The sequence below is a fragment of the Pristiophorus japonicus genome, chromosome 6, assembly GCF_044704955.1.
Source record: "Pristiophorus japonicus isolate sPriJap1 chromosome 6, sPriJap1.hap1, whole genome shotgun sequence".
NCBI lineage: Eukaryota > Metazoa > Chordata > Chondrichthyes > Pristiophoridae > Pristiophorus > Pristiophorus japonicus.
This window is the reverse complement of record NC_091982.1, coordinates 246,641,057-246,713,145: the sequence shown is the minus strand read 5'-3', so window position 1 is coordinate 246,713,145 and position 72,089 is coordinate 246,641,057. Positions and strand designations below refer to the sequence as shown.

At 47.6% G+C, this 72,089-nt stretch overlaps 1 protein-coding gene across 1 annotated transcript; it reads left to right on the top strand.

Annotated features, from left to right (window-relative positions):
• The first annotated feature begins 33,403 nt into the window (after nt 1-33,403).
• gmnc (geminin coiled-coil domain containing) lies at nt 33,404-69,073 on the top strand. Its single transcript, XM_070884111.1, has 6 exons — nt 33,404-33,550; nt 33,661-33,735; nt 60,294-60,468; nt 63,533-63,618; nt 65,498-65,614; nt 68,417-69,073. The coding sequence occupies exons 1-6, from the start codon at nt 33,404-33,406 to the stop codon at nt 69,071-69,073; spliced, it is 1,257 nt and encodes a 418-aa protein (XP_070740212.1).
• Nucleotides 69,074-72,089: the final 3,016 nt, after the last annotated feature.

Genomic DNA, 72,089 nt, shown 5'->3' with positions numbered 1-72,089 from the left:
GGATTCAAATTCCTGGGACATTGGAACCGGTCTGGGGAAGGTGGGACCAGTACAAACCGGACGGTCTGCACCTGGGCAGGACCGGAACCAATGACCTAGGGGGAGTGTTTGCTAGTGCTGTTGGGGAGGAGTTAAACTAATATGGCAGGGGGATGGGAACCTATGCAGGGAGACAGAGGGAAGTAGAATGGGGGCAGAAGCAAAAGATAGAAAGAAGAAAAGTAAAAGTGAAGGGCAGAGAAACCCAAGGCAAAAACCAAAAAGAGCCACATTATAGCAAAATTCTAAAGGGGCAAAGTGTGTTAGAAAGACAATGCTGAAGGCTTTGTGCCTCAATGCGAGGAGTATTCGTAATAAGGTGGACGAATTAACTGCGCAGATAGCAGTTAACGGGTATGATGTAATTGGCATCTCGGAGACATGGCTCCAGGGTGACCAAGGCTGGGAACTCAACATCCAGGTGTATTCAACATTTAGGAAGGATAGACAGAAAGGAAAAGGAGGTGGAGTGGCATTGCTGGTTAAAGAGGAAATTAATGCAATAGTAAGAAAGGACATTAGCTTGGATGATGTGGAATCGGTATGGGTGGAGCTGCGGAATATCAAGGGGCAGAAAACGCTAGTGGGAGTTGTGTACAGACCACCAAACAGTAGTAGTAAGGTTGGGGACAGCATCAAACAAGAAAAAAGGAATGCATGTAATAAAGGTACAGCAGTTATCATGGGTGACTTTAATCTACATATTGATTGGGCTAACCAAACTAGTAGCAATGCGGTGGAGGAGGATTTCCTGGAGTGTAATAGTGATGGTTTTCTAGACCAATATGTCGAGGAACCAACCAGGGAGCTGGCCATCCTAGACTGGGTGATGTGTAATGAGAAAGGACTAATTAGCAATCTTGTTGTGTAAGATCCCTTGGGGAAGAGTGACCATAACATGGTAGAATTCTTTATTAGGATGGAGAGTGAAAGTTAATTCAGAAACTAAGGTCCTGAATTTAAGGAAAGGTAACTTCGATGGTTTGAGGTGTGAATTGGTTAGAGTAGACTGGCAAATGATACTTAAAGGGTTGACGGGTGGATAGGCAATAGCAAACATTTAAAGATCACATGGATGAACTTCAGCAATTGTACATCCCTGTCTGGAGTAAAAATAAAATGGGGAAGGTGGCTCAACTGTGGCTAACAAGTGAAATTAAGGATAGTGTTAAATCTAAGGAAGAGGCATATAAATTGGCCAGAAAAAGCAACAAACCTGAGGACTGGGAAAAATTTACAATTCAGCAGAGGAGGACAAAGTGTTTAATTAAGAGGGGGAAAATAGAGTCGAGAAGAAGCGTGCTGGGAACATAAAAACTGACTATAGATATGTGAAGAGAAACAGATTAGTGAAGACAAACATAGGTCCCTTGCAGTTGGATTAAGGTGCATTTATAATGGGGAACAAAGAAATGGCAAGCCAATTGAAAAAATACTTTGGTTCTGTCTTCACGAAGGAAGACACAAATAACCTTCCAAAAGTACGAGGGGACCGAGGGTCTCGTGAGAAGGAGGAATTGAAAGATATCTTTATTAGGCAGGAAATTGTGTTCGGGAAATTGATGGGATTGAAGGCTGATAAATCCCCAGGTCCTGATAGTCTACATCCCAGAGTACTTAGGAAGTGGCCCTAGAAATAGTTGATACATTGGTGATCATTTTCCAACAGTCTAGCGACTCTGGATCAGTTCCTATGGACTGGAGGGTAGCTAATGTAACACCACTTTTAAAAAGGGAGGGAGAGAGAAAGCGGGTAATTATAGACCGGTTAGCCTGACATCAGTAGTGGGGAAAATGTTGGAATCAATTATTAAGGATGAAATAGCAGAGCATTTGGAAAGCAGTGACAGGATCGGTCCAAGTCAGCATGGATTTATGAAGGGGAAATCATGCTTGACAAATCTTCTGGAATTGTTTGAGTATGTAACTAGTAGAGTGGACAAGGAAGAACCAGTGGATGTGGTGTATTTGGACTTTCAAAAGGCTTTTGACAAGGTTCCACATAAGAGATTGGTGTGCAAAATCAAAGCACATGATATTGGGGATAATATGCTGACGTGGATAGAGAACTGGTTGGCAGACAGGAAGCAGAGAGTCGGGATAAACAGGTCCTTTTCAGAATGGCAGGCAGTGGCTAGTGGGGTGCCGCAGGGCTCAGTGCTGGGACCCCAGCTCTTTATATGCAATGATTTAGATGAAGGAATTGAGTGTAATCTCCAAGTTTGCAGATGACACTAAACTGGATGGCGGTGTGAGCTGTGAGGAGGATGCTAAGAGGCTGCAAGGTGACTTAGACAGGTTAGGTGAGTGGGCAAATGCATGGCAGATGCAGTATAATATGGATAAATGTGAGGTTATCCACTTTGGGGGCAAAAACGCGAAGGCAGAATATTATCTGAATGGTGGCAGATTAGGAAAAGGGGAGGTGCAACGAGACCTGGGTGTCATGATTCATCAGTCATTGAAGGCTGGCATACAGGTGCAGCAGGTGGTAAAGAAGGTAAATGGTATGTTGGCCTTCATAGCTAGGGTTATTTGAGTATAGGAGCAGAGAGGTCTTATTGCATTTGTACAGGGCCTTGGTGAGGCCTCACCTGAAATATTGTGTTCAATTTTGGTCTCCTAATCTGACGAAGGACGTTTTTGCTATTGAGTGTGTAGTGTATGTCGGCACCTTTAGAAATAACTGCTGCCGTGGTCCAGTGTAGTGAATGTAGGCACCTTTAGTAATGACTCCACAAGGCAGTGTACGGAATTAAACTGTGCAGACGTGCAGTCCTTTATTAGCAGCTCCTGAGTGACGACAACAAGCTGTGTGTTCCTTTTTATACTGGGTTACCTGCCGTGTGCAGGCAACCCCTGGGTCCCCAGCAACAGCACCCTCTAGTGTACCGGTAAGGTGTGTACAATACAAGGGTACATTCAATGTTGCATGACAGTGTTGCAGACATCACACAGTGAACAGGCATGCCTCCACAACAATACTCTCCTCTGAGCATTTTCCATATCCTAGTTGTCATGACCAGGGGAGGTGATCAGTGGTGGGCTATGGGAGGTTGTGGTGAGGGTTGTGTGGTTGCCAGGTGTGACCCCTGTGCTTGAGGCTGGCCTCTTACGTTTCCCCTCCCTCACACACAAACCAAGTGGGTGTCACTGTTGTGGGATCCCTCGGGGAGGTAGCCACGGCAGCAGTGGGTGGTGTGTATACACTGTGATGTGGGTAGTTGTGGGGTGGTGGGCAGGGCCACAAGACTGGGTGGGCTCCTTGTCCACCAGTGGGGATGAGGGTCAGGTCATCCCAGGATTTGCCAGGGAAGCTGGAGGGTATTGGCCTCATGCTTCTGGTGTTGGCCCTGGTGGCTAGGGGCTGTAGGGCTGGTCTGGTGCAGGTTACCATTGGTGGTGGCTGGGCTGCCCATTGACCACTGTCCCTGCAGTGGGTCTGCTCCCACTGGCTGTGTGTGTGTGTCCTGCAAGGGGCATCACATTCATTCCAAAAGTCCACGCTACATGGTCAGGTAGCCTGCTAGACCTGGGGGTCTCCCGCAGGGAGATTCCATTGGCATTAGCATGGTCCCTGTAGGACCAAATGTCCTTTGGCAGTGTCCTACCGGTATACATGACACCTTGGCTCTGATCACACATAGTCGAGCCTGCATTATACATTCTAGCACCTGCATCACTTTTGGGTGTCCTGGTTTCAACAGACATGGTTACAATAGGCATTTCACAATCTCTATCATTATTGTTAAGCATAATGAACTTGTTCTTAACCTTACTGACACCTGCATTCATCTCATTAGTCACATTAGTTAAACCAGCTTCACAATTCATGGTTACATTGCATACATTTTCATACTTGCACCCTTTAATCGCATCTTTAGCTTTAAAGTCCGTGTACTCAAATAGTTGGAACTTCCCCTTTAAATTTTTTTAGTTACCGGTCTCCTTTAAGGGAACCTTCAAATCCGATTGGCTGCTCGATGTCACACGATGCTCCTCCATGTTGACTCGTGGCATGGAGGAGGCCATTTTGAATGCAGGTGTCCTGCTGCTTGTGCTGCTGCTGCCATTTTGTGGTGCTCTTTTCTTCCACAGCACCACTTCGCCTGATGTGGACCCGGTTCATCCAATTCCTGCCCAGCAGTGTGGGACCGTCAACGGCTACAATCCACAGGGGGAGTTTGTGCAACACGCCGCCCTGGGAGATCTGGACATCTACACTGCCAGTGATTTGGATTTTACCTTTGGTATAGGTGAGCAGCTTTGCCTGGACAGGTGACAGTTTTGGTCGAGTGGCAGGATTCCTCCAAATTTTTTCAAAGGTCTTTTGGCTCATCACAGACTGGCTCGCCCCTGTGTCGATCGCCATGGAGACTGGGACCCCGTCGATGTCCACTTCCATCATCCACGGAGAACTTCCAGTAGAGCAGGTAAAGATTCCATACTCCTCTCCCAGGGTTTGAGCAGCTTCATCTTCATCTGTGTCGGAGCCCCGGTGATTAGCCAACTCATCAGAGACACAGGGAGTACAGCCTTTTCTGCACATTCTCTGAAGGTGCCTTTTTTCTTTGCAGCCTTTGCATGCATAGTCTTTGTAGCGGCACTGGTGGGCCCTGTGGTTTCCTCCACAGCGCCAGCACGGGGCCATCCAGTTTGCCCCATGTGGCGGACTCAGGGTTCCCGGACTCGGGGCATAATTTCTGCCTTTTGAAGTGTCCATGCGGTGCACTGCGCTCGCCGGTTTAGAGTCCTGGGTCAGTATTCGCCTGGAGTCGCTGGCCGAAACCATGTAGGCCTGGCTCACTTGAATTGCTTTCTGCAGGGTGACCATGATGTCAGCCAAGAACAATTTGTGTAGGAGACCTTCATGGCTGATTCCGATGACAAATATGTCCCTTAGTGCTTCATTGAGGTGGTCGCCAAACTCACACGATGCAGCTAGTCTTCTTAAGTGTGCAGCATACTTGGCAATTTCTTGGCCCTCAGGTCGCCGGTAAGTGTAGAACCGGTGCCTGGCTGTGAGGATACTTTCTTTTGGTTTTAGTTGTTCCTGTATGATTGTTACAAGTTCCTCATAGCTCTTGGTGGTTGTCTTCTCCAGGGCTAGTAAGTCCCTGACGAGACCGTAGATGGTGGGCCCACAACTGCTAAGCAGGATGGCCCTGCGTTTGTTCGGTAGTGTGGCTGGTGTGTCCCCGTCCAGGTTGTTGGCTATAAAGAAGTGTTCCAATCTTTCCACAAAAGCGTCCCAATCTTCCCCCTCTGTAAACTGCTGAAAGTTGCTGAGGTTAGACATGTTGAGCGTGTAGTTCGTGATCCTGTATTCCCGTCGCCAGTTGTAGTGTATGTAGGCAACTTTAGTAATGAGTCCACAAGGCAGTGTATGGTACTTAAACTGTGCAGACCTGCAGTCCTTTATTAGCAGCTCCTGAGTGACGACAACAAGCTGTGTGTTCCTTTTTATACTGGGTTACCTGCCGTGTGTAAGCAACCCCTGGGTCTCCAGCAACAGCACCCTCTAGTGTACCGGTAAGGTGTGTACAGTACAAGGGTACATTTAATGTTGTATGACAGTGTTACAGACATCACACAGTGAACAGGCATGCCTACACAACAATATTCCCTGAGGGAGTGCAGCGAAGGTTCACCAGACTTATTCCCGGGATGGCCGGACTGACATATGAGGAGAGACTGGGTCAACTGGGCCTTTATACATTGGAGTTTAGAAGGATGAGAGGGGATCTCATAGAAATATACAAAATTCTGACGGGATGGGACAGGTTAGATGCAGGTAGATTGTTCCCGATGTTGGGGAAGTCCAGAACCAGGGGACACAGTCTTAGGATACGGGGTAGGCCATTTAGGACTGAGATGAGGAGAAACTTCTTCACTCAGAGGGTTGTTAACCTGTGGAATTCTTTGCCGCAGAGAGTTGTTGATGCCAGTTCATTGGATATATTCAAGAGGGAGTTAGATATGGCCCTTACGGCTAAAGGGATCAAGGGGTATGGAGAGAAAGCAGGAAAGGGGTACTGAGGGAATGATCAGCCATGATCTTATTGAATGGTGGTGCAGGCTCGAAGGGCCGAATGGCCTACTCCTGCATCTATTTTCTATGTTTTCTATGCCTATGTTAACACCACCTTCAGTGTGCCAGTGCAGCCTTCGGTCGCCTGAGGAAGAGAGTGTTTGAAGACCAGGACCTCAAACCCGGCACCAAGCTCAAGGTGTACAGAGCAGTGGTGATACCCGCCCTTCTATATGGCTCAGAGAAATGGACTATATACAGCAGGCACCTCAAAGCACCAGAGAAGTACCACCAACGCTGCCTCCGCAAGATCCTGCAAATCCCTTGGCAGGACAGGCGCACATGTCAATGTTCTCGCTCAGGCCAATATCCCCAGCATCGAAGCACTGACCACGCTCAATCAGTTTCGCTGGACGGGCCACATTGTCCGCATGCCCGACACGAGACTCCTAAAACAAACGCTCTACTCGGAGCTCCAACACAGCAAGCGAGTCCCAGGTGGGCAGAGGAAATGCTTCACCGACACCCTCAACGCCTCTTTGAAAAAGTGTAACATCCCCACCGACACCTGGGAATTCCTGGCCTATGACCACCCAAAGTGGAGGAGAAGACGAACACCTCGAGTCTCTTCGCTGGGAGGACGCGGAGGCCAAGCACAAACAGCGGAAGAAGCGCACTAAAAAACCAAGCACCCCACCCACCCGTGCCTTCAACCTCCGTCTGCCCCACCTGTGACAGAGACTGTAAGTCCCGCATCGGACTCACCAGTCACCTGAGAACTCATTTTTAGTGTGGAAGCAAGTTATCCCCAACTCCGAGAGACTGCCTAAGAGGGAGAGGCTTCATTGGCAGTGACGCGCTTTCGATGGCCTGAGCTCATTAAAGGTGCTATAAAAATGCAAGTTCTTTCCTTCTTCCTAAATCGGGTCCTGCAGTCAGCTACAGGCAGTGTGAGCAAACATTGAACTTTTAAGGCCTTCGAACGTCAGGATGTTTCCGCTCGTGGGGGAATCTAGAACCCGGGGGCATTGTTTCAGGCTAAGGGGTCGCCCATTTAAAACAGAGCTGATGTAGAGGAATTTCTTCTCTTGGAGTGTCGTAAATCTTTGGAATTCTCTGTCTCAGAGAGCTTGTGGAGGCTGGGTCATTGAATATATTCAAGGTGGAGAGAGACAAATTTTTGAATGATAAGGGAGTCAAAGGTTATGGGGAGCGGGTGGGGAAGTGGAGCTGAGGCCAGGATCAGATTAGCCCTGATCTTATTGAATGGTGGAGCAGGCTCGAGGGGCCGAATGGCCTCCTCCTGCTCCTATTTCTTATGTTCTTATTTCAGTCAGGAGGAAAGGTGAGGGAAGTTGGGCTTGTTTTCTTTGGCAAGGGGAAGACCTTGAGCTGACCTGATTGAATGTCTCAAGGTTACGAAGGGGATTGAGCAACTTATATTGGTCACCGTGCGATAGGGTTCAAATCCCAGGGCACACGAGTTAAAAATTCGAAAGTTAGGAATAGAAAAGGAAGTGAAGACTAGAGAAGCTCCTTGGAGCAGAGAAGGGTAGGAGAAAATTTGAGAGCGGTGTTCAAAGTCAAGAAGGGTTCAGTTAGAGTAAATAAAGAGAACCTGTTTCCATTGGCTGAAGGGTCGATAACCAGAGGGCACAGATTGGCAAAAGAACCAGAGGCAACATGAGGAAAAAGTTTTTTACACAGCGAGTGGTTAGGATTTGGAATACATTGCCTGATAGAGTGGTGGAAGCAGATTCAATAGTAGCCTTCAAAAGGGAGTTGTATAAATATTTGAAGGAGAAAAAATTGCAGGGATATGGGGAAAGAGCGAGGGAGTGGGATTGACTGGATTGTTCTTCGAAAGAGCCGGCACTGACTCGATGGGCCGAATGGCCTCCTTCTGTACTGCACTTTTCTAAGATTCCATGATGAGTTGCCAGGGAATGGCCTTGAATCAGATGGTATAAATGGGGTCAAGAAGGAATTAGTTATATTCCTGGACAGAGAAGGGTTGAGGCATGTGCTGAGAAAGCGGGTTTGGTTGATCTCAGAATAAAGGGCAGGCTTTTGGGCCGAATTGTGTCAGCCCGGCTCAGTGGGCAACACCCTCGCCTCTGAGGCAGAAGGTAGTGGGTCCAAGTCCTACTTCAGGGACTCGAGCCCAAAATCCAGGCTGGCGCTCCAGTGGAGCACTGAGGGAGAGCTGCACTGTCGGAGGCACGGTCTTTCAGATGAGACGTTAAACCGGTATGTCCATATTCCTGTTGGGAAGGACCCTCGCATTGCTGACTCTCTATCTCCCTCCCTTCAGATATCGCATGGATCGCTGGATCTGTAAGCAAACTGCATTGTGCACCAATTCGGACTCCTTAAAACATGTGGAAATTCGTTACAGTCTGCCGTGACTTTCAACAACAATTTGCATTTATATAGCACCTTTAACACAGTAAAACGTCCCAAGGCATTTCACAGCAGCGTTATCAAACAAAATTTGAGACCGAGCCACATAAGGACAGGCGACCAAAAGCTGGGTCAAAGAGGCAGGTTTTAAGAAGCGTCTTAAAGGAAGAGAGAGGTGGAGAGGTTTAGGGAGGAAATTCCAGAGCTTGGGGCCCAGGCAGCTGAAGGCATGGCTGACGGTGGTGAAGTGATGGAAATTGGGAAGGCACAAGAGGCCAGAGTTGGAGGAGAGCAGAGATCTTGGCGGGTTGTAGGCAATGCTCCTTCTTATTTTTATTGGGTGCGTGGCCCCTTTAAGGGGCGGCGCGGCCCATTCACAGTTTTGCGCACGCACGTTGGAAAAGACGATCCCGGGCTGCGCGGGACCAGCAGAGAGCTCGAGGCCACGCTGCTTCTAGCGAACGTTGGTCATGGGGCTGGAGGAGGTTACAGAGATAGGGAGGGGTTTGAAACAAGGATGAGAAATTTAAATTTGAGACGTTGCGGGTCGGGAGCCGATGCAGATCAGCGAGCACAGGGGGTGATGGGTGAGCGGGACTTGGTGCGAGTTAGGACATGGTCAGCGAGCACATGGGATGGTGGGTGAGCGGGACTTGGTGCGAGTTAGGACATGGTCAGCGAGCACATGGGATGGTGGGTGAGCGGGACTTGGTGCGAGTTAGGACATGGTCAGCGAGCACAGGGGATGGTGGGTGAGCGGGACTTGGTGCGAGTTAGGACATGGTCAGTGAGCACATGGGATGGTGGGTGAGCGGGACTTGGTGCGAGTTAGGACATGGTCAGTGAGCACATGGGATGGTGGGTGAACGGGACTTGGTGCGAGTTAGGACATGGTCAGCGAGCACATGGGATGGTGGGTGAACGGGACTTGGTGCGAGTTAGGACATGGTCAGCGAGCACAGGGGATGGTGGGTGAGCGGGACTTGGTGCGAGTTAGGACATGGTCAGCGAGCACAGGGGATGGTGGGTGAGCGGGACTTGGTGCGAGTTAGGACATGGTCAGCGAGCACATGGGATGGTGGGTGAACGGGACTTGGTGCGAGTTAGGACATGGTCAGCGAGCACAGGGGATGGTGGGTGAGCGGGACTTGGTGCGAGTTAGGACATGGTCAGCGAGCACAGGGGATGGTGGGTGAGCGGGACTTGGTGCGAGTTAGGACATGGTCAGCGAGCACAGGGGGTGGTGGGTGAGCGGGACTTGGTGCGAGTTAGGACATGGTCAGTGAGCACAGGGGGTGGTGGGTGAACGGGACTTGGTGCAAGTTAGGACATGGTCAGCGAGCACAGGGGGTGATGGGTGAACGGGACTTGGTGCGAGTTAGGACATGGTCAGCGAGCACATGGGATGGTGGGTGAGCGGGACTTGGTGCAAGTTAGGACATGGTCAGCGAGCACATGGGATGATGGGTGAACGGGACTTGGTGCGAGTTAGGACATGGTCAGCGAGCACATGGGATGGTGGGTGAACGGGACTTGGTGCGAGTTAGGACATGGTCAGCGAGCACATGGGATGGTGGGTGAACGGGACTTGATGCGAGTTAGGACATGGTCAGCGAGCACATGGGATGGTGGGTGAGCGGGACTTGGTGCGAGTTAGGATATGGTCAGCGAGCACATGGGATGATGGGTGAACGGGACTTGGTGCAAGTTAGGACATGGTCAGCGAGCACATGGGATGATGGGTGAGCGGGACTTGGTGCAAGTTAGGACATGGTCAGCGAGCACATGGGATGGTGGGTGAGCGGGACTTGGTGCAAGTTAGGACATGGTCAGCGAGCACATGGGATGATGGGTGAACGGGACTTGGTGCAAGTTAGGACATGGTCAGCGAGCACAGGGGATGATGGGTGAGCGGGACTTGGTGCGAGTTAGGACATGGTCAGCGAGCACATGGGATGATGGGTGAACGGGACTTGGTGCAAGTTAGGACATGGTCAGCGAGCACATGGGATGATGGGTGAACGGGACTTGGTGCAAGTTAGGACATGGTCAGCGAGCACAGGGGATGATGGGTGAACGGGACTTGATGCGAATTAGGACATGGTCAGCGAGCACATGGGATGGTGGGTGAGCGGGACTTGGTGCAAGTTAGGACATGGTCAGCGAGCACATGGGATGGTGGGTGAGCGGGACTTGGTGCAAGTTAGGACATGGTCAGCGAGCACAGGGGATGATGGGTGAGCGGGACTTGGTGCGAGTTAGGACATGGTCAGCGAGCACATGGGATGATGGGTGAACGGGACTTGGTGCAAGTTAGGACATGGTCAGCGAGCACATGGGATGATGGGTGAACGGGACTTGGTGCAAGTTAGGACATGGTCAGCGAGCACAGGGGATGATGGGTGAACGGGACTTGATGCAAATTAGGACATAGTCAGCGAGCACAGGGGATGATGGGTGAACGGGACTTGGTGCAAGTTAGGACATGGTCAGCGAGCACAGGGGATGATGGGTGAACGGGACTTGATGCGAATTAGGACATAGTCAGCGAGCACAGGGGATGATGGGTGAACGGGACTTGATGCGAATTAGGACATAGTCAGCGAGCACAGGGGATGATGGGTGAACGGGACTTGATGCGAATTAGGACATAGTCAGCGAGCACAGGGGGTGATGGGTGAACGGGACTTGATGCGAATTAGGACATAGTCAGCGAGCACAGGGGATGATGGGTGAACGGGACTTGATGCGAATTAGGACATAGTCAGCGAGCACAGGGGGTGATGGGTGAACGGGACTTGATGCGAATTAGGACATAGTCAGCGAGCACAGGGGATGATGGGTGAGCGGGACTTGGTGCAAGTTAGGATATGGTCAGCGAGCACAGGGGGTGATGGGTGAACGGGACTTGATGCGAATTAGGACATAGTCAGCGAGCACAGGGGATGATGGGTGAACGGGACTTGGTGCGAGTTAGGACACGTGGCAGCAGAACCTTGGACGAATTGTAGTTTACAGAAAGGGCAGGGGGAGGTGAGAGGCCGTCCGGGAGAGCACTGAAACTGTTGAAATCCCCCAAACTACAGCATACCAGACCAGAGGAGCAGGCAACAGGGAGCGGAAGATTTACACCACAGGGCTTGTGGTTTGCTGATGTCTCATTTTTCAGAACCTGCGGCGGTTGGGTATTTAAGATATGTGCCATTCTCAGACATACACGGCTCCACGTTTCTGAGATACCCAGATAAAAAAACAGCTCCATTCGAGCAGAACTCCCGCTCAACATTCAATGTTAATGACCAGCGCTCATTCCCCATCAGTGCCTGTTTGCTCACAGTGGTGGAATGTGTGCGATATGGGCAAGCAGGATAGGCTGGGGTCGGTGCTTTGGAACAGAGGAAGCTGAGGGGAGACCTTATTAAGGAGCATCAAATTATGAAGAGCCTAAATAGAGTGGATAGGAAGGACCTATTTCCCTTAGCAGCAGGGTCAATAACCAAGGGGCATAGATTTAAAGTAATTGGTAGAAAGATTAGAGGAGAGTTGAGGAGAACTTTTTTCACCCAGAGGGTGGTGGGGGTCTGGAACTCACTGCCTGAAAGGCTGGTAGAGGCAGAAATTCTCATTGCATTTAAAAAATACTTGGATATGCACTTGAAGTGCCGTAACCTACAAGGCTACGGACCAAGAGCTGGAAAGTGGGATTCGGCTGGATAGCTCTTTGTCGGCCGGCTCTTAACATATTAAATGTTCACCCCCACCCCGCACCCCACTCCCCCTCGGTAATTTGCAGAATATTCCCTTCAGTGGTTCCCAGAGAGCGACACCTGAGCATTCAATAGGGTAGATTATAGAATCATAGAAATTTACAGCACAGAAGGAGGCCATTCGGCCCATCGTGTCCGCGCCAGCCGACAAAGAGCTATCCAGCTAATCCCACTTTTCAGCTCTTGATCCGTAGCCTTGTAGGTTACGCACTTCAAGTGTACATCCAGGTACGTTTATAACTGTGATGAGGATTTCTGTCTCTACCATCCTTTCAGGCAGTAAGTTCCAGACCCCCACCACCCTCTGGATGAGAAAAGTTCTCCTCAACTCTCCTCTAATCCATCTACCAATTACTTTAAATCTATGCCCCCTGGTTGTTGACCCCACTATTAAGGGAAATAGGTCCTTCCTATCCACTCTAAATAGGCCCTTCATAATTTTATGCTCCTCAATAAGATCTCCCCTCAGCCTCCTCTGTGCCAAAGAAACCAGACCCAGCCTATCCAATCTTTCCTCATAGTTAAAATTCTTTAGTTCAGGCAACATCCTCGTAAATCTCCTCTTTCCCCTCTAGTGCAATCACATCTTTCCTGTAATGCAATAGACACAGAGAAACATACTCCTCTGGTGAGGGGAATCAAGAACAAGGGGGAGATAATCTTCAAACTAGAGCTAGGCCATTTGGTGCGAAATCAGGAAGCAAGTATTCGCTACTGTAATGAATGTAATGACTCACAAGATGTTACTGTAAACTGCCTCAGGTGTAAACCTGATCCAACTTTATTCGTGCCCAAAGGAACCCGTGTGACACGGTACCCGTGTTTATATACCAGTGACCGCGCATGCGCGTGTACAGCCCAATGACCTCCGACAGTTGCGCCCCCTGGTGTCTGGTGAGCCCAAGCATAAATACATAACAACATTTCCTTTCAAGATCTTACTATCAGTCTTTTTACAAATTAAGATGGTCTGGGACTTTCCTCTCATGAGTTGATCGTCTCAGTTCAACTTCCGTTCTAGGCGAGTGTATTGAATCAGTTGTGGATGAAGGCTGAGTAACTGATCTGATCGGAGTGGTAATGACCACATCAGGGACTGGAGGTTTCTGCTGTGTCCTTAGATGCTCTAGTAATGACTCCACGAGGCAGTGTGTTGTACTTGAACTGTAGTGACCTTAGTCCTTTATTAGTTAACTCCAGAGTGAGGATCACACCTGGTGGCCTGCCTTTTATACTAGGCCAGGCACACCAACACAGGTAGCCTACAAATCTCCCACTGCAGTGCCCTCTGGTGGCACACCTTGTGATTGTATCAACAGTAGCCATGTAGGATACATGACATCACTCTCCCCGAGCCTTTAGTGCAAATCGCCTCTGCATTGACTGTGCTCTGGGCTTAGCTCTATGTGGGCTCTGTCTGGTTGACCCTTGGCAGGTTGTTTCAGTCTTGGGTGAGTGGTTGGTGCAGTAGAGTGCCGTGGTTGCTGTTGTGTGTGTCCTTGACCACTCTATTCTCCCCCCCACTCCTCCCGCCCACCCCCCCCCCCCCAACATTATGGCGGAGGCTCATAGCATTCAAATCCATTCAAGTTCAGGAAAACAGGTTTGCAGGATTAATGACAGTTTCAATAATGACAGTAAAGTCCTCTGATGAATGAACATTGGTTGGTTGGTCACTGACTGCATCTTCCTCAAGCGGTTCCAGTTCATCCGTGTGGGCAGTTTTATCTGATCAACATGTTTCTTGTATGTTTTCCCATTCTTGAGCATGACAATAAACACTCTGTTATCCTCCTTGGATATAACAGTACCAGCGATCCACTTTGGACCTTGACCATAGTTCAGTACATAAACCGTATCAGTTGTAGTTTATGCAAGCACCCGAATAACGACTCCACGAGGTAAGGGTATAGTACTTGAACTGTAGTGACCTTAGTCCTTTATTGCAGCTCCTAGAGTGAGGACACCAAGAGGTGAGCTCCCTTTTATACTTGGTTACCTGCAGTGTACAGGTGACCCTTAGGTCTCCAGCAGTAGCACCCTCTGGTGGTACAGGTATGGTGTATACAGGGTGAAGGTACATTCAGTGGTCTAGTGTTACAGTACATACATTAACATGCATACATAACAGGATTGTTGACAGATATGTCACGTGACACAGCAGCAAGATCATGATACCCTTGCTGATTTTGACGTCTGTTTTGTACACGATCATTCAAATCGAGGTGATCAAGAGAGAGCTTGGTCTTGAGACTTCTCTTCATCAGTAGTTCAGCAGGGGAGACCCCAGTAAGCGTATGAGTTCTGGTCCTGTAACTGAGCAGTATACAGGACAAGCGAGTCTGCAGTGAACCCTGAGTTACACATTTCATACTCTGCTTGATGGTTTGAACAGCACGCTCTGCTTGACCATTGGAAGCAGGTTTGAATGGTGCTGACCTCACATGTTTAATACCATTGAGTTTCATGAACTCTTGAAACTCCAGACTTGTGAAGCAAGATCCGTTGTCACTCATGACAATGTCAGGTAAACCATGAGTAGCAAACATGACACGAAGGCTCTCAACAGTAGCTGTAGGCGTACTGAATGACTTAATAATACATTCTTTCCATTTTGAATATACATCCACCACATCCCAGGAAAGGGCCCGCAAAATCGATGTGGATCCTGGACCATGGTTTAGATGGCCACGACCAAAGACTCAGCGGAGATTCCGCTGGTACTTTACCTAGCTGCATGCAAGTATTGCATGGATGCACACATGATTCCAGATCAGAGTCAATTACAGGCCACCACACATGGTTTTCATCATGAGAATACCAGGACGAGTGCTATGTAGTTCACGTACAAATTTCTCTCTACCTTTCTTAGGCAATGACAACACGATTGCCCCACAATAAACAATCTGACTGAACGGACAGTTCACCTTTGCGACGGTTGTAAGATTTAGTCTCATTACACATTTCCATAGGTATTACAGACCAATCACCACTGAGGGCACAATGTTTCACAATCGATAAAATTGGGTCATGGCTGGTCCAGATCCTAACTTGTTGAGCAGTGACAGGTGTTCCTTCACTCTCAAAAGCATCCATTACTAACAGTAGATCTGTAAGTTGAGGCGTCTCCATATCAGGTGTGGGCAACGGCAGATGACTCAGTGCATCGGCACAATTCTCTGTGCCAGGTCTATGACGAATAACATAATCATAGGTAGACAATGTTAATGCCCACCTCTGGATATGGGACAATGCATTGGTATTAATCCCTTTGCTTTCCGAAAACAATGAAATGAGTAGCTTGTGATCTGTTTCGAGTTCAAAATGAAAACCGAACAGGTACTGATGCATCTTTTTGACCCCATACACACAGGCCAACGCTTCTTTTTCTTCTATGCTGTAAGCTCTTTCCACCTTTGACAAACTTCTCGAAGCATACATAACAGGTTGTAGCTTACCCGACTCATTTGCTTGTTGGAGTACACAGCCAACCCCATATGATGAAGCATCACAGGCCAATACAAGACGCTTACATGGATTATTAATGAACAAGCAACCTGTTTGAACAGAGCAGATTCTTAGCTTTCTTAAAGGCTCTGTCTTGAGACACACCCCAGACCCAGTTGTCGCCTTTTCTGTGTAGCACGTGCCGTGGCTCTGGAAAAGTGCTCAATCTGGGTAAGAAATTACCAAAGTAGTTGAGTAGCCCAAGGAATGAACGCAGCTCCATCACATTCTGAGGCCTGGATGCATTTGTGTTGGCCTTGGTTTACGAATCAGTAGGCCTGTGCCATTAGCAGCAATCTTCCTCCCCAGGAATTCAACTTCAAGTGCCATGAAAACACACTTCGAACGTTTCAACCTGAGCCCCATTTTGTCCAGACGATATAGGACTTCTTCAAGATTGTTCAGATGTTCAGTAGTGTCGCGACCTGTGACCAGAATGTCATCTTGAAACATGACAGTTCTAGGAACGGACTTCAGTAGGCTCTTCATATTCCTCTGAAATATGGCTGCAGCCAAACGAATTCCAAAAGGACACCTGTTGTAGACAAACAGTCCTTTATGGGTGTTGATGCAGGTGAGTTTCTTTGAAGTGTCAACGAGCTCCTGTGTCATATAGGCCAACATCAGATCCAGTTTAGTGAACGACTTTCCACCAGCTAGCATGGCAAACAGGTCATCAGCCTTCGGTAACAGGTACTGATCCTGTTTCGAAAATCGGTTAATCGTAACCTTGTAGTCTCCACAAATCCTGACAGTGCCATCACTCTTCAACACAGGAACAATAGGACGGGCCCACTCATTAAACTCGACCGGTAATATGACCCCTTCACGTTGGAGTCTGTCAAGCACAATTTCAACCTTCTCCCTCATCATGTAGGGAACAGACCGAGCTTTGTGATAGACAGCCCTTGCATCAGAATCCAGGTGAATCTGTACCTTGGCTCCAGTAAAATTGCCAATACCCGGTTCAAACAAAGAAGGAAACTTCTTCAACACTTGAGCACACGAAGTGTCTTCCACCGATGACAACGCTTTGATATCATTCCAATTCCACTTGATTTTCTTGAGCCAATTCCTGCCAAACAGCATTGGACCATTACCTGGGACGATCCATAATGGTAGATCATGAACCACACCATCATATGACACCTTGACTACTACACTGCCAATCACCGGTATGAATTTCTTAGTGTAAGTACGCAACTTGTGTCCCACAGCTTGTCGAATGTCCTTTGGCTCATTATCGACTGACTCGCACCCGTGTCCAACTCCATTGATACAGGCACGCCATTCAGCTTCACATTAACGATTAGCGGCTGGCTCTTTCCCAAGAACGAATACAGACCATACACTTCCTCCTCGGGTGGTGTATCCGGGCCAGAATTAGACTGGTCATCATCAGCAATGTGATGAATGGCAGCATCCTTGCTCAGTTGTGGGCACATTCTCTGAAGGTGCCCCACCTTCGAACAGCCATTACAGGAGTACTGTTTAAACCGACACTGATGAGGCCGATGATTGCCCCCCCAACGCCAACAGGGTGAAATCGGATTCGTACCAGTTGGCGGACTTTGAACAGTTACAAGTTTCACACAAGCAGTCGAGTAGGCCCTGCCATTAGCAGCTCTGCCAGATGACGCCACAATCTCGTTTACAGTACTTGCCGTGGAGCTCCGACTCTTCGATGATATCTGCCTCAAATTATCATCAGTCGTCATGCTTGCCTGGGCAGTTGCGATGGCCTTGCTCAAATCTAGAATGGCGGAGCAGGCTCGAGGGGCCGCATGGCCTACTCCTATTCCTATTTCTTATGTTCCTATGTTCTTATCCTGGCCCTTAGCACAAACATGCGTGTAGAAGCGACAGTGTGAGATGGTGATCCCCTCTTTTGGCTTAAGATGGTCACACACCAAAGCACACAAATTCCCATATTCTTTGTCCGTTGGACATAAAGGCAAGAGAAGATTCTTCATGAGGCCATAAATTTTTGGACCTCAAACGGTGAGGAAAACTGCCCTGCGCCGAACTGCGTCAGCGTCTCCCTCCATTTTGTTGGCCACAAAATACTGATCCAGGAGGTCGATAAAATCCTCGCCATCCGCGAATCTCTCCAGAATTCCAATAGCGCCCATTGTACATGTGAAGGTTCTTAAGTTACCTCGCTAAATGTAATGAATGTATACGACTCACAAGACTTGTTACTGTAAACTGCCTCAGGTGTAAACCTGATCCAACTTTATTCGCACCCAAAGTAACCCGCGTGACACGGTACCCGCGCTTATACACCAGTGACCGTGCACGCACGCGTACAGCCCGATGACCTCCGACAGTGGTGCCCCCTAGTGTTTGATGACCCCAAGCATAAATACATAACAGCTACAAAGGTGTAGTAGAAATCTGGAACTCTCTCCCCCCAAAAGCCTGTGGATTTGGGGGTTAATTTGGAGCTCTCAAGACTGAGACAGATTGATTTTTGCAGGATAAAAGTATCGAGGGATATGGAGCAAAAGTGGGAAAAGGCAATTGAGATGCAGATCAGCCATTGAATGGTGGAGCAGGCCCAAGGGGCTGAACGGTCTCGTCCTGTTCCTAATATTCCAAAGATTTCCTCTGATCATTATTTCGGTGAAATTGTATGTGTTCTTTTCCACTTGCTAAATCTACGCCCTGGAGTGACTTAATATTCCCTTCAGCAGTTCTCCTCATGTAGGTGATGGTGTCCATTGTGACTTCAGCTGCTCAGAATTCACCGGGGCTGGGTGGCGGAGTGGGTCAGGCAAGGGTCTCTCAGTTCTGAGGCTTTCATTCCAATCCAGCCCATGGTGAAGCTCTGCCTGCTAGCAGGTCAAACGAGAAATGAGTTTGGGCCGTCTCGGTCCAGTTCCAAGTGCAGACTGGGTGACTGCTTTGCGGAACACCTCCATTCAAAAAACCACAGATCAGTTAACCTAACATCTGTCGTTGGGAAAATGTTGGAGTCCATTATTAAGGAAGCAATAGTGAGACATTTGGAAAAGCATAATTCAATCAAGCAGAGTCAGCATGGTTTTATAAAAGGGAAATCATGTTTGACAAATTTGCTGGAGATCCTTGAGGATGTGACGAGCAGGGTGGATAAGGGGGAACCAGTGGATGTGGTGTATTTGGATTTCCAGAAGGCATTCGATAAGGTGCCACATAAAAGGTTACTGCACAAGATAAAAGTTCACGGGGTTGGGGGTAATATATTAGCATCGATAGAGGATTGGCTAACTAACAGAAAACAGAGAGTCGGAATATATGGGTCATTTTCTGGTTGGCAAACAGTTACTAGTGGGGTGCCGCAGGGATCGGTGCTGGGGCCTCAACTATTTACAATCTATATTAATGACTTGGATGAAGGGATCGAGTGTAATGTACCGAGTTTGCTGATGATAGAAAGATGGGTGGGAAAACAAATTGTGAGGATGACACACAAAATCTACAAAGGGATATAGACAGGCTAAGTGAGTGGGCAAAAATTTGGCAGATGGAATATAATATGGAAAAATGTGAGGTTATCCACTTTGGCAGAAAAAATAGCAAAGCAAATTATAATTTAAATGGAGAAAAATTGTACAGGGTACAACTGTAGAGGGTATTGGTGAGGCCACACCTAGAGTACTGCGTACAGTTTTGACCTCCGTATTTAAGGAAAGATATACTTGCATTGGAGGCTGTTCACTAAAGGTTCTCTTGGTTGATTCTGGAGAGAAGGGTGTTGACTTATGAAGATAGGTTGGGTAGGTTGGGCCTATACTCATTTGAATTCAGAAGAATGAGAGGTGATCTTATCGAAACATATAAGATAATGAGGGGGCTCGACAAGGTGGATGCAGAGAGGATATTTCCATGCATAGGGGAAACTAAAACTAGGGGACATAGTCTCAGAATAAGGGGCCACCCATTTAAAACTGAGATGAGGAGAAATTTATTATCTCAGAGGGTTGTAAATCTATGGAATTCTCTGCCCCAGAGGGCTGTGGAGGCTGGATCATTGAATATATTTAAGGCGGAGACAGACAGATTTTTGAGCGATAAGGGAGTAAAGGGTTATGGAGAGTGGGCAGGGAAGTGAAGCTGAGTCCATGATAAGATCATCCATGATGTTATTAAATGGCGAAGTGGGCTCGAGGCAAATGGCCTACTCCTGCTCCTATTTCTTATGCTCTTATGTTCAGTCCGTAAGTGTGACCCTGAGCTTCCGGTTGCCTGTCACATTAATTCTCCACTCCCACTCTGACCTCTCCGTCCTCGGTCTCCGACACTGTTCCAATGAAGCTCAACGCAAGCTCGAAGAACAGCACCTCATCTTTCGTTTAGACACTTTACAGTCCTCTGGACTCAACATCGAGTTCAACAATTTCAGAGTGTAACCTCTACATATCTTTGGCTCCCTTTCCCATCCCACACCCCTCGAGCTTATGTTTTTGCTCCCTTTGTCTCCAATGGCAGCTGGTCATTATTCTGCCATTCACACCCTATCTAGATTAACATTTTTCTAACTATGGCCTTTATTATTTCAATTTAGTCCATCATCCCTTTTGTCTCTCTAATCTCGCCTGCCTTCCACCCGATCACAGACCTTCACTTTTGTTCTTTCGTCCCCTCCCACTTTCAGTGCTTGTTAAGAATCTGTTCTTTCCGAACACTCTCCAGTTCTGACGAAGAGTCATCGACCCGAAACATTAACTCTGCTTCCTCTCCACGGATGCTACCCGACCCACTGAGATTTCCAGCATTTTCCGTTTTTATTTCAGATTCCAGCATCCACAGTATTTTGTTTTAGTATTCGGTCCAGTTCCTGGTGGACATGGCCACACACCAGTAAACGGCCCACAATTAGGCACTGATTGCCGAGGTCTCTCAGAGAAGCCCAGGAGAAGGCAGTTGTGGGACATTCAACAAAAAGTCACTGGGACCACTCCCCCTAGAATTGGGTTCGGAGGATCATCTAACCCTGTGCTGGGAGTGTTTGATGGGACAGTGTATATGGGAGCTTTACTCTGTATCTAACCCTGTGCTGTACCTGCCCTGGGATGTTTGATGGGACAGTGTAGAGGGAGTTTTACTCTGTATCTAACCCGTGCTGTACCTGCCCTGGGATGTTTGGTGGGACAGTGTAGAGGGAGTTTTACTCTGTATCTAATCCGTGCTGTACTTGTCCTGGGAGTGTTTCATGGGAGAGTGTATATGGGAGCTTTACTCTGTATCTAACCACGTGCTGTACCTGCCCTGGGAGTGTTTCATGGGACAGTGTATATGGGAGCTTTACTCTGAATCTAACCCCATGCTGTACCTGCCCTGGGAGTGTTTGACGGGCCAGTGTAGAGGGAGCTGTACTCTGTATCTAACCCCGTGCTGTACCTGCCCTGGGAGTGTTTGATGGGACAGTGTAGAGTGAGCTTTACTCTGTATCTAACCCGTGCTGTACCTGCCCTGGGAGTGTTTGATGGGACAGTGTAGAGGGAGCTTTACTCTGTATCTAACCCATGCTGTACCAGTCCTGGGAGTATTTGATGGGACAGTGTAGAGGGAGCTTTACTCTGTATCTAACCCCATGCTGTACCTGCCCTGGAGGTACTTGATGCTGATGCCCGGTGCTTGAAAAGGAAAGTGTTTCGTTCCTCAGTATTATCATCCCTCACCTTGTTGTGCAGACATTAAAACAATAAGCTGCTTCATGGCTCTGCTAAAATGGAGGAGCGAGGAATGTTGTACGTTGTAATATTGCACACAATCCAATCTAACGTAAGTTGCCCTTTACTCTGCAGCAGTGCTTGGAAAGAAGTGTGAGGTGCGAAGTTGGGTGCCTTAATGCCTTCCCGGTTGGCGCGTCCTTGCTGCCTGCCCAGGAGAGCTGGTCAAAATTACAGATTTTCGATCATGGCGGCATTCGGACAGGTGAGAGCCAGGGCAATTATAACTGCCCACCCGCCAGGTTTCTGCTGGGTAAGGTTAAAATCGAACCTGATCTTGGCACCCAGCAGTAAACGTGACTGAGCATGTGTTATAAGAAAGACTTACATTTCTGTAGCACCTACCACAACCTCAGGGCATCCCAAAGCAAGTTACAGCCAAAGAAGTCATTTTCGAAGTGTTGTCACTATTGTAATGTAGGAAACACGACAGCCAATTTGCACAGCAAGATCCCACAAACAACGATATGATAATGACACGATAATCTGCTTTATTAGTGAGTGTTGATTGTGTGCTTAATATTGGCCAGGACACCAGAGTGGACTCCCCTGCTCTTCTTCAAAATAGTGTCATGGGATCTATTACGTCCACCCAAGAAAGCAGACGGTGCCTCGATTTAATGTCTCATCCGAAAGACAGCATCTCCAACAGTGCAGCATTCCCTCAGCACTGCCCCTCCGACAGTGCAGCACTCCCTCAGTACTGCCCCTCCGACAGTACGGCGCTCCCTCAGTACTGCCCCTCCAACAGTGCAGCACTCCCTCAGTACTGCCCCTCCAACAATGCAGCACTCCCTCAGTACTGCCCCTTTGACAGTGCAGCATTCCCTCAGTACTGCCCCTCCAACAGAATGGCACTCCCTCAGCACTGCACTGGGAGTGTCAGTCTAGATATTGTGCTCAAGTCTCTGGAGTGGAACTTGGACCCACAACCTTCTGACTCAGAGGCGAGGGTGCTGCCCACTGAGCCACAGCTGACATTCACATGACATTACATTAATGTTATGTGACATTACAACATACATCACATGAACCCCCGTGTAATTGAAGTTGGGGTATTCATTTCTCTATCCTTTCCCTCTGATTGCACGAAGACTGTGTGGGGGAGAAATTCACTATTGCCCCCTCTGGGACGCTAAGTTTTAAAAGTTTGAAAAGTTAGTGCCAGGCGCCACCGTGGGCTCCCCTGCTCTTCTTCAAAATAGTGTCCAGGGATCTGTTCAATTTAGCGCCAGGCGCTAACAATTTCAAACTTTAAAAAAATTTGCCATTTGTGCTCCAAGACAAGCGCTCCACTTCCCTCTCGGAGCGCAATGGGCAGCGGGCTGGGCGGTGAGGTCAGCACACTGGGCCATGCAGCGCAGCCTGTTGAAAGGCTCCTTCCCTCCCTTAAAGGGAAGGGCCATCACTGCAGGCTCTGCAAAATAAGCATGTTGTGGCCCGCTGACATCACTGAGACCTGATTGTAATTGTAACTCAGGCCTGAGCGGGGAGGCCGCCTGGAGTTAAAACCGGGCCAATAGTGTCTGTAAAACCTTACCTGTAATTGTCCCCATTTCTCTCCCTCGCCTCTACTCTTCCAATCCACCCTTCGGACCCTCCATTGAAAGCTTTGAACCCATATCTGACCTGTAATCCCACGGGTCGGATTCTGGAATCCCTTCCAAGTGACCATTGTTCAAGTGTGATCCGAGCCAAGACAACAGCTTGCATTCATGTAGCGCCTTTGGTGCTGGCCAACAAAATTTAACAGTCGTGTTTTTTCACTGTAGTGTGTCACAGATGTGTCTCATCCCTGTCCGCATCCAACAACAACACATCCGGACAACTGGGGGCCGACCAGGAGCAGGAAGTCCGGCAGATTTTGTTCTCCTCTCCCTGGGCGTGAGGCTAATTTTAGCAGCTGCACTGCCACCAGATCCCAGATCAACTGAGTTTGACCCTGAGACCACTGTTCCATATCGCTCAGCCAATCACAGGAGCCATCAGGGACCACCTCTAGTTCCATACTTTATATCTACTCTGTAAAGTTTGGGTCAGAATGTAAATGACTTCATTGTTTCAAACAGCAGCCTCCATGTGGGGTGGGGTGGGGGGGTGAAGGGGAGGGGGGGGTGGGGAGTGCAAAGTCCTGTAATGTATGCACCTGTGAGGATGCTCACAGGTTTGTGGTGCTGTTGCATTGTGAGTGGCCAAGTCAGAGTCACATGATGTTCACAAGATTCAATAAAACCCCAGCCAGTTGGGTCGAGGTCATCTACAATGAGGTATGCAGTTGTGAGCCGACTGGATGAACTGGTAATGTGTAGTATGATTGTTAAAACATTGTTAATAAATCAACTAGTTCTTAGTAGCAATGTGATTCTTAAGCAAAGAACCCATGAAGCAAATACATTACAAGTCCAAAGCCATAAATCACATAGAAACATAGAAACATAGAAAATAGGTGCAGGAGCAGGCCATTCAGCCCTTCTAGCCTGCACCGCCATTCAATGAGCTCATGGCTGAACAGGAAACTTCAGTACCCCCTTCCTGCTTTCTCGCCATACCCCTTGATTCCCCGAGTAGTAAGGACTTCATCTAACTCCCTTTTGAATATATTTAGTGAATTGGCCTCAACTACTTTCTGTGGTAGAGAATTCCACAGGTTCACCACTCTCTGGGTGAAGAAGTTTCTCCTCATCTACAGCGATGGTTCATCTACCTCCTGAACCGTGGTGGTTTGTCTAAAGAACTTGTTTCTTGGCTGAGTAGGAGGTGACTGAAGGTGTTGAGGAACAACTAGAGGAAGAGGAGACAAGCACATTCTAACATCTAAGATTACATCACATTACACAGTATTTACAGCACAGAAACAGGCCATTCAGCCCAACTGGTCCGTGCCGGTGTTTATGCTCCACACGAGCCTCCTCCCAGCTCTCTTCAGCTAATCCCAGCAACATATCCTCTATTCCTTTTCTAGCTTCTCCTTAAATGCACTTGCACTATTCACTTCAAATACTCCTAAACCTCTCTGCCTCTCTACATCTTTCCTTTAAGATGCTCCTCAAAACCTAATTCTTTGACCAAGCTTTCGGTCACCTGTGCTAGAACATAAGAATATAAGAAACATAAGAAATAGGAGCAGGAGTCGGCCATTTGAACCCTCGAGTCTGCTCTGCTATTCAATATCATGGCTGATCTGATCTTGGCCTCAACTCTACTTTCCTCTAGTGGAGTTGAACCTGTAGTTCAAGAATCTGTCTATCTCAGCCTTGAATATATTCAATGACCCAGCCTCCATAGCTCCCTGGGGTAGAGAATTCCAAAAATTCATGACCCTCTGAGAGAAGAAATTCCTCCTTAAATGGACGACCCCTTATTCTGCGTCTATGCCTAGTTCTAGATTCCCCCACGAGGAATCTCCTTATGTGACTCGGTGCCAAATTTTTTTGCTAACACTCACGTGAAGGGTGTAGATTATCCTGTGAATGTTTAACTACATTAAAGGCGCTATATAAATCCAGGTTGTTGTGACATTCTTCTGCCATCCTCCTCTCTGAGGCTCACCCTACTTAGGATCCTTGAGGAGACGTTTTAACCCAAACTTGGACTTGAAGAATTTTTTCTGCAGTAAAGTTAAGGTTTCCTGCTAAACCGTTGATTTAACTGTGGATAAATATCACTCTAATTTAATGTTTTTCAAAGGCTTGTTGTTGTATTAAAAGTTTAAGTATCGATGGTGCAGTGGGTTAGAGAACATACGAACAATGACGGACACCAAAAGACCCTCTGCCCTCTGGTCCCTCCAGCCTGGATCACGATATATAAACTCTTCACCAGCTCTTGTCATTAATGGTGAACATGAAACTACTGGATTGTCGTAAAAACCCATCCAGTTCACTAATATCCTTTAGGGAAGGAAATCTGCCTATATGTGACTCCAGACCCACAGCAATGTGGCTAACTCTGAAATGGCCCAGCGAGCCACTCAGTTGTAACAAACCGCTACAAAAAAGAATAATGGGGCTGAAATTGCAGTCAGAGGCTTCCCACGGGCAATTGTCTCCGACCTGAAATATTTCTACGACAGTCCGGGAAGCGCCTGGGATTCCGGTGGGGAAGCCTTCTGATCCCGCGCTGCGGAACGTGCTCCCGTCCTCCTGGTTCCCACGCAGAAGATGCAGTCACGTGTGACTGCTCAGCCAATCAGGTACAGTATTCCACAGCTTTCCCATGAATAGCAATGGGAACTCCGCATCTACGAGTTCTCATTGCTATTAGAAACATAGAAACATAGAAAATAAATGCAGGAGTAGGCCAGTCGGCCCTTCGAGCCTGCACCACCATTCAATAAGATCATGGCTGATCGTTCACCTCTGTTCCCCTTTCCTGCTTTCTCTCCATACCCCTTGATCCCTTTAGCCATACGGCCATATCTAACTCTCTCTTGAATATATCCAATGAACTGGCATCAACAACTCTCTGCAGTAGGGAATTCCACAGGTTAACAACTCTCTGAGTGAAGAAGTTTCTCCTCATCTCAGTCCTAAATGGCCTACCCCTTATCCTTAGATTATGTCCCCTGGCTCTGGACTTCCCCAACCTCGGGAACATTCTTCCTGCATCTAACCTGTCCAGTCCCGTCAGAATCTTATATGTTTCTATGAGATCCCCTCTCATCCTTCTAAACTCCAGTGACTACAGGCCCAGTCGATCCAGTCTTTCCTCATATGTCAGTCCTGCCATCCCGGGAATCAATCTGGTTAACCTTCGCTGCACTCCCTCAATAGCAAGAACGTCCTTCCTCAGATTAGGAGACCAAAACTGAACACAATATTCCAGGTGAGGCCTCACCAACGCCCTGTACAACTGCAATAAGACCTTCCTGCTCCTATACTCAAATTCCTTAGCTATGAAGGCCAACACATCATTTGCCTTCTTCACCACCTGCTGTACCTGCATGCCAACTTTCAATGACTGATGTACCATGACACCCAATTCTTGTTGCACCTCCCTTTTTCCTAATCTACTGCCATTCACATAATATTCTGCCTTTGTGTTTTTGCCACCAAAGTGGATAACCTCACATTTATCTACCTTATACTGCATCTGCTATGCATTTGCCCACTCACCTAACCTGTCCAAGTCACCCTGCAGCTTCTTAGCGTGCCCCTCACAGCTCACACCGCCACCCAGCTTAGTGTCATCTGCAAATTTCGAGATATTACACTCAATTCCTTCATCTAAATTATTAATGTATATTGTAAAGAGCTGGGGTCCCAGCACTGAGCCCTGCAGCACCCTACCAGTCACTGCCTGCCATTCTGAAAAGGACCCGTTTATCCCGACTCTCTGCTTCCTGTCTGCCAACCAGTTCTCTATCCATGTCAATACATTATCCCCAGTAGCATGTGCTTTGATTTTGCACACCAATCTCTTGTGTGGGACCTTGTCAAAAGCTTTTTGAAAGTTCAAATACACCACATCCACTGGTTCTCCCTTGTCCACTCTACTAGTTACTTCCTCAAAAAATTCCAGAAGATTTGTCAAGCATGATTTTCCTTTCCTAAATCCATGCTGACTTGGACCAATTCTGTCACTGCTTTCCAAATGCGTTGCTATTTCATCCTTAATAATTGATTCCAACATTTTCCCCACTACTGATGTCAGGCTAACCGGTCTATAATTACCCGTTTTCGCTCTCCCTCCCTTTTTAAAAAGTGGTGTTACATTAGCTACCGTCCAGTCCATAGGAACTGATCCAGAGTCGATAGACTGTTGGAAAATGATCACCAATGCATCCACTATTTCTAGGGCGACTTCCTTAAGTACTCTGGGATGCAGACAATCAGGCCCCGGGGAATTATCGGCCTTCAATCCATCAATTTCCCTAACACAATTTCCTGCCTAATAAGGATTTCCTTCAGTTCCTCCTTCTCACTAGACCCTCGATCCCTTAGTATTTCCAGAAGGTTATTTGTGTCTTCCTTCGTGAAGACAGAAACAAAGTTTTTGTTCAACTGGCCTGCCATTTCTTTGTTCCCCATTATAAATTCACCTGAATCTGACTGCAAGGGACCTACATTTGTCTTCACCAATCTTTTTCTCTTCACATATCTATAGAAGCTTTTGAGTCAGTTTTTATGTTTCCAGCAAGCTTCCTCTCATACTCTATTTCCCCCTCCTAATTAAACACTTTTCCTCCTCTGCTGAATTATAAAATTCTCCCAGTCCTCAGGTTTGCAGCTTTTTCTGGCAAATTTATATGCCTCTTCCTTGGATTTAACACTATCCTTAATTTCCCTTGTTAGCCACGGTTGAGCCACCTTCCCCGTTTTATTTTTACTCCAGACAGGGATGTACAATTGTTGATGTTCATCCATGTGATCTTTAAATGCTTGCCATTGTCTATCCACCGTCAACCCTTTAAATATCACTCGCCAGTCTATTCTAGCCAATTCACGTTTCATACCATCGAAGTTACATTTCCTTAAGTTCAGGACCCTAGTCTCTGAATTAACTGTGTCACTCTCCATCTTAATAAAGAATTCTACCATATTATGGTCACTCTTCCCCAAGGAGCCTCGTACAACAAGATTGCTAATTAGGCCTTTCTCATTACACATCACCCAATCTAGGATGGCCATCCCTAATACACTCCAGGAAATCCTCCTCCACCGCATTGCTACCAGTTTGGTTAGCCCAATCAATATGTAGATTAAAGTCGCCCATGATAACTGCTGTATCTTTATTGCATGCATCCCTAATTTCTTGTTTGATACTGTCCCCAATCTCACTACTACTGTTTGGTGGTCTGTAGACAACTCCCACTAGCATTTTCTGCCCTTTGGTATTCCGTAGCTCCACCCATACTGATTCCACATCATCGAAGCTAATGTCCTTCCTTACTATTGCATTAATTTCCTCTTTAACCAGAAACACTACCCCACTTCCTTTTCCTTTCTGTCCATCCTTCCTGAATATTGAATACCCCTGGATGTTCAGCTCCCAGTCTTGGTCACCCTGGAGCCATGTCTCCGTGATGCCAATTACATCATATCCGTTAACAACTATCTGCGCAGTTAATTGGTCCACCTTATTATGAATATTCCTCGCATTGAGGCTCAGAGCCTTCAGGCTTGTCTTTTTAACACACTTTGCCCCTTTAGAATTTTGCTATAATGAGGTTCTTTTTGCTTTTTGCCTTAGGTTTCTCTGCCCTCCACTTTTACTTTTCTTCTTTCTATCTTTTGCTTCTGCCCCCATTCTACTTCCCTCTGTCTCCCTGCATAGGTTCCCATCCCCCTGCCATATTAGTTTAACCCCTCCCCAACAGCACTGGCAAACACTCCCCTGAGGACATTGGTTCCAGTCCTGCCCAGGTGCAGACCATCCGGTTTGTACTGGTCCCACCTCCCCCAGAACCGGTTCCAATGTCCCAGGAATTTGAATCCCTCCCTTCTGCACCACTCCTCAAGCCACGTATTCATCTGAGCTATCCTGCGATTCCTACTCTGACTAGCACTTGGTATCCTGAGATTACTATTTTTGGGGTCCTACTTTTTAATTTAGCTCCTAGCTCCCTAAATTCGTCTTGTAGGACCTCATCCCATTTTTTACCTACACCTATATGCACCACGACAACTGGCTGTTCACCCCCCCCTTCAAAAAGTCCTGCAGCCGCTCCGAGACATCCTTGACCCTTGCACCAGGGAGACATCATACCATCCTGGAGTCTCGATTGCAGCCGCAGAAACATCTATCTATTCCCCTTACAATAGAATGTCCTACCACTATAGCTCTCCCACTCTTTTGCCTGCCCTCCTGTGCAGCAGAGCCACCCACGGTGCCATGGACTTGGCTGCCGCTGCTCTCCCCTAATGAGTCATCCCCCTCAACAGTACCCAAAGCGGTGTATCTGTTTTGCAGGGGGGTGACCGCAGGGGACCCCTGCACTACCTTCTTTCCACTGCTCTTCCTGCTGGTCACCCATCCCCTATCTAGCTGTGTAACCTTTACCTGCGGTGTAGCCAACTCACTAAACATGCTATTTACAACATCCTCAGCATCGCGGATGCTCCAGAGTAAATCCACCCGCAGCTCCAGTGCCGCAATGTGGTCTGTCAGGTGCTGCAGCCGGATACACTTCCCGCACATGTAGTCGTCAGGGACACTGGAATTGTCCCTGAGTTACCATATAGCACAGGAGGAGCATGACACGTGTCCGAGCTCTCCTGCCATGACTTAACTCTTAGATTAACTTAATTGGGCAACAACAATGATAAAGGTTACCTACTGATAAAGAAAAAGAAAAGGAAAAACTACTCACCAATCACCAGCCAATCATTTACCCCCTTGGCTGTGACATCACCCTTCGATTTCTTTCTACTTCTTAATGAGAAAAAAAAAACAAACATACTAAACACATGTAATAAAAAATAAAAAACACACCGCAAAATTAAAATTAAAGTTAATAAATATCTTAGAGAAAAAAAAGTTCTGAGTTTTTAAGAAGTTTTTTTAATTATGGTTAAAAATAAATGTAACATGGTGGGCAGGATTTTTTAAAACAATGTGTTTTTTAAATTTTATTTTATTATATTTTTGTATGTTTTTAAACTCTTATGCCTGTATGCTTGCTTTTATCAGGTGCAAGAATTTTGAGGACATTTGCTGGGCAAGATTTGGGTAAATTCCGCAATCTTGCTCTTACAAATGTCCTCGCTCCCGATATGCGTGAAATCTGTCAAGCTCCAGCTTGATGGATCAGAAAAGCCAGTTTTCAGCGCATGTGCATTGTGTGCTGAAAATTGGCTTTTGCAATGCCTTCCCGTGTCTGGGGAGGCTGGGATTTCCATGCCAATAAGAATGAAACCAGACGAACCACCGGGCATCGACCTTGGCACCGGCTAGCGTCATTCCTTCAATCATCGCTGGGTCAAAATTCTGGAACTCCCTCCCTAACAGCGCTGTGGGAGCACCTTCATCACACGGACTATAACGGTTGAAGAATTCGTCTCACCACCATCTTCTCAAGGCAACTAGGGATGGGCAATAAACGCTGGCCTTGCCAGCGATGCCCACATCCTGTGAATTAATTGAAAAAAAAACACCCAAAACACCATGTGATCTCCTTGGAGAGGTGAAAAAACATAAAAACGCAGGCCAATTTGGGGAACAAATTCTGGGAAATCCCTCTCCGACCGCCATCAACCCCCCCCCCCCCCCCACCCACAGATGATTGAAACTAGTCCACTCTGGCCCTGATAAGTCTTTACAGTTCTTACCCTTTGTACCAGGTGATCTCTGCCCCAGCCAGAAACAGGTCCTGCTCCTGCTTGAAGGAATTCCACAAACTTTAATTTCTCTCATGAGACCCTGGTTTGAAATTACAAATTGCTGATGTAGAACTCTGCTCTCCCTCCCGTGACTATAACGTTCCTATGTGGAATCAGTCCAAGCAGCTTTTGCCAGAGCTCAGTGGGAGGATTCCTCAACACAGAGTTCTGCAGCATTAAGGAAAATTTGCATTTCTACAGCGCCTGTCCTGACCTCAGGACGTCCCAAAGTGCTTTACAGCCAGTGAAGTATTTTTGAAGTGTAGTCACTGTTGTAACTTCGGGAGACCAAGCCTATCCATTAAGCTGTTAGATTGCTGGGTTATCGGGAATTAAAAGCTCTATCATAGGGCCCGAAATTGGTGGCCTTACGGTCCACTGCCGCCGGTTACTGCCGAGTTTTTTCGCCGCTTTCCCCTCGGTGACAGATTCCTCCAGATTTGCCGCCGGCGGGAGGGGAGTAGTGCCGGGAACCGCCTGCTGTTTGCCTCTGGCGACCAAGTCGTGTAACTGACCTCCCGCCCGCCGAGCTGCCATATTGATGCAGGCGGGAGTCGGCGGGAGCCGGTGGTAGCCGGAGGAAGGACTGCTGCATGGAGGTAGGTCTCACCCCGACGGTAAGTAAGAAGATCTGCAAAAAAAGGTTAGTGAACATCTTTAAAAAAAAAATTTCCAGCGATTCATCTGCATGGGGCCCCCTGAAGGTATTCCAGTGTCTTTTTTTTAAGACTTTTATTTTATGGTCTTCCCCCCTACCTGGGCCTGACTCAATCCTCGGCAGCACTTTGGTGAGGATCGCATTTGCCGCCGAGATTGGGAGCTCCCGCCCGCTGCTGCCCAGATTCACAACGTAAGCCGTTATTTTGCCGCCGGGCGGTACTGCCATTTCTTTCAGAGGGATCTTTCTGGCAAAGTAGCGCCCGGTCTCTCGGTGGCGATCGGCAGTCCTTTGGCCGGCATTTGGTGGGCCTTGGCTTTGATCAAGTTCAGGCTCATAGAATGGTACATTCGGCCCATCGTACCTGTGTCGGCTCTTTGATAGAGCAATCCAGTTAGTCCCACTCCCCCGCTCTTTCCCCATTGCCCTGAAAATGTTCCCCCTTCAAGTATTTATCCAACTACCTTTTGAAAGTTACTATTGAATCTGCTTCCACCGCCCTTTCAGGCAGCGTGTTCCAGATCACAGCAACTCGCTGAGTAAAACAAATTTCTCCTCATCTCCTCTCTGGTTCCTTTTCCAATTACCTTAAATCTGTGTCCTCTGGTTACCGACCCTCAGTTTATCCTTAATTACTCTATCAAAACTCTTCATGATTTTCAACACCTCTAAGAAGTCTCCCCTTAACCTTCTCTGCTCTAAAGGAGAACAACCCCAGCTTCTCCAATCTCCCCACCAACCAAAATGAACAAACTGCAATGACTGGAAATCTGGAAGAGTCTTCACTCCAATCGTTGAACTTGCCTTTTCCATGACAGATGCTGATGGACCTGCTAATGTATCCCCAGCATTTTCTGTTTCGGTTCATTTCTGGCTGGGTCTGGTTGTCTGGTCAATGACCCCAGTGTAACCCCGGAGATCCACTGACCGGTCCATCTCAGGTATCAGATTATCATGTCTGTCATGGGCTGTTGACTTCATTCGGGGGCATCCCGATCTCAAGCAGACCTCCCCGCACTCGAAAGGTAGTGGCTAGATGGTTATTTTGTCGGATTGTGGCTGCCATCACCCTTTCATTAGAAGTTTGCAGTACAGCACGTACTTGCTGCTCAAAGGTGTCAGCCATGGCTCAGTCAGAAGGCCGTGGGTTCGAGTCCCGCTCTTGAGATTTGAGCCCATAATCCAGGCTGACGCGCCCAGTGCAGAGCTGACGGAGCGCTGCACTGTCGGAGGTGCCATTTTTCAGATGAGATGTTAAACCCGAGGCCCCGCCTGCCCTCTCAGGTTGCTGTAAAAGATGAGGGGGGGGCGGTTTCCCCGGTGCCCTTGGGCTAATATTTATCCCTCAAACAACATAATTAACAAAACAGCTCGTTATCACATTGCTATTTGTGGGAGCTTGTTGTGAGCAAATTAGTTCCTACATTACAACAGCAACTGCACTTTATAAAGTGTGTGTTGTTCGCATGCCCGACACAAGACTCCCAAAGCAAGCATTCTGCTCGGAACTCCCTCATGGCAAATGAGCCAAAGGTGGACAGTGGAAACATTTCAAGGACACCCTCAAAGCCTCCCTGATAAAATGCAACATCCCCACCAACACCTGCGAATCCCTGGCCAAAGACCGCCCTAAGTGGAGGAAGTGCATCCGGGAGGGCGCTGAGCACCTCGAGTCTTGACGCCGAGAGCATGCAGAAAGCAAGTGCAGGCAGCGGAAGGAGCCTGCGGCAAACCAGACTCCCCACCCACCCTTTCCTTCAACCACTGTCTGTCCCACCTGTGACAGAGACTGTAATTCCGGTACAGTCACCTGAGAACTCATTTTTAGAGTGGAAGCAAGTCTTCCTCGATTTCGAGGGACTGCCTATGATGATGTGATGATGATGATAAAGGCACTTCATTGGCTGCACGACACTGTGGTCGTGAAAGGCGCTATAGAAATGCAAGTTATTTTGAATCCGATGACGTTGCAATCGGCACAGATTGCAGAATTGGGTGAACACAAGCACAGATTTTCCGACAATGCCCTTTCCCCCGACTTCCCTTCCCATGTGGATGTTTTCAACAGCAAGTTCTTGTTCCCTGAAAGCCTGTTGGGTTGCAGAGCTGTGAGTGATGGAGGCTGTGGTTGGGGGGGAACTCGAGCTGTCCTTGGTGGTTTCCAATCCCTATGTTTTCAGCAAACATGTTGCCTTGTGGTCGGTCACCTGTGCATCAGGTACAGGCGGCAGCTGCTAAGACATTCCTTTCAAATGAACCGTTCTCAAATGTCCGAGTGAATAGACTCTTCCTGGTAAGTACAGGTGCCTGACCGCAAGTGTTTCCTGACAATCCATTGTCCACTTCAATTTTTCCTCTCGTTATTGATATTTGCTTCACAAGTCACAGAGGATTGATTCCCGCAGGGAGGGGGAGCCCTCCCACCCGGGGAGCCCTCCCACCCACCCTCTCACTCACTCCACAGCCCCAGCTCTCCAAGCCCCTTCCCCACACAGCCTGGCATTGGCAGGCATTCGCAATTGACCGTTGCCCATTACAGAGCGAGGCATCTGTTCGCCCAGCCGCCAACCGGCCAGGGGTGTATCTTTCCCTCGCTCGGTTCCTCTCCCACAGAAGCAAAGTAGACAATGATGCCAATTATTCAGGGGCAGCCCGAGCGGGCGAGCGTCAGTGCGGCGTGTGCCAGTCCCGACCGCAACATCTCGGCTGGCTGTAAAGCCCCGTGTCATTAGCAAGCTGTTGAGCAAGGAGCCCGCTGTGCGCGGACAATGAGGCTGAAGGCGAGGACCAGGAGCAGCCTTCGGGCTTTGTGGCAGTACGTTCGGTCCCCACCTCAGCCTCCTCCTCCTCCTGCCTTGGGACCCCCTTGGCTCCGCTCACAAACACCTTGCCCGCCGCTCAGCCGGCCACGGCGAGTGTTTGGAGCGCACAGCATATGTTCACAATGACACAGGGCTCTCCACGCTGGCGAACCAAGGCAGCCGGCGGTCCCCGAAGGATGCAGACATACTCGCTGCACACATGCTAGGAGGGCTATACTTAAGTCCAGCTGTGGCATTGTCGACTGAATTAACTTTACCCTTCATTGAAAAAAAAACCCAGCGTGGAATGAGCCGTGTTGAGGGAAATAATCAGAGATTGGCTGGCCAATCACCTATGTTTAAATACATTTTGGCTATGTTTTTTTTGTGCTGTTGTACGCCAAGACAATCGCTGAAGGACGTCTTAATCTTTAGTTGGGGAGGGAAGGGGGGGGGTTTGCTTTCTTCTTTTGGACACCCATCTGATGCGGGGTCTTGCTAATTCTGAGCCCCAGGAGCCCAGTCTGCCCTCCCAGCTCCCTGAGCATGTCCGCCCTGCTCACCGGAACCAACCCACGCTGCAGGTAGGACAATTCCACCGCATGGTATCCGGCTCTGCGCGGCAAATTGTGATTTTTCTATTGGTCAGCCGGGTCTGCCCGAACATTGGTGTCGGGGGATTCATAGGCAGTCCCTCGAAATCGAAGAAGACTTGCTTCCACTCTAAACGTGAGTTCTTAGGTGGCTGTACAGTCCAAAACGGGAATTACAGTCTCTGTCACAGGTGGGGCAGACAGTGGTTGAAGGAAAGGGTGGGTGGGGAGTCTGGTTTGCCGCACGCTCCTTCCGCTGCCTGCACTTGCTTTCTGCATGCTCTCGGCAACGAGACTCCAGGTGCTCAGTGCCCTCCCAGATGCTCTTCCTCCACTTAGGGCGATCTTTGGCCAGGGACTCCCAGGTGTCGGTGGGGCTGTTGCATTTTATCAGGGAGGCTTTGAGGGTGTCCTTGAAACATTTCCTCTGCCCACCTGGGGCTCGCTTGCCAAGGTGGATGCAGAGAGGATGTTTCCGCTAATGGGGGAGACTAGAACTAGGGGGCATAATTTTAGAATAAGGGGCCGCCCATTTAAAACTGAGACGAGGAGGAATTTCTTCTCTCAGAGGGTTGTAAATCTGTGGAATTCTCTGCCTCAGAGAGCTGTGAAAGCTGGGACATTGAATAAATTTAAGACAGAGATAGACAGTTTTGTAACCAATAAGGGAATAAGGGGTTATGGGGGGCGGGCAGGGAAGTGGACCTGACTCCATGATCGGATCAGCCATGATCGTATTAAATGGCGGGGCAGGCTCGAGGGGCCATATGGCCTACTCATGCTCCTATTTCTTATGTTCTTATGTTCTCCCTGAGCATGTCTGCCCCGCTCACCAAAACCAACCCAACACAGCTGCAGGTAGGACAACCCCGGCGCATGGTATCCCAGCAACATGGCTCGTCACTGAAAATTGTGATTTTGTATTGGTCAGCCGGGTCTGCTCAAACATTGGTGTCGGGAGATTGGAGGGCACTCAGCCGGTGTAGAGCTCCACAACATCAGATGCTAGGCAGCATCATTTGCCCCACTCCAAAGGCTGGATTTGGCCTGGTACTCTGCCCGGGGATCGAGACTTCGGCATGGAATTGGCACTGGCCAGTGATCCCCCATCAGAGAGTCATTGTCTGCAAATTATTCTCTGGGAGTGATTCACTTTGGGAGTGATTCTCTACCTGGGAATGTCTCCCTGTGTGGGGGTGATTCTCTGGGAGTGATTCTCTGAGAATGATTCACTTTAGGAGTGATTCTCTATCTGGGAATGTCTCCCTGTGTGGGGGTGATTCTGCAGATCATATTTGATCTTGACGTCCTTTTACTTATATTCCATTGATTGGGCTCTGTACCGAAATCTTATTGGCCTGGTCGCTTGCTGCTTGGCACAGTCAGGATACGCTAGGGAGTGCCGCGCTGTCAGAGGTGCCATCTTTCGGTTGAGAAGTTAAACCGAGGCCCCGTCTGCTCTCAGGTGGACGTAACAGTTCTCACGGCGGTATTTCAAAGTAGAGCAGGGGAGTTCTCCCTGGTGTCCTCGACCAACATTTTTCCCCAAACCAGCATCACTAAAAAATGGATTATCTGGTCATTGTCACATTGCTGTTTGTGGGAGCTTGCTGTGCGTAAGTTGGCTGCTGCGTTTCCCACATTGCAACAGTGACTATACTTTGAGCAGTGCTTCGTTGGCTGTAAAGCACTTTGGGATGTCTTGAGATCACAATGTTGATGTTGGTTGAAGGATAAATGTTGGCCCAGGAGAATGCGGAGAACTCCCCTGCTCTTCCTCTGAATAGTGGCTGTGGGATCACTTACATCCATCTGAGAGAGCAGACGGGGCCTCGGTTTAACGCCTCATCTGAAAGACGGCACCTCTGACAATGCAGCGCTCCCTCAGCACTGCACCGGGAGTGTCAACAACAACTTTAATTTAAATAGCGCCTTTAATGTTGTAAAACATCCCGAGGCGAACAGCAGTATTACAAGACAAAACAGATAAATTTGGCACCTAGCCACAAAAGAAGAAATTAAGGCAGATGATTAAAAACTTGGTTAAAGCGGCAGGTTTTAAGGAGCATCTTAAAGGAGGAAAGGTAGATAGGGAGGCGGAGAGGTTTAGGGAACGAGTTGCAGAGCTTGAGACCCAAACAGCTGCAGGCACGGCCATCGATGGTTGAGCAATTATCAAGAGGCCAGAATTTGAGGTGCGCAGACATCTTGTGGGGTTGTGAGGCTGAAAAACATTACAGAGATAGGGAGGGGCAAGTCCATGGAGTGATTTGTAACAAGAATGAGAATTTTGAAATCAAGGCGTTGTTTAACCAGGTGCAGTCAGAAAGCAGTCGGTAGGTCAGAAAGCATAGGGGTCAGCCTAGACTTTGTGGTCAAGTCTGATGCGGGACTTGAAACTACAACCTTCTAACTCAGAGGCGAGAGTGCTGCCCACTGAGCCACAGCTGCCACCTAGCTTGCACCCAACGCTGAGCCCAGACGCACGAACCAGAGAAAGTTCTCTCCTCCGTCCCTCATACGTGCTGCGTTAGCTAAATGGCCGGCATTAGGGAGGGGCTACAATTGGCCTCAATTCCTATTGGTTAGGAATGGGGAAAATCCAAACCACGATTTCCATTCCCGATCTGGATCCGGTGACATCCGTTCAGAGAGGATTGCTTTTGATTCCTCCTGTGGTGGAATAGCCCATCAACGCTCACTGTTTGGGCTTCACAGATGAAAACCCAGGAAACCTCAGCTACTCCATGCAGCGTGTCCTGGGTCTGCTCCCCCCACCCCGCCACCCCCTCACTCTTTCTCTCATACTTTTCCTGTTGGGAATGTGTATTCCCAGGCACAAAGAATAAGGAAATTGGGCCCTGCATTTCATAAGTGAATTTTGTCTTTGACAGTCCAACTGAGATGATTTCAAACATTGTAATGAAAGGATTTTGTTTAACACAGAACCTTTCACAATCTCAGAAGCCCCCAAAACACTTCACCACCAATGAATTCCTTTTGTTATCTGGGAAAATGCGGCAGCCAATTTGCACGCAGCAAGGTCGGACCAGCAGCGTTAAGATGAATGCCCGGATAATCATGTTCAGTGATTTTGTTCAAGGGATAAACACTGTCCAGGACACAGGGAGAGCTGCCTGTTGATGATCTATTCGATCCTTTACGTCCACTTCAACAGTCAGACGGTTTAAATGTCTCGTCTGACAGTCAGTACTTTTTATTTTATTTGTTCATGGGCAAGGCCAGCATTTATTGCCCATCCCTAATTGCCCCTTGAGAAGGTGGTGGTGAGCTGCCTTCTTGAACAGCTGCAGTCCGTGTGGTGAAGGTGCTCCCACAGTGCTGTTAGGGAGAGAGTGCCAGGATTTTGACTTAGTGACGATGAAGGAATGGCCGATATATTTCTAAGTCAGGATGCTGTGTGACTTGGAGGGGAACTTGGAAGTGGTGGTGTTCCCATGCGCCTGCTTCCCTTGTCCTTCTAGGCGGTAGAGGTCGCGGGTTTGGGAGGTGCTGCCAAAGAAGCCTTGGCGAGTTGCTGCAGTGCATCTTGTAGATGGTACATGCTGCAGCCACAGTGCACCAGTGGTGGAGGGAGTATATGTTTAAGCTGGTGGATGGGGTGCCAATTAAGCGGGCTGTTTTGTCCTGGATGGTGTTGAGCTTCTTGAGTGTTGTTGGAGCTACGCTCATCCAGGCAAGTGGAGAGTATTCCATCACACTCCTGACTTGTGCCTTGTAGATGGTGGACAGGCTTTGGGGAGTCAGGAGGTGAAACACTCTCCACAGAATACCCAGCCTCTGACCTGCTCTTGTTGCCACAGTATTTATGTGACTGGTCCAGTTAAGTTTCGTGTCAATGCTGACCCCCAAGATGTTGATGGTGGGGGATTTGGCAATGGTAATGCCGTTGAATGTCAAGGGGAGGTGGAGATAGTCATTGTTGGAGATAGTCATTGCCTGGCACTTGCCTCACAAATGTTACTTGTCACTTATCAGCCCAAGCCTGAATGTCGTCCAGGTCTTGCTGCATGTGGGCATGGACTGCTCCATTTTTTTTTCATTGTTGAAATATACTTTAATTGTCCAATCAGAAAAATCACGGCGTGTTTCTAAAGCAACAGGATATTTTTATGATTGATTAAACAATAGTCACAATGCCACAATTCCACTTGTATGCCCCATCCTACTTGTCCAGTACTGTATCAAACGGAGAAGAAGAAGCCGAATAGCATTCTGGAAGTTGTAGTCTGCAGACTGGCACTGGCGCAATTCTGAAGTCACTCTGGCAGTTCGAGAACACAGCAGAACACAGAACCAAAAAGCATCAGACAGGAGATCTGTGCTGAGGAAACGTCGTATCATTTTATGGAGGTTTCATTTTTTTCCAAAAAGAATACATTATTATCTCATAACAACTATTTGCGAATAGCACTGAACACTGCAGTCATCAGCGAACATCCCCACTTCTGACCTCCGACAGTGCAGCATGCCCTCTGGACTACCACTGGCAGTGCCAGCCTGGATTATGTGCTCACTCTCTGGAATGCAGCTGGAAAGGAAAGGAAAAGACTTGCATTTCACCAGCGCCTTTCATGACCTCAGGACGTTCGGAAGCCTTTTACAGCCAATGACGTGCAGTCGCTGGTGTAATGTAGGAAACTCAGCAGCCAATTTGCGTACAGCAAACTCCCACAAACATCAATGTTATAATGATCTGATAATCTGCTTTATAGTGAATGTTGATTGCGTGATAAATATTGGCCAGCACAGCAGGGGACTTCTCAGGCTCTTCTTTGAAATAGTGCCCTGGGATCTTTTACGTCCACCTGAGAGGGTAGACGTCACATCTGAAAAACGGCACCTCCGACAGTGCAGCACTCCCTCAGTGCTGGCATTGGGAATGTCAGCTTCATTTAGGTGCTCAGGTCTCTGGAGTGGGAACTTGAACCCACAACCTGCTGACTTAGATGCGAGAGTGCTGCCCACTAAACCACAGCTGACACAGCTAGCTCTGTTACAAAGTACCGGCAACTTCAAACCACTGCCTCACCAGCCGCTGCACCAGGCATTTAATGAGGTGGCGAAGGACGAAATAGATGACTGCACAGGTCCCCATCCCGCACAGTGTTGCCCACTGAGGACATGGCCTCCCCAATCTCCCGCCAAATGTGTCTATATTGGGGTAGTGGAGGTTTGCCACAACCATCCCAGGTGAGGTCTTTATAATGGTGCTCCACCTCACATACCAGTTCCTCTAGTTACTCCTCATAAACCAGGGAGCTCTGGGCCCCCCCTCCATTAGACTTCTTGGAAGCGTCTGTTTGACTCATGACAACTTTTTTAGATGGATGGCTGATGATCTCGCTTTTCTCTCTCCAAATCTGCAAGTGGCAGATGCAAGTGAGCAGCGAGGTTTTTATGAGCATTCGCAGCTGAGCCCTCAACCCCAATCGCAGCAAAAGTGATGTCATCGCCCGCAGGAAACTACAAAAAAAAAAATCGAAACTCTCGCGCATGCGCGGTGCACGGCCTCCGATGTTTCCCGAGTCGAGGGGCCTGCACCTCCCGCCGGCCGTTGATGCCCCCCGCTCACACCCGCTCCCGCCCGCCAACTCCCGCTGCCTGCCGCTTCCCGCTGCCGCTGACAGAACAACGGCGAAACTCCCGCCAACTGGCCCCAGCGGCAGCGGGCGGCAAAAAACTGACATTCCGCCCGGGGGCCGCCGAGAAACGGGCGGGACTTAGCTCACACCAAGTTCGGGGCCTCTGATTCTATGACCTCAGGACGTCCCAAAGCGCTTTACAGCTAATGAAGTATTTTTGAAGTGTGGCCGCTGTTGTAATGCAGGGATTACAATGAAACCATTAAAGCTTTGCCGAAGTTGAAAGTGACCCCAATTGCATCAGTTGTCACCCTGCAATTTGCTGGGATGCACTGCACTCCACACCTGTTGTTCACAGCCTCCTACCTCAGGTCCCACTCGATTCATTGCGCTCTCGCACAGGTGTGCCATGGAAACTGTGGCGTCATAGGTTCCACCCCTCCCGTCCCCCACCTGTCTCCCCTCTCCCCCCCCCCCCCAGCAACCCCGTGGACCCCCAGAGACCCCGGAGCATCTTGGGGGGTGGGCTGAAGATGGAAAGTCCAATTTTACATTTAAAAGCTTTGCCCTATTCGAATAGTGTCAGCTGTGGCTCAGTGGGCAGCTCTCCGAGTCAGAAGGTTGTGGGTTCAAGTCCCACTCCAGGGATTTGAGCACAGAAATCCAGGCTGACACTCCAGGGGAGTGCTGAGGGAGTGCAGTACTGTTGGAGGTGCTGTCTTTCAGATGAGATGTTAAACCGAGGCCCTATCTGCCCTCTTGGGTGAATGCAAAAGATCCCATGGCACTATTTCGAAGAAGAGCAGTGGAGTTCTCCGCAGGGTCCTGGCCAACATTTATCCCTCAACCAACATAACAAAAACAGATCATCTGATCTTTATCACATTGCTGTTTGTGGGAGCTTGCTGCGCGCAAATTGGTTGCCACATTTCCCATATTACAACAGTGACTACACTCCAAAAAGTGCTTCATTGGCTGTAAAGCGGATTGAGATGCCCGGTGGTTGTGAAAGGCGCTGTATAAATCCAAGTTTTCTTTTCTTTTTTTTTAATCATTGCAATGTGTTTCCCTGGCTGGAGCGTCTGGAACTAATGGGGACAGTCTCAGAATAAGGGGACTACCATCTAGGACTGAGAGGAGAAACTTCTTCACTCAGAGGGTGGTGAATCTTTGGAAGAGAGCTGTGGAGGCTCAGTCCTGAGTATATTCAAGACTGAGATCGATAGATTTTTGAATACGAAGGGAATCAAGGGATATGGGGATAGTGCAGGAAAGATGGAGTTAAGGTGGAAGATCAGCCATGGTCTCACTGAATGGCAAAGCAGGCTCAAAGGTCCTTGGGTTTTTATCCGATTTTTAGACCCTCCCAGCAAATGACATGGCCGCTGGTGAGGAGGGGGTGCAGCACACACGATGGACCAGGCTTCCAGACCCTCATTTTCATTTGTTTATATGTTCTAAGCAAACAACAACTTGCATTTATATAGCACCTTTAATGCAATACTACATCCCAAGGCGCTTCACAGGAGCGATTAGCAAACAAAATTTGACACCCCCCCCGAGCCACATAAGGAGATATTAGGGCGAACCAGCCACATAAATACTATGGGAACAACAGCAGGTCAGAGGCTCAGTATTCTGCGGCGAGTGTCTCACCTCCTGACTCCCCAAAGCTTTTCCACCATCTAAAAGGCACAAGTCAGGAGTGTGATGGAATACTCTCCACTTGCCTGGATGAGTGCAGCTCCAACAACACTCAAGAAGCTCAACAGGACAAAGCAGCCCGCTTGATTGGCACCCCATCCACCACCTTCAACATTCACTCCCTCCACCACTGGTGCACTGCAGCAACTCGCCAAGGCTTCTTCTGCAGCACCTCCCAAACCTGAACCTCCACCTCTACCACCTCGAAGGACAAGGGCAACAGGCACATGGGAGCACCACCACCTGCAAGTTCCCCTCCAAGTCACACACCATCCTGACTTTGAAATATATTGGCCATTCCTTCATCGTTGCTGGGTCAAAATCCTGGAACTCCCTCCCCAACAGCACTGTGGGAGCACCCTCACCACACGGACGGCAGCGGTTCAATAAGGCGGCTCACCACCACCTTCTCGAGGGCAATTAGGGATGGGCAATAAATGCCGGCCTTGCCAGCGACGCCCACATCCCATGAACAAATTTTTTAAAAGGATGACCTAAAGCTTGGTCAAGGGCTTAAGGAGTGACAGTTAGAAAAACATAGAGGTTTAGTGAGGGAGTTCCAGAGCTTAGGGCCCAGGCAGCTGTGGGTATAGCCACCAAATCAGCGATACTCAAGAGGCCAGAATTGGAGGAGCGCCGAGATCTCGGAGAGTTGTGGGGCTGGAGGAGGTTGCAAAGATAGGGAGGGGCGAGTTGAAAACAAGGATGAGCCTTTTAAATTCGAGGCATTGCTGGACCAGAAGCCATTGTAGGTCAGTGAGCACAGGGGTAACGGGACTTGGTGTGAGTTGGGATGCAGGCAACAAACTTTTGGAAGAGCTCAAAATTGCGAAGGATGCAAGGCCGGCTGGAAAGCGTCGGAACACTTAGTATGGAGATTTGCATATTAACTATGCCCATTCCTACCTGTTAAGTTTATATTTAACTCCTTTCCTGTGATGCCTATAATATTTTGTAGGATTCTCTGATGTTAATGTGATGTGTCTTTTACTCTGAAGCACTTTAAATGATCTGCTGTGAATCTGGGTGCAGTTTCAGGCTCTGGCCACCTGGACACGCTGCAGATCAATTTTTATTTTCTGAAGCCTCTCTGTCAGCCATGCTGCTTTAACCTTACGAGGTAAGTCACTCCAGTTCATAGAATCACACAGCACAGAAGGAGGCCATTCGGCCCACCGTGCCTGTACCAGCTCTTTGATAGAGCGATCCAATTAGTCTCACTCATCTGCTCTTTCACCATGGCCCAGCAAATTTATGCTTTTCAAGTATTTATCCAATTCCCTTTTGAAAGTTACTATTGAATCAGCTCCCGCTGCCCTTTCAGGCAGTGCAATTGTTAATCTTTAATAATGACTAACTTTCCAACTTTATAGGAGATGTTGGGCCAGGACTCCCCACCATCTCCCCCTTTCCCTCCTCCTCCATTTTGACTCAAGCCTCGCAAACTCCAGCATTGCAGCCTGCTGGAGCCTCTTCCCTCAATAATATCATGTTGTGTGTTTTCTGTATAGTGCGGACTTCCTGTAAGCATCATATTTACATGCTGTCACACTTTAGCTGTCACATTTCAGACATCAGGGGATAAGGGGTTATGGGAAGTGGGCGGGGAAGTGGAGCTGAGTCCATGATCGGATCAGCCATGATCTTATTGAATGGCGGAGCAGGCTCGAGGGGCCGTATGGCCTACTCCTGTTCCTATCTTATGTTCTTATCATATCTTAACGTGTCCTGAAAAATATCACTGTGGGGTGGGGGGGATCTGACAGTATTACAAACTAAACAAGCAAAGTTTCAATGAGGCTGACAAGTATTTCAGTAAGCTAAGCAACGAGAGACATGAGTGCACACTCAAAAATGGACAACCGGTCGGAAACGGGGATGTCCACCGATGTTCCCCCTAATTTATATTCATGCATGGTCCCTTTAAATTCCGTGGCATTTTTCCAGCGGCAACAGCTGGTGAGCAGCCTGTGCGGGACCGCCCGATCAATGCGTGGCTTACGGGGAATGTGGGGGCTCAACTCTTTGAGAGGAAGACAGTTGGTAAGTCGACTACAATCAGCCCATTGCGTCAGTGGCAGGATTGACCTACAGGCACTGGAGCTCTCTGCTGTTATACATAGCTCCATCCAGTGGTCCAGATGAGGAACTTCAGCTACGTGGAGAGACTGGAGAAGCTGGGATTGTTCTCCTGGGAGCAGAGGAGGCTAAGAGGAGATTCAATGGAGTGATTTAAAATTCTCAGCGGTTTTGAGTGAGCAAATAGGGAGGAACTTGTTTCTGCTGGTGGGTGGATCAGAAATGAGAGGACTCAGATTTAACATAGTTGGCAAAAGAACCAGAGGGGTGATGAGGAGAATTCTTTTTTACTCAGCAAGTTGTTATGATCTGGAACACACTGCCTGAAAGGGCGGAGAAAGCAGATTCAATAGTAACTTTCAAAAGAGAATTGGATAAATACTTGAAGGAGAGAGAATTGCAGGGCTGTGGGGAAAGACATGGGGAATGAGATTAATTGGAGAGCTCCTTCAAAGAGCTGGCACAGGCCGTGTTCTCTGGTTCTATTGTGCAGATTAGGTGAAAATAGGTTAATGCAGCAGCTCCTCAATATTGCATTGAGGGGGTCAATCTAAATTCAACTCCTCTCATAAAGAATGACTGAATTGATGATGATGCAATGCAAAATGAGCTGTTATACAATGGGAATAGAACAGAATGGGAATAGAACAGAATGGGGAATAGGAACACAATGGGAAATAGAACAGAACGGGAATAGAACACAATGGGGAATAGGAACACAATGGGGAATAGAACAGAACGGGAATAGAAAACAATGGAGAATAGGAACACAATGGGGAATAGAACAGAACGGGAATAGAACACAATGGGGAATAGGAACACAATGGGGAATAGAACACAATGGGAATAGGAACAATGGGAATAGAACACAATGGGAATAGAACAGAACGGGAATAGAACACAATGGGGAATGGGAACACAATGGGGAATAGAGCACAATGGGAATAGGAACACAATGGGAATAGAACAGAATGGGAATAGAACACAATGGGGAATAGAACACAGTGGGAATAGGAACAATGGGAATAGAACACAATGGGAATAGGAACACAAGGGGATTAGAACACAATGGGAATAGGAACACAATGGGAATAGGAACACAATGGAAATAGGTACTCAATGGGAAATAGAACACAATGGGAATAGGAACACAATGGGGAATAGAACACAATGGGAATAGGAACACAATGGGGAATAGGAATACAATGGGAATAGGAACACAATGGGAATAGAACACAATGGGGAATAGGAACACAATGGGAATAGGAACACAATGGGAATAGGAACACAATGGGGAATAGAACACAATCGTAATAGGAACACAATAGATAATAGGAACACAATGGGGAATAGAAACATGATGGGAATAGGAACACAATGGGAATAGAACACAATGGGAATAGGAACACAATGGGGAATAGGAACGCAATGGGAATAGGAACACAATGGGAATAGAACACAATGGGGAATTGGAAAACAATGTGAAATTGATCAAAATTGGAAATAGAACACAATGGTAAACATGTGACTGTGACAAAGGTTAACTATCCCTCATTGTCCTTCTTGACTTGTCTGCAGCCTTTGACATGGTTGACCACTCCATCCTTCTCCAAAGCCGCTCCACTGTCGTGCAGCAGGGTGGGACTGCACTCGCCTGGTTTCATTCTTTTCTGTCTAATTGTAGCCAGAGAATCACCTGCAATGGCTTCTCTTCCCACCCCCGCATCGTTACCTCTGGTGTCCCCTAGGATCTATCCTTGGCCCCTCCTATTTCACATCTACATGTTGCCCCTTGGCGAAATCATCCAAAAACTCAACTTCAGTTTCCACGCTAATGACACCCAGCTCTACCTCACCACCATTTCTCTCAGCCCCTCCACGCTCTCTAAATTGTCAGACTACTAGTCCGACATCCATTCTGGATGAGCAGAAATGATCTTCCATTAAATATTGGGAAGACTGAAGCCATTGTTTTTAGTCTCTGCCACAAACTCTGATCCTTAGCCACTGGTTGCATCCCTCCCCCAACTTCTGTCTGAGGCTGAACCAGACTGTTCACAACCTTAATGTCATAGATGACCATTAAATGAGCTACCGACCACATATCCTCGGCATAAGACCGCCTATTTCCATCTCCGTAATATCGCCTGTATCCGTATTTGCCTCAGCTTTGTTACCTCTACACTTGACTATTCCAATGCACTCCTGCCTGGCCTCCCACATTCTATCCATTCATCCAAAATCCAACTGCCCATGTCCTAACTCACGCCAAATCCCGTTCACCCATCACCCCTGTGCTCGCTGAACTACATTGGCTCCTGGTTAAGCAACGTCTCAATTTCAAAATTCTCATTCTTGTTTTCAAATCACTCCATGGCCTCGCCCCTCCCTATTTCTGTAACCTCCTCCAGCCCCACAACCCCCCGAGATATTTGCACTCCTTTATTTCTGCACTAATGAGCATCCTGATTATAATTGCTCAACCATTGGCGGCTGTGCCTTCCATTGACTAGGCTCTAAGCTCTGAAATACCCCCCTAAACCTCTCCACCTCTTACCTCTCTCTCCTTCTTGAAGACACTCCTTAAAATCTACTTCTTTGACCAAGCTTTTGGAGAATTTGAAATTGGAGATTATGTTAGTAAATTCCTATGCATCTCCCCCTCTCTCAGTTTTCCCTTGTCATTTTCACAAAATTCATTTTTTGGTTTCTTCTTCTAATTGAGCTGTTCAAGATGATTAAAGGAGTTGAGGATTAAAGGAGTTAAGGATAGTGTTAAATCCAAGGACGAGGCATATAAATTGGCCAGAAAAAGCAGCAAACCTGAGGACTGGGAGAATTTTGTAATACAGCAGAGGAGGACAAAGGGTTTAATTAGGAGGGGGAAAATAGAGTATGAGAGGAATCTTGCTGGGAACATAAAAACTGACTGCAAAAGCTTCTATAGATATGTGAAGAGAAAGAGATTAGTGCAAACAAACGTAGGTCCCTTGCAGTCAGATTCAGGTGAATTTATAATGGGGAACAAAGACATGGCAGACCAGTTAAACAAATACATTGGTTCTGTTTTCACGAAGAAAGACACAAATAACTTTCCGGAAATACTAGGTGACCGAGGGTCTAGTGAGAAGGAGGAACTGAAGGATATCCTTATAAAGCGGGAAATTGTATTTGGGAAAATGATGGGATTGAAGGCCGATTAATCCCTGGGGCCTGATAGTCTGCATCCCAGAGTACTTAAGGAAGTGACCATAGAAATAGTGGATGCATTGGTGATCATTTTCCAATAGTCTATCGACTCCTATGGACTGGAGGGTAGTTAATGTAACACCACTGTTTAAAAAAGGAGGGAGAGAGAAAACAGGTAATTATAGACCAGTTAGCCTGACATCAGTAGTGGGGAAAATGTTGGAATCAACTATTAAAGATGAAATAGCAGCGCATTTGGAAAGCAGTGACAGGATCGGTCCAAGTCAGCATGGATTTATGAAAGGGAAATCATGCTTGACAAATCTTCTGCATTTTTTGAGGAAGTAACTAGTAGAGTGAACAAGGGAGAACCAGTGGATGTGGTGTATTTGGACATTCAAAATACTTTTGACAAGGTCCCACACAAGAGATTGGTGTGCAAACTCAAAGCACATGGTATTGGGGGTAATGTACTGAGGTGGATAGAGAACTGGTTGGCAGACAGGAAGCAGAGAGTCGGGATAAATGGGTCCTTTTCAGAATGGCAGGCAGTGACTAGTGGAGTGCCGTAGGGCTCAGTGCTGGGACCCCAGCTCTTTACAATATACATTAATGATTTAGATGAAGGAAGTTTGAAGATTACACTAAACTGGGTGGTGGTGTGAGCTGTGAGGAGCATGCTAAAAGACTGCAGGGTGACTTGGACAGGTTAGGTAAGTGGAAAAATGCATGGCAGATGCAGTATAATGTGGATAAATGTGAGGTTATTCACTTTGGGGGCAAAAACCCAAAGGTAGAATATTATCTGAATGGCGGCAGATTAGGAAAGGTGGAGCTGCAACGAGACCTGGGTGTCATGGTTCATCAGTCATTGAAAGTGGGCATGCAGGTACAGCAGGCGGTGAAGAAGGCAAATGGTATGTTGCTTTCATAGCTAGGGGATTTGAGTATAGGAGCAGGGAGGTCTTACTGCAGTTGTACAGGGCCTTGGTGAGGCCTCAACTGGAATACTGTGTTCAGTTTTGGTCTCCTAATCGAGGAAGGATGTTCTTGCTATTGAGGGAGTGCAGCGAAGGTTCACCAGACTGATTCCAGGGATGGCGGAAGTGACATACAAGGAGAGACTGGATGAACTGGGCCTTTATACACTGGAGTTCAGAAGGATGAGAGGGGATCTCATAGAAACATATAAGATTTTGACGGGACTGGACAGGTTAGATGTGGGAAGAATGTTCCTGATGATGGGGAAGTCCAGAACCAGGGGATACAGTCTTAGGATAAGGGGTAGGCCATTTAGGACTGAGATGAGGAGAAACTTCTTCACTCAGAGAGTTGTTAACCTGTGGAATTCCCTACCGCAGAGAGTTGTTGATGCCAGTTCATTGGATATATTCAAGAGAGAGTTAGATATGGCCCTTACGGCTGAAGAGATCAAGGGGTATGGAGAGAAAGCAGGAAAAGGGTAGTGAGGGAATAATCAGCCATGATCTTATTGAATGGTGGTGCAGGCTCGAAGGGCCGAATGGCCTACTCCTGCAACTATTTTCTATGTTTCTATGTTTCTATGAGAGGGTAGATAGAGAGAAACTATTTCCTCTGGTGGCATGAGTCCATAACAAGGGGACAACACTTTAAATTTAGATCCAGGCTCTTCAGGGGTGATGTCAGGAAGCGTTTCTTCACACAAAGGGCAGGGGAAATCTGGAGATCCTTCCCCCAAAAAGCTGTTGAGGCTGAGGGTCAATCGAAAATTTCAAAACTGATATTGATAGATTTTTGTTAGGCAAGGGATTAAGTACGGGTAACTCTCGATGATCCAGGTCCCTCGGGGATTGGGCTATTCTGGGTAAACAATTTTGCCGATAGGGTGAGTGCACGTCTCAGAGCTGAAATTTGACGGTGATTGAACCAAACACGAAGACTTAGTTTATGTTATCGTCGCGTGAACGTAATAAAATACATTACAATGGATTCATATCGTCTCAAAATTATAAATTATTTTATTACGTTAGCTTCATACTTCTGCCAGCTTCATACTTATGTGTGATTGACACTTGAGGTGATCAAGATATTCACGTGTGCGACAGTTTTAAAAAACGCCGTTACTGCGGGTTCTCCGTTAGAACCGTGTACGGACAGTCGAGAGTTGCCTGTATTACGAAACCAAGGCGGGTAGATGGAGTTAAGTTGCAGATCAGCTGTGATCTAATTGAATGGTACAACAGGCTCGAGGGGCTGACTGGCCTCCTCCTGTTCCTTTGTACTTCCTACTCTAATCGCCCCGCTGATCCATTTTAAGTAAGCTCTTTGCTTCATGTACTCTTACTTCTCTTGCTTATAACTTGAATGATCTAGTGGGCTGACTCCCTACTGCATAAAAAGTTACTGCATAAAATAAAAGTTCACAGGGTTGGGGGTAATATATTAGCATGGATAGAGGATTGGCTAACTAACAGAAAACAGAGAGTCAGGATAAATGGCTCATTTTCTGGTTGGCAAACAGTAATTAGTGGGGTGCCGCAGGGATCAGTGCTGGGTCCTCAACTATTTAAAATCTATATTAATGATGTGGGTGAAGGGATCGAGTGTAATGTAGCCATGTTTGCTGAAGATACAAAGATGGGTGGGAAAGCAAATTGTGAGAACTCAAAAAATCTGCAAAGGGATATAGACAGGCTAAGTAAGTGAGCAAAAATTTTGCAGATGGAGTATAATGTGGGAAAATGTGAGGAAAATGTTGGCAGAAAAAATAGAAAAGCAAATTATAATTTAAATGGAGAAAAATTACAAAGTGCTGCAGTACAGAGGGACCTAGGGGTCCTTGTGCATGAAACACAAAAAGCTAGTATGCAGGTACAGCACGTAATCAGGAAGGCCAATGGAATGTTGGTCTTTATTGCAAGAGGGTAGAGTATAAAAGCAGAGAAGTCCTGCTACACTGTACAGGGCATTGGTGAGGCCACACCTAGAGTACTGTGTACAGTTTTGGTCTCGGTATTTGAGGAAGGATATATTTGCATTGGAGGCTGTTCAGAGAAGGTTCACTAGGTTGATTCTGGAGATGAGGAATTGATTTATGAAGATAGGTTGAGTTGTTTGGGCCTATACTCATTGGAATTCGAAATATATAAGATAATGAGGGGACTTGACAAGGTGGATGCAGAGAGGATATTTCCATGCATAGGGAAACTAAAACTAGGGGACATAGTCTCAGAATAAGGGATCCCACTTAAAACTGAGATGAGGAGGAATTTCTTCTCTCAGAAGGTTGTAAATCTGTGGAATTCTCTGTCGCAGAGAGCTGTGGAGGCTGGGTCATTGAATATATTTAAGGCAGAGATCGGCAGATTTTTGAGTGATAAGGGAATAAAGGGTTATGGGGAGCGGGCAGGGAAGTGGAGCTGAGTCCATCATCAGATCAGCCATGATCTTATAGAATGGCGGAGCAAGCTCGAGGGGCCAAATGTCCGATTCCTGCTCCTATTTCTTATGTTCTTATGTTCTAAGCATCCTGGGTGACCTCAGGCAGTCACTTTTAGTTGTTCTGGGAGCTTAAGCCCCCCCTCAGCTCTTCCTACCATTACAAAATCTCCATCCATTCAGCAGCCAGCGCTTCCCTCTCCATTTAAACACCCACTGCAGGCATTGTGCCCACAGTGTAACCTAACAATCCTTTGTCATCGTCCATTGTAATCCTTTCAAAGGGCCCATATCGTATTGCAGAAGGAATGTTGGCTCAGGGAAGCGAAATTAAGATTGGAATAATGATATTTTGATATTTCTGGAGTGTTTAGTGCTGCGATCCACGAATATATCTTTGACAGTGTACGAACATATTATTAAAACGATCGAATTGCACGATGTATAAGCCACCCTCTCAGCCGCTCCTGCTCTCCTTGCCCTTGCGTTGATCCTGTGCTGACTCTGCCATCAAGCATTCTCGTAAATATGACCTCATCCAAAACATGGCTGCCCTTATCTCGACTCGCACCAAGTCCGTTCACTCATCACGCCGTGACTGAGTCTGACGAAGATCATCCACCCAAAACGTGAAACTCTGCTTTCTCTCCACAGATGCTGCCTGGCCCGCTGAGATCTCCATAATTCCGATTGTTCAACATTTTCTGATTCTATTCCATTCGACCACATATAAAATGCAGGGCTCGAGAGATGGGCACGGTAAACTACATTTCCCAAGATGCGCTTTCTGTTTCTGCTTCCACTAGTTTGAGCTCAGTGCAGGCATTGCAATATGGTCAGTGTAGTTAAAGTTTTGTTCTGCAAACGATTGCCCTCCACTTGTTAAAAAAGGAAAGAACATCTTAATGAGGAAACGTTTGAAATTCTGACGGTTTAGACAGGTTAGATGCAGGAAGAATGTTCCCAATGTTGGGGAAGTCCAGAACCAGGGGTCACAGTCTAAAGATAAGGGGTGAGCCATTTAGGAACGAGATGAGGAGAAACTTCTTCACCCAGAGAGTGGTGAACCTGTGGAATTCTCTACCACAGAAAGTTGTTGAGGCCAATTCACTAAATATATTCAAAAAGGAGTTAGATGTAGTCCTTACTACTAGGGGGATTGAGGGGTATGGCGAGAAAGCAGGAATGGGGTACTGAGGTTGCATGTTCAGCCATGAACTCATTGAATGGTGGTGCAGGCTCGAAGGGCCGAATGGCCTACTCCTGCACCTATTTTCTATGTTTCTATGTTTAGGGAGGGAATTTCAGAACTTGGGGCGCAGGCAGCTGAAGGCACTGTCGCCAATGGTGGGGCGATGGAAATCAGGGATGAGCAAGAGGGCAGGACTGGAGGAGCGCAGAGATCTCGGAGGATTGTAGGAGGTTACAGAGACCCCAAACAGACTCCCCCCCACCCCCACCCCTCTGGGGTCAAGAGTGGCATTTTAAAAATAATGTCATCCTTCTTCAGGGGCCCAGGTAACTTACGTGGTGGCACAGACCCCCCACCCACTCGCTTCCTTCAGGAGATCAGCATGCCTGATACTGGGCACAGCATCCTCCAGTCTGTTCCAGGCTTCTGATAGTTTCTTCCCCCCTCCCGCCCCCTATCTTTGTAAGGGTCAGGGTTGAGGTTCTACCCCCTACAAGAAAGAAAATGAAGAATTTCATTGATATAGCGCCTTTCACAGGATGTCCCAGCGCGCTTTACAGCCAATGAAGTACTTTTTGAAGTGTAGTCACTGTTGTAATGTGGGAAACGCGGCAGACAATTTGCGCACAGCAAGGTCCCACAAACAGCAATGTGATAATGACCAAATAATCTGTTTCACTAATGTTGGGTGAAGCGATATATGTTGGTTAGGAAACCTGGGAAATATCCTCTGCTCTTCTTTATAATGGTGCCATGGAATATTTTGCATTCACCGGAGAGGGCACACACCGTTCCGGTTTAACATCTCATCCGAATGATGGCATTATACGCTTTGTACTGCACAGGAAGTGTCAGCCTAGATGTCTGTGCTCAAATTGCAGGGACGGGGAACCCACAACTTTCTGACTCAGAGGTGCTAATGCTACCCACTAAGCCACTAGAAACTAAAGCAAGCTGATCCCTAGCTTGAAAAATGCGGACAACTCACAAGCAGCTCAAAATATGGAAATATAACACGTAGTTACACTGCGAGTGCAGTGGGACATGGGCTTGTCGCAGCTTAAGCTGCGCATACACCCAACACTCCGTCACTTGTGCTTCGACAATCGAAAGACTTAAATCCCAAAGTTGGGGGTCACCTAATCACTGCGACATGATCTGGCTTGTCATGTTTTTTTTCGCCCCAGTCTTTCCAACCTTGCCAGAAGTCTACACTGAGATAATTCCTCGACCCAACTCAAACCTCCAATTTCTCTCTCTGCCCCAGCCTTTTTACATGCTCTCTCTTTTATTGATACTGTGGTAAGTGCTTCACTGCCAGTGGGTGCAGATATTGAGGGCAATGCCAATGGGTATAATATATTGAGGGTAATGCCATTGATTAAGAAAGAACTTGGATTTATATAGCGCCCTCAGAACGTTCCAAAACGCTTCACAGCCAATGAAGTACTTTTGAAGTGCGGTCACTGTTGTAATGTAGGAAACGCGGCAGCCAAAATGTGTGCACAGCAAGCTCCCACATGTGATAATCATAGAATCATCCAATGGTTACAGCCCGGAAGGAGGCCATTCGGCCCGTCGAGCCCGTGCCAGCACTTTGCAAGACCACCTCAGCTAGTTTCCCCTCCCCCCCCCGCCTCTCCCCATCGCCTCTCCTCCTCGCCTCTCCCCATCGGCCTCTCCCCCTCGCCTCTCCCCATCCTCTCCCTCTCGCCTCTCCCCATCGCCCTGCATTTTGTGTTACCCTTCAGACAATCAGGGGAGTTTAAAGTGATGTTGGCTGAGGGATGAATGCTGGCCAGGACACCGGGGCCAACTCCCCCTGCTCTTCTTCCAACCAGCGCCAGAGGACCAGGCCGTGTGGCCGCCTCATTATCTCCAAACTCACTTGGACATTTAGTACACAGCTGATCCAAGCTTTGCGTCTGGATTTTAAAATAAGTTTTAAAACGGAAATCCGTGTCACCTCCACAAATACTTATTCACTTTTTCACGAATGAGAAGGTTGCGATGAAGAGAAGTGCCGCAAGTGTGGACACATTTACACAGCAGCCGGGAGGGAAGCCTGTGTGTGTAGAGTGAAAATGCTGATGCAGGGTGGGGGCTGATTTTGCGACCAGCACAGTCCCTGTCCAGCGCTCCCTTGATGATGTGTTCTTCCCCAGCCGGGAGGGAAAGGGCATTTTTGCGATAAATTTCGATCCGAAAACTGGAATGAGACATTCTCAGCCATTGAGTCGGGGCCGGGGCTGGAGCGGAGCGATACAGCCCAGAAGGAGGCCACTCGGCCCATCGTGTCTGTGCCGGCTCTTTGGTAGAGCTCTCCAATTAGCCCCACTCCCCCCTGCTTTTTCCCCAGAGCCCTGCAAACTTCAGAACGTCTTAATTAGAAATCTCTCGCAGAGTTCCAATGCCAACCGGACCGGATTTCCTTGTATTCGTTAAAAGTCTCCGTGTTCGATAACTCTCCCAGGCTATTCACTTGCTAACGGTTATCCCCGCACATTAGAAATTGTACAGCTGTTCATCAGTATCCGCAATGAAAAGGCAGCACTTGAACTCACTGGACAAAACCACTAAGTTGGTGTGGCGAATCCCTCCGTCTCTTTAAACGAAAGTAAACCATTTTACAAACTGGGCGCTTTTGAAGTCACTCTGGGGCACGCCCCGCGGTATCATAGTCTCGTGTAAAAGTCTTTTAAGTCACCCCTCTATCGAGTTTGGGCACCAATGTTCCGGGAGGAGTGAGACGAAACCTCCAGCGCCTGGGACAGATGTTCACCATCACTTGACCTCACTGCTAGATACTGACACTGCACAGTAGTGACATCCGCTCCCAGCCTCAGCAACACCAACTTTGCGGAGTCACTCCGGCTCACTCCTCTGCTCCGGATCCTCGAATACACCGGGTGATAAAAGTGGGCTCGAGGCGTTGCTGCAGCGTAGTCGTAACCTGCTCCCCCCCCCCCCCCCTCCAAACTAGTATAATAATTGCGGCGTTATTCTCATTTCATCTATGACACATTCCTGAGGAGGACGAGTTGTCAGGTCAATTTCTCACAGCCATTAGAGGGCAGTATTGGAAATAAACAAAATAAAAGCCCGCGATTGCTCCTGTCTTATTCCAATAAATGTAAATATTTTAAGTTAAAACAATTTCTAACAGCAGATCTGTGTACCAAAGATGAGAAATGGCAACACTGGGAGAATGTTTGTGACAAGCTGATTATTTATACGCTCTCTGTAAATATTTATTGCACTTTACAACATTTTAATTTTATTAATTGTGCCTCTGTAAATAAAAAGAACGAAAAAATAGGCAAATGTACAAATTGTGGTCTTAAAATTGGTCAAAGTAGTTGCTGCACTTTACACCAATAATGGCATGCTTATTGGCTGCCCAGCTCCAACGAATCAGGCAACAGGAACATTATTTGTTGTTCTAATACTTTAATAATTATAAACACAAAAAGCTTTTTTTTGTTCTAGAAAAACATATTTGCCTGTATTTTGTTACTTGAAAATTTAAAGAAAATTTGAAACTAACGGAAAATGTCCAAAAAGTATCAAATATCATGATAATTTAATAGCTGGGAGCTAAAACATAAAATAGATATAATCAAATGGATCTTGGACCAGTTTGGGCTGTGGTCCGTTTGCAGGCACTTTGGGAGAAGAATTGCAGCAACTGAACATGATAAAGATTTTTTATTATCGCAGATTTTTGATTAGGAGCTCTCAGGGGCATTTGGGATGAGGGTGGGGGATGGGCAATGTGAATCTCTGAAAACTTTTGGGAAAGTTTTTTTTGGAAAAAGTTTGGAGGGGAAGTGGACGCAAAGTGATGACGTCAACCCCCAACCAGGCTTTAACCTTTCAACTCTGCAACATGGCGGCAGTCTCGATCAGTTTTAGGCCGATATTGGGGGGAATTTGCTGAGATTGTGCAACGGGGCAGGCGCCCCTGGATGGCAAAAGGCACCAGACCGATTCCTGTGCTGCTCCTCTCTGCCCACCTTTATTTCTGAGCGCTGAAATCGTGCCTTTGTTGAGTTATTTTGAAGGATTCCAGCCCCGAGCCCGACGTGAGTTGAGGTCTCAGCCTGGGTTCCAGGTAGCAGAGTGCCAGGCGCCCAGCATCCATCCATTGACTGGATCTCTCCACATTCACTCTGACACTAAGCAGCAGACCCAACTCTCGCACAGGGCCTTCTTTAAAAAAACAAAACAAAAAAAATTGTATTAAAATAAATTATTAATCAAATAATGCAAACTTTCATCATTATTCATTAGCATAATCGGTGATATCATTTATAAATTTTTACATGCCAAATACTTTTTGATAACGAAAATCAATTTAAAGCCTATATTACAATAATACTTTATATGTTAGGGGACGTATTTGACGTTTTTTCCTCTTACATCAGGTACAACTGTTAACACGAGTATCAGTGAAATAATGCTAATATTGAACGTTTACCTGCGTATGTGGAGCGATTTTAATAACTCCTGGTCCTGTTCTTACAGGATATAATCATTGAGGGACAGACGTACATGTTGTTACTCACACAAAGTGAGGTTCCAAATAATTCAATATTCGTTAAAAAAATTAATAAAATGCACCAAATAATTTCTTCAGGCACGTCTTAAGAAGCATTCTGACCCTTTCAGAGTCCAAATATTTCAGGATTTATTTCACTGTGTTTAACTCGCCTGATATATGGAGAATGTAGATGCTCCAGGTTAACCTGTCTCAGCACACAGCAGATCCAATGACTTGCAACGCTCGCCTCCGAAGGGAGACGGATATAATTGACATTACCTGGGTTAGCAATTAACCCTCGTAACAGAAAGGGTACATTGTGTTGTGTTAATGATAATGGGAGAAGATTTGCTCCATTCTATTCCCGTAAGCCTCCTAATGGGTTAACTCAATGGCACGCTCTCCTGGGTAGAATGAAATGTCAACTTTCCATATGTCGGGGTATTTTTTTTCCAAGGGGTATTCTGCACATCCCACAGGTCGAGCTTACTGTCTGACAGAGGGAAGGGGTCAGGTTACCTGTTCGGTTGTGCTCAGACAGCAGGCACTGGGACTATTGAAAGCTCTCCCAGACACCTCTCTAATTGAAATCTACCCCCCAATTCTGCAGAGTGCTTACTGTGCGAGAAGCAACGTCTAAGAGGCTGAACAAAAAGACAAGCTGCCAGTTCGTGCTATTTTGAAAGCCCCAAGTCAAAATCGTGGGGTGGTTTTGGCGTTAGGACTTAATAAGCCCCCAGCCAGTACTGTTCTGAACCGCAATGATGCATTGGTGAGTTGTGGGGACAAGCTGTGGGGACAAGTTAGCCACTCTTGCACGAGCCCATGCTTGATAGCCCCGAGTTATTTCTACAATGCAGAGCACTGCAGGAGAGAGAGAGAGGGAGAATGAGAGAGCGGTGCTCCGAGGCAAGCTGAGCATTTTTTTCTCTCTCTCGATGCTTTGCTTGACTTTTATTTCAGCAGGTTTGCTGCTTATTCACGTCACCAGTTTGACAGCTTTGTACCAAATCAGATCGCTCGTTGAGCTGGTGCACGAGGCGTCACTGGTCTAGATTAGAGCTGTGCACCACCCTGGGATCACATTCTGAGGTCGGTTTAAAGGGCTGTGGTGTTTTAAACCGAACGTGTCTGCCTGTGTGTGCCTCCCTTCTCTCTCTCACACACATTCTTCAAGATGGTAAGTGAATTATGAATACCTGACGATCAGGGTGGAGGGAGGAGAACATAGTAAAATGATTTTAACTTTTAGAACATTATTTTTTTAAAAATCAGGAGAAATATGTCAGGGCTCTGCCTGCTCGGTGGACCTATGCACCTGAACTCGGGATTCAAACTCTCACAAGTCGTGCAAACTGTTTTCCCTCTCTCCCGAATCCTACTTCCCTCGCCCTCCCCAAACCAATTGAAAAGGAGCTGTGTTCATTCTAATCCATGGGAAGGATCTCTCACTCTGAGAGGGTCGCTGTGTGAAATGAAGCGAGTTGGCTGAGAGTGGGAAGGAGATTGCAATAGTGGGGGGGGGGGGGGGGGGGGAGGAGATACACTGCTTCTGCACCAGACACACACGCACACAAACTGGGTCCAGTGCCACTCTCTGAGCTATTTTCCCCTTTAGACTGAACTGTGAGGGCTGGAGGCTTCAGTTCTATCTGTGCATCGTCGGTTTCTGTTAATTACACGATTTGTGTGAGAATCCTTTTGTTTCGGAGCAGATTCACACCACTCTGATAATCCGAGTCAATTCGCATCTGCAAGTCCATTTCCTTGTATTATTGTTGTGGAACTGAGCCTGAGAGTGACTGTTGTGGAGAACGCAGGCTGGTGGCAGGCTATGCTTGTCCGCACGACAGTGCTCCAGGAAAATGTGGAGAGGCTGTACTGATGCGTTTCTGGGGGGTGGGGGAGATGGGGAGTTTGATCAGATTGAGATCCCAGGGTCTGTGATTAATCGGAGGGTCGAGTCTCCCAAACTAACAGCTAAACTGTGAAAAAAAAGCTTAAAGGTTGTCCACAACTTCTTCCCACTTCCAGGGCAGTGGAGTGGAGACGGGGTATTCGCTGCGTGCTTTAAGGGTTGTGCACTTTGAATAGAATATTTCCTCATTCTGTAATCTGATTGCTGTGGCTGCATTGTTTATACTGTGTGGGTGAGTGGGTGAATGCAACTTCCATTCAATGTCCTCGCAGCCTCGAAACTAACGTTTGAAAAAGTGGGATTGTGTTTCACTAAATAACCAGGTTCAGTCTCTCTCGCGCTCTCCCCTCCTTTCAGGCTGTGCGAATGTGTCTCGTTTCTCTCTCCTCTCTGTTTAGAGTGTTTCTATCTCTCCTCTCTAATCCTTCTACTCCCTATCTCTCTCTCCCCTCAACCCTCCCCTCTCTCTCTTTCGGTCTGTCTTTGTCCCTCCCTCCTTTCAATCTGTGTTTTTCTCTCCTCTCTCCCTGCTATCTCTCCATCCTTTCAGTCTTTCTGTGTTTCTCTCCCTCCTTTCTGTAAGTGCATTTTCCTCTCTACCTCTAACCCCTATTCTACCTCTCCCTTTCCATCCTCTCTATCGTGTGTTTCTCTTTCTCCCTCACTTCTTTCTGTCTGTCTGACTCTACTTCCTTCCCCCTTCCTCACTTTCTGTCAGTTCCGCCCTCTCTCCCTTATTTCAGTCTGTGTTTCTATCTCCCTCACTCGTTTCTTTGTTTCTGTCTCTCCCCCCCTCCCCTTCCTATCTATATTCCCTTCTTTTTTCTGTCTGCCTCTCTTTCTCGCCTCAGCATGTCTGTCTGTCTCCTTCTGTCACTCTCAGTTTTTCTCTTTCTCCTTCCCTCTCTCCTTTCAGGTCCACCCCCCCCCCCCCCCCCAGCTTCACTCTCGCTCCCTCGTCTTTGGTCTGTGTCGTTATGTTTCCCTCGATCGCTCTTTGGCGAGGCTGCAGCACGGTGATCGCCATTGGAATCCCGTTCATCAACTTGTAAAACTGCGAATAAAGCTCTTGAACTTGTAAACTGGAGATGGAGCTGCTGTTAGTGTGGGGCCAGAGCAGTGTGAGTCAGCCCCTTCACGGGAGGTGGGGTGTGTGTGTGTGTGTGTGCGCGAAAAGAATTCCTTGTGGCTGGCAGGAGGAATACCGGGCAGAGCGGAGGGTCCCGGAATCTCCTGATCTTAATGTGTCGGGGAAGTGAGAGAGACCGCGAGCCAAATCCTCTCAGAAACCCACACAAGCTCCGAGAGTTTGAAATAGTTTAGTGAAGTGAGACCAGAAACAAGTGGGCAAAATCCACCACACGCCAGGGCCGAGAATGGCGAGCTTCCAACCCGAAAAAACCACCCCAGCTCTATTTGTGACTTCAGTTATATCTTTCAGATTGTGTGTGTGTGCGTAACCCTCTCTTTCGCTTTCCTCCCTCTCCCTCTCTCCTCTTTTCTTCCTCCCCTCTCTCTCTGTTTTTCTTCCTCTCTCTCTCTCATCCCTCTTTCTCTCCGGCCCTCCCTCTCCGCTTCCTTTCTTTCTGCCGCTCCCTCTATCTGCTCCCCCCCCCTCTGCCTCTCTTCCCCCCTCCGTCTGCCTCCCTTTCTTTCTCGCTCTCACCCTCCCTGCCTCCCCTCTCTCACTCCCCCCCTTCTCCCCCTCTCTCACTCCCCCCCCCCCTTCTCCCCCTCTCTCTTCCCCTCTCTTTCTCCCTTCTTTCTCTCTCTCTCTTCCTTCCCCACCCTCTCCCCTATCCACAGAGCACCATTCTCTCCTGCCAGGACCCGTTCTTTGTCGGAGACCACAGCTATGAGTACTCTTCTTCAGTGGCGACGTCAGCCAGTGTTGACATTTCCATGGAAACCTGGTACTCCCAGTGGCCGGGCGGTATCCTGGACAACAGCAGAGGCAGCCAGCAAGAAGCACAGCCTCAAGGTAAGAGCGGCAGCACTGGGCGGACAGCGGGTGCAACACAGGCAGCGCAATGCCTGGGGCCAGGGGAGCCTGGGCTGCTCAGCCTCCGCCCCAGCGATTGCCAGAGCCCCAGACCCAGCTCTCCCAGCCCCCAACCCCCCAGCCCCTACCTCCCCCAGCCCCCAACCCCCAGCCCCAGCCGAGCCCCCAGACCCAGCTCTCCCAGCCCCAGACCCCCAGCTCCCAACCCCAGCCGAGCCCCCAGACCCAGCTCCCCAGCCCGAGTCACCCCAGCTCCCAGCCCCCCACACACAGCACCCCCAGACCCAGTTCCCCTTCCCCCACACACAGCCCTAGCCCCGAGCTCCCAGCCCCAGACCCCCCCGCCCCCCCACACACAAAGCCTTAGCCCTAGCCCCGAGCTCCCAGCCCCCCTCCTCCCCTGCCCTAGATCCCCAGCCCCGAGCCCCCCAGCCCGGCTCTGGAGGGGGATTGGGAGCAGTTTGCAGAGTTTCAGACCCTTCTGATATGTCTTTCCCGTTCTTTTTTTTACACGCTCTGTTACCTCGAACTTTGGCTCGTTTCGCCTGGAACCCGCCTCCATAAATAACCCGGGCTAAACATTAAACCAGCGATCGCCGGCCGGCGCGAGTCGCGCGGAGCCTAAAGTTGCTGCAGATTCTCCGCGGCCCCCTGCAGCTACGGGCGGATCTGCCCCCGACCCCAGGCCCGGCACCCGGGCCCCGACCCCCGGGCCCCCGGCCCTGCACCCGACCGGGCTGGGAAGTGAACCAGGGCTGGGCTGGTCTCAGGACGGAGCTCGTCTGGGGATGGAGCTGGTCTCAGGATGGAGCTGGTGGGGGGCGGGGACGGACGGAGCTGGTCTCAGGATGGAGCTAATCTGGGGGATGGAGCTGGTCTCAGGATGGAGCTGTTCTGCGGATGTGTTGAGGTCCCAAGCCCCAAGTCATGCCCACTGACGACTCTCCTGATTACCTGTGCAAAGCAAACATCTCAGAAATATTAAATTTTTATGCTGTTTTCGAAAACTTTAGTAAAGCTAAAATGGAAGGTGAGGATGATAATTTATATCGACACAAAACACAAAACACAGAACGTTAGCATGCAGGTACAGCTAGCGATTAAAAAGGTAAATGGTATATTGGCCTTTATTGCAAGGGGCTTGGAGTATAAGAGTAAGGACGTCTTGCTGCAATTATATAGGGCCATGGTGCGACCACACCTGGAATACTGTGTGCCGTTTACGTCTCTTTACCTAAGGAAGGACATATGTGCCTTAGAGGGGGTGCAACAAAGGTTCACTAGACTGATTCCTGGGATGCAAGGGCTATCCTATGAGGAGACATGAAGTAGATTGGGCCTATCTTCTCTGGAGTTTAGAAGAATTAGAAGAATGGTTCATTCTCTGGTTGGCAACCAGTAACTAGTGGGGTGCCGCAGGGATCAGTGCTGGGAACCCAACTATTTACAATCTATATTAATGACTTGGAAGAAGGGACTGAGTGTAATGTAGCCAAGTTTGCTGACGATACAAAGATGGGAGGAAAAACAATGTGTGAGGACACAAAAAATCTGCAAAAGGACATAGACAGGCTAAGTGAATGGGCAAAAATTTGGCAGAGGGAGTATAATGTTGGAAAGTGTGAGGTCATGCACGTTGGCAGAAAAAAAATCAAAGAGCAGGTTATTATTTAAATGGAGAAAGATTGCAAAGTGCTACAATACACCGGGAACTGGGGATACTTTTGCATGAAACACAAAAGGACAGTATGCAGGTACAGCAGGTAATCAGGAAGGCCAATGGAATCTTGGCCTTTATTGCAAAGGGGATGGAATATAAAAGTAGGGAAGTCTTCCTACAGCTATACAGGGTATTGGTGAGGCCACACCTGGAATATTGCGTGCAGTTTTGGTTTCCATATTTAGGAAAGTATATACTTGCTTTGGAGGCAGTTCAGAGAAGGTTCACTAGGTTGATTCCGGGGATGAGGGGCTTGACTTATGAGGAAAGGTTGAGTAGGTTGGGCCTCTACTCATTGGAATTTAGAAGAATGAGAGGTGATCTTATCTAAACGTATAAGATTATGAGGGGACTTAACAAGGTGGATGCAGAGAGGATGTTTCCACTTATGGGGGAGGCTAGAACTAGGGGGCATGATCTTAGACTAAGGGGCCACCCATTTAAAACAGAGATGAGGAGAAATTTCTTCTCAGAGGTTTGTAAATCTGTGGAATTCGCTGACTCAGAGAGCTGTGGAAGCTGGGACATTGAGTAAATTTAAACAGAAATAGACAGTTTCTTAAATGATAAGGGAATAAGGGGTTATGGGGAGTGGGCAGGAAAGTGGAGCTGAGTCCATGATCAGCTCAGCCATGATCTTATTGAATGGTGGAGCAGGCTCGAGGGGCCAAATGGCCTACTCCTGTTCCTATTTCTTATGTTCTTACGAGAGGTGATCTAATTGAAACATACAAGATTCTGAAGGGGAATTGACAGGATAAATGCTGAGAGATTGTCTGGCTGGGGCGTCTAGAACCTGGGGTCACAGTCTCAGGATAAGAGATTGGCCATTTAGGACTGAGATGAGGAAAAATGTTTTCACTCAGAGGGTGGTGAATCTTTTGAATGTTCTATCCCAGAGGGCTGTGGGTGCTCAGCTATTGGGTATATTCAAGACAGATTGATAGATTTTTAGACTCTTAAGGGATTCAAGGGATATGGGGATCGGGCAACAAAGTGGATTTGAGCTAGAAGATCAGCCATTATCTTATTGAATGGCAGAGCAGACTCAAAGGGCTGTATGCCTACTCCTGCACCTAAATCTTATGTTCTTGTATAAACCTGGAATCAGTGATAAAATAGTTTATATTGTCTGGGACCCAGTGATAAAAGTTTTTATAGACAGGGACCCAGTGATATGATGCGTTTAATATAGATTGGTGCCTAGCAATGTGGTATATTTGATGTGGGATAGTCAATATAAACTGGCACCCATTGAGATGATATTGTCTGTATAGATCAATGATTGGTATCGCTCAATGATTTGCCTCCATTTCTCACTAGAGTACTTCTCTGACTTTGACACTACTGCCCAGGATGACTTCAGGTGGACAGGCCACTTATCATCTCAGCTCCATAAAAACAAACAGGTAATTTGTTGCTAGAAATGTTATCCTAGAAGATACTGTTAACTCGCTTGCCTTTATTGGACAAATGCTTACCAATCTTACAACTATTGAGCAATCAATTCAGTGAATTTATTTCCTAACGATATCTCTGAGCCAGGAACACAGGAACAGGAGGAGGCCATTCAGCCCCTCAAGTCTGTTCTGCCATTCAATCTGATCATGGCTAATTTGTATCTGAACTTCATCTATCGACCCCAAAAATTGCTAGCATCTCCAGAATCTTTGCTAAAGTTATGAGTACCTATGCCAGTTGTATCAGGGAGGAGGGCGGTCTTAATTGGAGGGGTCCCGCTGCCCAGTTTTAATGGTCTGATTTCTCTGCAAGAAGTCTACACTATTCTATACCTCAGTGTGTTAAAATAGATTTATCATGCAATTGTATTACATTTAAAATTTTTTGAGCGGATAGCAGCAGGTCAGAATCATAGACTGATACAGCATAGGTGGAGGCCATTCGGCCCATCGTGCCTGTGCCGGCTTTATGAAAGAGCGATCCAATTAATCCCACTCCCCTGCTCTTTCCCCACGGCCCTACACATTTTTCCTTTCCATACATATATCCAATTCCCTTTTGAAAGTTACTATTGAATCTGCTTCCACCGCCCTTTCAAACAGCGCGTTCCAGATCACAACAACTCGGTGCATAAAAGAAAACTCCTCATCTCTCCCTCTGCTTCTTTTGTCAATCACTTTAAATCTGTGTCTTCTGGTTATCGACCCTTCTGCTACTGAAACAGTTTCTCCCTATGTACTCTTATCAAAATCCCTCATAATTTTGAATACCACAATTAAATCTCCCCCTTAAATGTCGCTGCTCTAAGAACAGAGTACTTGAGCATGGGACACAAAAGGTTAGTATGCAGGAACAGCAATTGATCAGGAAGGCCAATGGAATCTTGGCCTTTATCGCAAAGGGGATGGAGTATAAAAGCAGGGAAGTCTTGCTACAGCTATACAGGGTATTGGTGAGGCCACACCTGGAATACTGTGTGCAGTTTTGGTTTCCATATTTCCGAAAGGATATACTTGCTTTGCTGGCAGTTCAGAGAAGGTTCACTAGGTTGATTCCAGGGATGAGGGGGTTGACTTATGAGGAAAGGTTGAGTAGGTTGGGACTCTACTCATTGGAATTCAGAAGAATGAGAGGTGATCTTATCGAAACGTATAAGATTATGAGGGGGCTTGACAAGGTGGATGCAGAGAGGATGTTTCTACTGATGGGGGAGACTAGAATTAGAGGGCACGATCTTAGAATAAGGAGTCGCCCATTTAAAAGTGATGAGGAGAAATTTCTTCTCTCAGAGGGTTGTAAATCTGTGGAATTCGCTGCCTCAGAGAGCTGTGGAAGCTGGGACATTGAATACATTTAAGACAGAAATAGACAGTTTCTTAAATGATAAGGGGATAAGGGGTTAGAGGGAATGGGAGGGGAAGTGGAGCTGAGTCCATGATCAGATCAGCCATTGAATGGTGGAGCAGGCACGAGGCGCTGTACGGCCTATTCCTGTTCCTATTTCTTATGTTCTTATGTTTAACAACCCCAGCTTGTACTGCTTACTCCCACTGGTCTCCAGTTAAGGACAGCAAACTTCTGCAGTGGAAAGCCTCCAGTAGCTGGAGACATACCTGGTGTACAAGAAGACGACTGTGGATATCAGAGGCCAATCAACGCAGCCCCAAGATATTGCTGCTCGAGTTCTTAAAGGCAGTGTCCTTAGCCCAACTGTCTTCAGCTGCTTCTTCAATGAACCAGTTTTCAGGGGGAGGTAGGGCCCTGCTAGTGTACTTTCCAATAGACAACTTGTTTGCAATAAAGTTTCTCCCACAATTATTTCCACAGCTCCAGGATACTCTTGAACAGAAGGAGGAAGAACTTGCCAGACTCCATGAGGAAAACAGCAAGCTCAGGGAATACCTGAACTCCACTTATGTTAAATCTTTGGAGAACAAGGCCAGGGTATGTGGTCATCAAAGTCCATGCTCGATTCAGGACCCTTGGGCCCTACTTAGTGCAGTGCACCTCAGTAAAGCAATAAAGATCAGGATCTGCTCTCTCTGAATCTAAGAAATAACCAATTTTGGGGGGTGATTGTGCAAATCCACAAGATAGCGCTGGGGATTGGAAGTGATGGCATCAAGCATTCCTAGTTCGCCTGCAGCTATACAGAGTAAAGCTCCCTCTACACTGGCCCATCAAACACTCCCAGGGCAGGTACAGCACGGGTTAGATACAGAGTAAAACTCCCTCTACACTGGCCCATCAAACACTCCCAGGGCAGGTACAGCATGGGTTAGGTACAGAGTAAAGCTCCCTCTACACTGTCCCATCAAACATTCCCAGGGCAGATACAGCACGGGTTAGATACAGAGTAAAGCTCCCTTTACACTGGCCCATCAAACATTCCCAGGGCAGATACAGCATGGGTTAGATACAGAGTAAAGCTCCCTTTACACTGGCCCATCAAACACTCTCAGGGCAGGTACAGCACGGTTAGATACAGAGTAAAGCTCCCTCTACACTGTCCCATCAAACATTCCCAGGGCAGGCACAGCATGGGTTAGATACAGAGTAAAGCTCCCTCTACAGTGGCCCATCAAACACTCTCAGAGCAGGTATAGCACGGGTTAGATACAGAGTAAAGCTTCCCCTATGCAGGGTGGATAAAGCGGAACCAGTGGATGTGGTGTATTTGGACTTCTAGAAGGCATTTGACAAGGTGCCACATAAAAGGTTACTGCACAAGATAAAAGTTCACGGGGTTGGGAGTAATATATTAGCATGGATAGAGGATTGGCTAATGAACAGAAAACAGAGAGTTGGGATAAATGGTTCATTCTCGGGTTGGCAATCAGTAACTAGTGGGGTGCTGCAGGGATCAGTGCTGGGACCCCAACTATTTACAATCTATATTAATGACTTGGAAGAAGGGACTGAGTGTAACGTAGCCACGTTTGCTGACGATACAAAGATAGAAGAAAAAGCAATGTGTGAGGAGGACACAAAAAATCTGCAAAAGGACATAGACAGGCTAAGTGAGTGGGCAAAAATTTAGCAGATGGAGTATAATGTTGGAAAGTGTGAGGTCATGCACTTTGGCAGAAAAAAAATCAAAGAGCAAGTCATTATTTAAATGGAGAAAGATTGCAAAGTGCTGCAGTACAGCAGGACCTGGGGGTACTTGTGCATGAAACACAAAAGGTTAGTATGCAGGTACAGCAATTGATCAGGAAGGCCAATGGAATCTTGGCCTTTATTGCAAAGGGGATGAGTATAAAAGCAGGGAAGTCTTGCTACAGTTATACAGGGTATTGGTGAGGCCACACCTGGAATACTGTGTGCAGTTTTGGTTTCCATATTTCCAAAAAGATATACTTGGTTTGGAGGCGGTTCAGAGAAGGTTCACTAGGTTGATTCCGGGGATGAGGGGGTTGACTTATGAGGAAAGGTTGAGTAGGTTGGGCCTCTACTTATTGGAATTCAGAAGAATGAGAGGTGATCTTATCGAAACGTATAAGATTATGAGGGGGCTTGACAAGGTAGATGCAGAGAGGATATTTCCACTGATGGGGGAGACTAGAACTAGAGGGCATAATCTTAGAATAAGGGGATGCCGATTTAAAACTGAGACGAGGAGAAATTCCTTCTCTCAGAGAGTTGTAAATCTGTGGAATTCGCTGCCTCGGAGAACTGTGGAAGCTGGGACATTGAATAAATTTAAGACAGAAATAGACAGTTTCTTAAACGATAAGGGAATAAAGGGTTATGGGGAGCGGGCAGGGAAGTGGACCCGAGTCCATGATCGGATCAGCCATGATCGTATTAAATGGCGGAGCAGGCTCGAGGGGCCTTATGTCCTACTCCTGCTCCTATTTCTTATGTTGTTATGTTCTTATGTTACACTGTCCCATCAAACACTCCCAGGGCAGGTACAGCACTGGTTAGATACAGAGTAAAACTCTCTCTACACCGTCCTATCAAACAGTCCCAGGATTGTTGCATCATGGGTTAGATACAGAGTAACACTCCCTCGACATTGTCCCAATATTGTGCATAGTTGCAATAACAGAGAGTGCCCCCTATTGCACCAAAGTGCTACTTTTGCTTTCCTGTCCTTGGCATCTGGTCCATCTGATCAATGATCCTATTTGGCAGTAACATTGGAGCACCCTGATGAAGTGGGCAGAGATCCAGCAGGAACTGGGTTCGGACTGGCTCAAAGACACCTTAGATAGGATCCTTACAGTCACCAGTGACTGGATTATGGTGTCAGCTGTGGCTCAATGGGTAGCACTCTTGCCTCTGAATCAGAAAGTCGTGGGTTTAAGTCACACTCCCGGCAGTTGAGCATAAAATCCAGTGGAGTGCTCCAATGGTGAAGGCACCATCCATCAGATGAGACCCCTGAGGCCCCATCTGCCCTCCTTGGTCTATGTAAAAAAATCCCACCGCACTATTTTGAAGAGGAGCAGGGGAGTTCTCTCCGGTGTCCTGGGGCGCAATATTTATCCCTCAATCACCATCACCAATGCAGATTATCTGGTCGTTATCACATTGCTCTTTGTGGGAGCTTGCTGTGCGCAAATTGGCTGCCGCGTTTCCCACATTACAACAGTGACACTTCAAAAGTACTTCATTGGCTGTGCTTTGAGACATGCTGAACTGCTGAAAGCCGGTATATAAATGCATGTCCTTTTTCTTCTTTCATATAAGCATTCAAAAGTTTTTAAAAAACTTACGTGATTGTTCTTATTTTAACAGAAATTGTTGACACAAAATGGGCAAAAGAAAGGAGCGATCTTCAAATGTAAGAAGCGCCTGTTTGAGAAGCAGGGGGAGGCTGGCCTTTCCTACACAGACCAGCCAAAGAGAGGACGAGGAAACCCGGCCTGTAAAACTGGAAGTGGTTTTACCACTGCCCAAGAAGACCATCGTGCCCCGTGCCTGGAAAGCTGGGTGCTGAAGACTTTGGGATTAAAGGACGCCAACACTATCGATGAGAGTTCTGCAGCTAACTACAGTGCCACCGCCCCGGAGTCTCCGGTTAGCGGCTACGACAGCGGCCAGCTGAAGGCCAACGCTTACAGCAGCGAGCGAGCATTGCCAGCACACTACGGCCAGGAGGATCCCGCCGCCCCGATTGCCTTCCTTGCCAGCTCCTGCCGACCGGACTCGACCTGCGACGACCCGCAATACCCTCCGCAGCCGCCCCGGCCCAGCCCCGCACTTTACCCGTCCGCCGCGCCACCCTTCCACACGCGCCCGGCCGCCCCCAACAAAACAGACGTGGCCTTCTCCACTTCGCTCAATCCCCACCGTAACGTCAAGACGCACACCTTCTGCCAAGGCCAGGCGTTCGTGCAGCGTGATGGGGCAGGGGGCTGGAGGTTCACCTGGGTCCCCAGCCAGGCCGACTGACCAGCCACACTACCGCCCTCACACACTGTTTACAACACTTCCCAGTTCCCTGCACTTGAAAGGCCGCAGGCATCGAGGGGACTGACAGCTTTGCACGAGTTACCCACTAGTCTCGGCCTTCTCTTTTGTTTTTATAAAACTATGAGAGCACGACTCTCAACCTTACAATTAGGGTAGTATTACTTATTTTGACCCGAGTTAGTTTGGAGACACTCAAATGTTTTTTTCTTCATCTGGGAAAAATTGTGATCCATTTGGTCCAAGATAAAGGAAGCACTTAGCGTCTTATTACATTGATGGAAGGTCTGAAAACTCTTCATATCGTGATTTACATTTGGAGTGCAGTGACTGTTATAATGAGGCCAAATGTCCCAGGAGTATTCCCGAAACACCAGCGTGGTTCACTGTCTATTTTTAATAGTGTTTTTGTTTGAAGGAGGAATGTTAGCAAAGTGATTGAGAGAACTCCCAGCTTTCTGCTCAAGTAATGCCTTGGGATCTTTGAACGTCCATCTGAACAGGCAGACGTAACCTTGGTTTGAGATCACTCAAGTAACTGAAGCATCGCTGTATTTTCAGCCAAGTGAGCCCATTGCCTCAAAGGGTTTGTGCATTAGAGTGATTGGGTCCTGTTTCCCTCAATGGCTGGAGTTCCATCCATTGTCTACACAGCAGGGCCTGAGAGTGAAACATTTGCCCGGGCAGAGCAACCACCAGTCTGATCCAAGCTGCCTCTTGCATCTCCAACCCACCACAGCCAATACCGGCTCACCTTTCCCAGAAGAGTGATGTCAAGTGTTCAAAAAGACCCAAATAATTCAGAAAGAAATGCTGGAACATCATTGAAAATTTAGAGGCAAACTTTGTTTGAAGCCATTCTGATCACAATTCTGAAATAGATGCAATTGTTTTTAACGATGATTGGTGGTGATCATTTTGATTGAGTCCTTATTCTGAAAATTGTCCTGATTCCGAACGCAGGTGACTGCCATGCTGAAATTCAGTTGTGTGACTGATGACAATGTATTTTTAGAATTACATAGAATTTACAGCACAGAAACAGGCCATTTAGCCCAACTGGTCCGTGCCCCACACGAGCCTCCTCCCACCCTACCTCACCTCACCCCATCAGCAGAACCTCCCGTTCCTTTCTCCCTCATGTGTTTATCTCGCTTCCCCTTAAATGCATCTCTGCTATTCGCCTCAACCACTCCCTGTGGTAGCCAGTTCCACATTCTCACCACTCTCTGGGTAAAGAAGTTTTTCCTGAATTCGCTATTGGATTCATTAGTGAATATTTTATACTTATGGCCCCTAGTTTTGGTCTCCCCCACCCACAAGTGGGAACATCTTTGCTACGTCCACCCTGTCAAACCCTTTCATAGTTTTAAAGACCTCCATCAGGTCACCCCTCAGCCTTTACTTTTCGAGAGAAAAGAGCCCCAGCCTGCTCAGTCTTTCCTTTTTTTTGTATTTATCCTAGAAATTAGTGGTCACAGATTTGGGAGGTGCTATCAAAGATAATTATAACCCCTCAGATCTGGTATCATCCTTGTAAATCTTTCTTGCACCTTCTTCAGTGCCTTTATATCATTTTTGTAAAATGGAGACCAGAACTGTGCGTCAATGTACTATACAATGAACTATGCACAGCACTCCAATGTATGATACAAGTTTAACATAACTTCTCTACTTTTGAATTCTATTCCTCTAGAAATGAATCCTGGTGCTTTTTTTGCACTTTTTATGGCCTTATTATCCCGAATCCGCCACTGTTACACTTACTGAGTCCCCATTGTTACCGAGTCCCCATTGTTACTGAGTCCCCATTGTTACCGAGTCCCCATTGTTACTGTCCCCGTTGTTACTGAGTCCCCATTGTTACCGAGTCCCCATTATTACTGTCCCTGTTGTTACCGAGTCCCCCGTTGTTACCGAGTCCCCATTGTTACCGAGTCCCCATTATTACTGTCCCAATTGTTACCAAGTCCCCATTGTTACCGAGTCCCCATTGTTACCGAGTCCCAATTGTTACCGTGTTCCCCATTACTTCACTGCCGTTCACCAGCTGATTGTGCGTAATTAATATATGAAACTAATAATTCTTACAAAAAAAGATTAACAAAGAGTGTTACAACAGTATGCTGATAATCGATGCTCTGTACATAAATGAATGTGATTATTAAGGATGGGACCCAGGAGGACTAATAGTTTGAAAGCCAAGGGGGGTGAAATTGGTACGGGCCATGGTGCGACAAGGGCCATAGTGAATCGATAGCCCGTTTTACACCCCGCCCGCTTTTCTTTTAGATAGGTAAGGAAAATGCCTGACAGGAAAAGATCTACTGGTCCATCCAGTCTGGCCCATTGAAAAGTAAATTGGGTGGGGTGAAGAACATAAGAATTAGGAGCAGGAGTTGGCCATTCAGCCCTTTGAGCCTGCTCCGCCATTCAATAAGACCATGACCAAGCATCGACCTCAACACCACTTTCCCACCCGATCCCCATATCCCATATCCCTAGGGGAAATCAAGGGATAGGGGGATCAGGCAGGAAAGTGGAGTTGAAGTCAATGATCAGCCATGATCGTATTGAATGGTGGAGCAGGCTTGAAGGGCTGTAGGGCCTACCCCTGCTCCTATTTCTTATGTTCTTATCCCTTAGAGTCCAAAAATCTACCTACCTCAGCCTTGAATATACTCAATGACTGAGCATCCACAGCCCTCTGGAGTGGAGAATTCTAAAGATTCACAACCCTCTGAGTGAAGACATTCCTCCTCATCTCAGTCTTAAATGACCGACCCCTTACCCTGAGACTGTGGCCCCTAGTTCTAGACTCTCCAGCCAGAGGAAACAACCTCTCAGCATCTACCCTGTGTAAAATGGGCTGCTGTTCGTCTTGTGTGTTTTGTACAGTCACTCCAGACTAATGTCACTCCCCTGCTATCTAACATGGAGAGCTTTGATAACCATGAACATGAAGGAAAGAAACTATCAATATCACTGACATTGATAG

Excerpts from the sequence above, each read along its gene's own strand:
- gmnc (XM_070884111.1), top strand. The coding sequence starts at position 33,404 with ATGACGTTGCAATCGGCACAGATTGCAGAATTGGGTGAACACAAGCAC. Across the intron at positions 33,736-60,293 it reads GAGTGAATAGACTCTTCCTG|AGCACCATTCTCTCCTGCCA; the intron begins GTAAGTACAGGT and ends CCCTATCCACAG. Across the intron at positions 65,615-68,416 it reads CTTTGGAGAACAAGGCCAGG|AAATTGTTGACACAAAATGG; the intron begins GTATGTGGTCAT and ends TTATTTTAACAG.